Source organism: Aegilops tauschii, chromosome 5, assembly GCF_002575655.3.
Source record: "Aegilops tauschii subsp. strangulata cultivar AL8/78 chromosome 5, Aet v6.0, whole genome shotgun sequence".
NCBI classification, from domain to species: Eukaryota; Viridiplantae; Streptophyta; class Magnoliopsida; order Poales; family Poaceae; genus Aegilops; species Aegilops tauschii.
The window spans coordinates 543,926,422-543,998,510 of record NC_053039.3 but is presented as its reverse complement, the minus strand read 5'-3'; the positions used below and the strand labels follow the sequence as shown (position 1 = coordinate 543,998,510).

Genomic DNA, 72,089 nt, shown 5'->3' with positions numbered 1-72,089 from the left:
TACATAATGGTTCACCATTCGTGCATGCTTCGGGAATCACAAACCTCAACACAAGTATTTCTACCAATCCACAATTACTCACTAGCATGACTCTAATATCACCATCTTTATATCGCAAAACTATTGCAAGGATCATATTCAGTGATCTACAAGTTTTATGTAGGATTTTATGACTAACCATGTGAATGACCAATTCATGTCATCTCTCTGAATAGATATAAGTGAAGCAAAAGAGTTTAATTCTTTCTTAAAAAGATATGCCCATGCTCTAACAAATATAAGTGAAGAAAAAGAGCATTCTACAAATGGCGGTTTTCTATGTGTAGGGAAACAAGCAATCCAAACTTCAAATGATATAAGTGAAGCACATGAAGCATTCTATAAAGCCATACTCAAAAAATATAAGTGAAATGCAAAGAGCATTTTATAAATCAACCAAGGACTATCTCATACCAGCATCGTGCACCAAATAAAAGTGAAAACTAAATGCAAAATATGCTCCAAGATTTGCACATATCACATGAACGAAACAAAACTGAAAGTATACTGATACTTGTTGAAGAAAGATGGGATGCCTTCTGGGGCATCCCCAAGCTTAGACGCTTGAGTCTCCTTGAATATTTACTTGGGGTGCCTTGGGCATCCCCAAGCTTGAGCTCTTGCCTCTCCTCCTCCTCATATCGAGACCTCCTCGATCTTTGATCACTTTATCCACACAAAACTCAACAGAAAGCTCGGTAAGATCCGTTAGTATAATAAAGCAAATCGGTACTCTAACTACTGTTGCAAACCAATTCATATTTTGTTTTTGCATTGTAGATACTGTAATATAATTTTTCCATGGCTTAATCCACTGATAGAAATCGATAGTTTCATCAAAACAAGCAAACAATGCATCCAAAAATAGAATCTGTCTTAAACAGGACAGTCTGTAGTAATCTGAACATTCACCATACTTATGCTACTCCAAAAATTCTTAAGAAATTAGGAAAAATAAAAAATTTGTATAGAAATATAGTGCAAAAAGTTTCAGAACCGTTTGACATTCCAGTAAAAAATGTAAAATCGCGCACTACAGACAAAGTTTCTGTTTTGCACCGCACAAACCAACAAGCAATGTAAACATCCTAAAGGCAAATCTTGGCACATTATTTTTATAATACAATGGAATTGTACAAGGGGATAATTATTTTTTTTGAAAAGTTTCTGTAATCAAGATTCACAAAGTTTCCATGAGCATGAACAAAGTTCAAGGCTAGCTCCCACTTTAACAATGCTCGTCTTTCTCACTTTCGCTTTTCTTTTTGAAAAAGTTTTAGGTTCCCCTCTTTATTTTTTTGTTTTTAAACTTTATAAAAGCACACAACAGAAATAAATGACTCTCTAAAACTTCCGGGTTGTCTCCCTGGCAGCGCTTTCTTTAAATCCATTAAGCTAGGCATATAGTGCTCAAGTAATGGATCCACCCGGATCCCAAGGTATATCAAAGCCAATTTTAATTAACAATGATTTGTGATTTAGTAGTGAGCACAAAGTAACATATATCATGCAACAACGAAGTCTAACTCTCTTCCTATGCATCGGCATGTCATAAAAGAACAATTCATGAACATCAAGTAAAGGCCAATACATAGCATAAGCAGTTTCTTGCAATTTTATCGTGTTGGAAACATGGAGAGGTGGAGATATAGTTCCTCTCTCATAATAATTGCAAGTAGGAGCAGCAAGCACATGCATATTATATCTATCAAAATTATCATGTGTAGTAGTAAAACGCAACCCATCAATATAATCCTTAATAAGTGCAAACTTCTCCGATATAGTGTAGTCGGGAGAATTCAAAAAGATAATAGGACTATCATGCGTGGGTGCAATAGCAACAATTTCATGTTTAACATAAGGAACTATAGCAAGTTCATATCCATAGGCATAATTCATATTGGCATCTTGGCCACAAGCATAGCAAGCATCATCAAAAAGGGATATTTCAAAAGAATCAACGGGATCATAGCAATCATCATAGCATTTATTCTTCGGTAAATTCGAATGGAAATTAAACAATGTATGGGATAAAGAGTTACTCTCATTAGATGGTGGGAACAGGTGATCAATCCACTCTTCTTCCTTTTGTTCTTCGCTCTCCTCCTCATCTTTTTCATCCAATGAGCTCACAATGTCATTAATTTCTTCTTTCATAGACTCCTGCAAAATATTAGTCTCTTCTTGGACAGCGGATACTCTCTCAATAAAATCATCAATATCGGAATTGAATTCATAATTCTCATAGCAATATTTAAGTATAGCAAAATTTTCAGGTCTGTAAATAGCATCATCAAGATTTTCACACTCTTTAAACAAAGATTCAATTTCATAAGCACCCATAAAAGCAACGAATTCTTCTATTTGTTCCACATCATAGTAATCGTATATACCATTAGCATAAGAAGCCAAGGTTTTATCATCATTAAATTTGCATGAAAAGGGAAGGTGTGGAGCCTTTATCCTAGAGCAACAAGTATAATCATATCTCAAGCATAGTTCCCGAGCATACCAATGCAACATATGAATTTGATCCAATAATAGTTTCCCTTTTTGAGTCAAGCGATAATCCCTAAAGTATTCACGTTGATCCAACGTGTCTCCCATTACATAATTGAATGGGGTTTTCTCAGGATTATTAAAGTAGTGCATAATATTTTTCACATAACCAACATCGAGGGTTTTAGGAGGATCCCCATCTCCATGAGTAGCAAGTACACCTAATTTTTTTGGTATTTCGTGTTCCATATCCATAACTAAAGATAGAGAACAACTTAGAACAGAAAATAAAAACTACTTAGTGATAAAGCAAACAAGCACACACGAGAATATTCACCCCACGCTATAACTCCCCGGCAACGGCGCCAGAAAAAGGTCTTGATAACCCACAAGTATAGGGGATCAATTGTAGCCTCTTTCGATAAGTAGGAGTGTCGAACCCAACGAGGAGCTAAAGGTAGAACAAATATTCCCTCAAGTTTTATCGACCACCGATACAACTCTACGCACGCTTGACGTTCGCTTTACCTAGAACAAGTATAAAACTAGAAGTACTTTGTAGGTGTAACGGGATAGGTTTGCAAGAATATAAAGAGCACGTAAATAAAAACTAGGGGCTGTTTTAGGTAAAGAAGCAATAAAGTTAGTATAGAGAGTGTGGAAAAGTGGTGGTAGGAGTTGCGAAATTGTCCCTAAGCAATTGACTACTTTACTAGACCGATAGCAAGTTTTATGTGGGAGAGGCCACTGCTAGCATGTCATCCCTGACTTGGAATTCTATGCACTTATTCTTGGAACTATTAGCAAGCATCCGCAACTAATAACGTTCATTAAGGTAAAACCCAACCATAGCATTAAGATATATTGGTCCCCCTTCAATCCCGTATGCATCAATTTCTATGCTAGGTTGAAGCTTCTGTCACTCTTGCCCTCCAATACATAGCCCTATCAACATACAACTAACCCTATGGTGTGATCCACGCGCGCGCTCATATGATGGGCACCAAAGGACAGCAACATAACCACAAGCAAATTAAACCAATCATAGCAATTCACCAATTACCGATAGGACAACGAAAATCTACTCAGACATCATAGGATGGCAACACATCATTGGATAATAATATGAAGCATAAAGCACCATGTTCAAGTAGAGGGTGCAGCGGGTTGCGGGAGAGTGGACCGCTGTAGATAGATGGGGGAAGGTGATGAAGATGTTGGTGAAGATGACGGAGGTGTTGGTGTAGATTGCGGTGACGATGATGGCCCTGGCGGCGTTCCGGCGCCACCGAAAGAGAGGGGGAGAGAGACCCCCTTCTTCTTTTTTTTCCTTGACCTTCTCCCTAGATTGGAGAAGGGTTTCCCCTCTAGTCCTTGGCTTCCATGGCATGGGAGGGGCGAGAGCCCCTTTGAGATTGGATCTGTCTCTCTGTCTCTCTCTGTTTCTCCGTTCCAGATTCTGGCCTTTCACCGTTTCTTATATTCCCGAAGATCCATGACTCCGATTGGGCTGAAATTTGAACATGATTTTTATCCGGATATTGGCTTTCTTGCGGTGAAAGAAGGGCACCAACCGCCTTACGGGGTGGCCACGAGGGTCAGGGGCGCGCCCACCCCCTGGGGCGCGCCCCCTGCCTTGTGGCCCTCTCGGGCATCGTCTCGCGTTGATTCTTCTTACCAAAAATCACATATATTCCAAAAAATCTCCGTCAGTTTTTATCCCGTTTGGACTCCTTTTGATATGGATTTTCTGCGAAACAAAAAACATGCAACAAACAGGAACTAGCACTGGGCACTGGATCAACATGTTAGTCCCAAAAATAGTATAAAAAGTTGCCAAAAGTGTATAAAAGTTGTAGAATATTGGCATGGAACAACCAAAAATTATAAATACGACAGAGACGTATCAGATTACTGTACCACTCTGGTGCGGATCGTGCTCTGGTTGATCTACGAGGTTCAGTAGCAACTTGATCTGAAGTTTCATGATCATGATCATTATCTTCCTCTCTAGTTGGTGTAGGCATCACTGGAACGGTTTTCTGTGATGTGCTACTTTCCAATTCGAGAGAAGGTACAATTACCTCATCAAGTTCTACTTTCCTCCCACTCACTTCTTTCGAGAGAAACCCCTTCTCTAGAAAGGACCCGTTTTTAGCAACAAAAATCTTGCCCTCGGATCTGTGGTAGAAGGTATACCCAATTGTTTTTTAGGGTATCCTATGAAGATGCACTTCTCCGATTTAGGTTCGAGCTTACCAGGCTGAAGCCTTTTGACATAAGCGTCGCATCCCCAAACTTTAAGAAACGACAGCTTAGGTTTCTTGCCAAACCATAGTTCATACGGTGTCATCTCAACGGATTTAGACGGTGCCCTATTTAACGTGAATGCAGTTGTCTCTAATGCATAACCCCAAAACAATAGTGGTAAATCGGTAAGAGACATCATAGATCGCACCATATCTAATAAAGTACGGTTACGACGTTCGGACACACCATTACGCTGTGGCGTTCCACGTGGCGTGAGTAGTGAAACTATTCCACATTCTTTTAAATGAATGACAAAAATCGTAACTCAAATATTCGCCTCCGCGATCAGATCGTAGAAACTTTATTTTCTAGTTACGATGATTCTCCACTTCACTCTGAAATTATTTGAACTTTTCAAATGTTTCAGACTTTTGTTTCATCAAGTAGATATACCCATATTTGCTTAAATCATCTGTGAAGGTCAGAAAATAACGATACCCGCCACGTGCCTCAACACTCATCGGACCGCATACATCGGTATGTATTATTTCCAATAAGTCATTAGATCGCTCCATTATTCCGGAGAACGGAGTTTTAGTCATCTTGCCCATGAGGCATGGTTCGCAAGTATCAAATGATTCATAATCAAGTGATTCCAAAAGTCCATCTGCATGGAGTTTCTTCATGCGATTTACACCAATATGACCTAAACGATAGTGCCACAAATATGTTGCACTATCATTATCAACTTTGCATCTTTTGGCATCAATATTATGAATATGTGTATCACTACAATCGAGATTCAACAAGAACATACCATTCCTCAAGGGTGCATGACCATAAAAGATATTATTCATATAAATAGAACAACCATTATTCTCTAACTTAAATGAATAACCGTCTCGCAATAAACAAGATCCAGATATAATGTTCATGCTCAACGCGGGCACCAAATAACAATTATTCAGGTCTAAAACTAATCCTAAAGGTAGATGTAGAGGTAGCGTGCTGACGGCGATCACATCGACCTTCGAACCATTTCCGACGTGCATCATCACCTCATCCTTTGCCAATCTTCGTTTATTCCGCAGCTCCTGTTTCGAGTTAAAAATATGAGCAACCGAACCAGTATCAAATACCTAGGTGCTGCTACGGGTATTAGTAAGGTACACTGATACGTCTCCAACGTATCTATAATTTCTTATTGTTACATGCTATTATATAATCTGTTTTGGATGTTTAATGGGCTTTATTATAGACTTTTATATTATTTTTGGGACTAACCTATTAACTGGAGACCCAGCCCAAATTGCTGTTTTTTTGCCTATTTCGGTGTTTCGAAGGAAAAGGATATCAACCGGAGTCCAAACGGAATAAAACCTTCGGGAACGTGATTTTCGGAACAAACGTGATCCAGAGGACTTGGAGTGGACGTCAAGTAATCAACGAGGAGGCCACGAGGCAGGGAGGCGCGCCTGCCCCCCCTGGGCGTGCCCCCCACCCTCGTGGACCCCTCGTAGCTCTCCTGACCGACCTCTTTCGCCTATATATACTCATATACCCTAGAAACATCATATACGGAGCCAAAACCCTATTTCCACCGCCGCAACCTTCTGTACCCGTGAGATCCCATCTTGGGGCCTTTTCCGGCGCTCTGCCGGAGGGGGCATCGATCACGGAGGGCTTCTACATCAACACCATAGCCTCTCCGATGATGTGTGAGTAGTTTACCTCAGACCTTCGGGTCCATAGTTATTAGCTAGATGGCTTCTTCTCTCTCTCTGGATCTCAATACAAAGTTCTCCTCGATCTTCTTGGAGATCTATTTAATGTAACTCTTTTTGCGGTGTGTTTGTCGAGATTCGATGAATTGTGGGTTTATGATCAAGGTTATCTATGAATAATATTTGAATCTCCTCTGAATTCTTTTATGTATGATTGTTTATCTTTGCAAGTCTCTTCGAATTGTCAGTTTGGTTTGGCCTACTAGATTGATCTTTCTTGCAATGGGAGAAGTGCTTAGCTTTGGGTTCAATCTTGCGGTGCTCGATCCTAGTGACAGTAGGCGAAACGACACGTATTGTATTGTTGCCTTCAAGGATAAAAAGATGGGGTTTATATCATATTGCTTGAGTTTATCCCTCTACATCATGTCATCTTGCTTAAAGCGTTACTCTGTTCTTATGAACTTAATACTCTAGATGCATGCTGGATAGCGGTTGATGTGTGGAGTAATAGTAGTAGATGCAGGCAGGAGTCGGTCTACTTGTCACGGACGTGATGCCTATATACATGATCATACCTAGATATTCTCATAACTATGCTCAATTCTATCAATTGCTCGACAGTAATTTGTTCACCCACCGTAACACTTATGCTCTTGAGAGAAGCCACTAGTGAAACCTATGCCCCCGGGTCTATTTTCTATCATATTAATCTCCCGTCAACTAGCTATTTCTGTCGCCGTTTACTTTGCAATCTTTACTTTTACTCTTTATCATAAAAATACAAAAAATATTATCTTATCATCTCTATCAGATCTCACTTTTGCAAGTGGCCGTGAAGGGATTGACAACCCCTTTATTGCGTTGGTTGCAAGGTTCTTATTTGTTTGTGTAGGTACGTGGGACTTGAGCGTGGTCTCCTACTGGATTGATACCTTGGTTCTCAAAAACTGAGGGAAATACTTACGCTACTTTGCTGCATCACCCTTTCCTCTTCAAGGGAAAACCAACGCAGTGCTCAAGAGGTAGCAAGAAGGATTTCTGGCGCCGTTGCCGGGGAGTCTACGCACAAGTCAAGACATACCAAGTACCCATCACAAACTCTTATCCCTCGCATTACATTATTTGCCATTTGCCTCTCATTTTCCTCTTCCCCACTTCACCTTTGCCGTTTTATTCGCCCTCTTCCATGTGCCTTCTTTTTGCTTGCATCTTTGCTTGCTAAAAGTTTATGGATCCTCATCCCCTTGCCAATCTTTTTAAGAGATCCAATTATGATGAATCAATTCCTAGTGATTTGGGTGCACTAGATTATCTTTATAAGGTTTTGCTTGAAATCCGTGAATCTGAAAATTGTGATGAAGTGCTTTATGAAGTGATTCACGATAGATCTTTGAATAAAAAGCATGATTGCACTGATGTTATTATAAATTCTATTAATGTCAATTGTGTTAATGATATGCAAAACCCTAAGCTTGGGGATGCTAGTTTTGCTATGTCTACTAATTGTTGCAATGATCATGATTGGGGTGATTCTTCTTATGATCTTGAAAATTTATTTAAGCCCCATGATGAATATTAGATTGATAATAGTGTTTGCAATAATATTGAAAGTGGGTTTGGAATAGTGTCAACTTTAGATCCCACATATTTGGAGAATGTTCAATCTTATGGTATTCTTGATAAAAGTGGGTTTGGAGAGGTCATGACTTTAGCTAATGATAATCCCACTATTTTGGAAGAGTGTCAACTTTGCATACATGTGGATCGTGTTAAGTATATGTTTTTTGATATCTATATTGTTGAATTTGCTTATGATCCTACATGTAATTATTATGAGAGAGGAAAATATGGTTGTAGAAATTTTCATGTTACTAAATTACCTCTCGTTATGTTGAAATTGCTATTGTTTCTTTCCGCTTCCTTGCATATGCTAGTTTTTGCTTGCCTTGATAATTTGTTTGCCTATAAGATGCCTATGCATATGAAGTATGTTAGACTTAGATGTGTTTGTCACGTGTTTTATGATGCTCTCTTTGTGCTTCAATTCTTGTCTTTCTTGTGAGCATCATTGAAATCTCAATGCCTAGCTAAAAAGGCTTTAAAGAAAAGCGCTTGTTGGGAGACAACCCAATATTTTTCCTTTCTGTTTTATAATAAATATTTGATCTAGCTTCTGTTTAGATGTTGTTCTGTGTTTTAGTTAGTGTTTGTGCCAAGTTAAACCTATAGGATCTTCTTGGATGATAGTTATTTGATCTTGCTGAAAATTCCAGAAACTTTCTGCTCACGAAAACAATTGTTAAAAATCACCAGAACGTGATAAAATACTGATTCCAATTGAAGTAGATCAATAAACAAATTATTTAGTTCTTCCTATTTTGGTAGATTTTTCTGAGCTACAGAAGTTTGTGTTAGATATAGATTACTACAGACTGTTCTGTTTTTGACAGATTCTGTTTTTCGTGTGTTGTTTGCTTATTTTGATGAATCTATAGCTAGTAAAAGAGCTTATAAACCATAGAGAAGTTGGAATACTGTAGGTTTAACACCAATATAAATAAATAATGAGTTCAATTCAGCACCTTGAAGTGGTGTTTTGTTTTCTTTCGCTAACGGAGCTCATGAGATTTTCTGTTGAGTTTTGTGTTGTGAAGTTTTCAAGTTTTGGGTAAAGATTTGATGGATTATGGAACAAGGATTGGCAAGAGCCTAATATTGGGGATGACCAAGGCACCCCAAGGTAAAATTCAAGGACAACCAAAAGCCTAAGCTTGGGGATGCCCCAGAAGGCATCCCCTCTTTCGTCTTCGTCCATCGGTAACTTTACTTGATGCTATATTTTTATTCACCACATGATATGTGTTTTGCTTGGAGCGTCTTGTATGATTTGATTCTTTGCTTTTTAGTTTAACACAATCATCCTCGCTGGATACACTTTTGAGAGAGATACACATGATTCGGAATTTATTAGAATACTCTATGTGCTTCACTTATATCTTTTGAGCTATATAGTTTTTGCTCTAGTGCTTCACTTATATCTTTTAGAGCACAGTGGTGGTTTTGTTTTATATAAATTATTGTTCTCTCATGCTTCACTTATATTATTTTGAGAGTCCTACAAAACAACATGGTAATTTTCTTAAATTGTGAAATTAGTCCTAATATGATAGGCATCCAATATTAGTAAAAACTTTCTTATAAGTGCGTTGAATACTAAGAGAAGTTTGATGCTTGATGATTGTTTTGAGATATGGAGGTAGTGATATTAAAGTTGTGCTAGTTGAGTAATTGTGAATTTGAGAAGTACTTGTGTTGAAGTTTGCAAGTCCCGTAGCATGCACGTATGGTAAACGTTGTGTAACAAATTTGAAACATGAGGTGTTCTTTGATTGTCCTCCTTATGAGTGGCGGTCGGGGACAAGCGATGGTCTTTTCCTACCAATCTATCCCCCTAGGAGCATGCACGTAGTGCTTGGTTTTTGATGACTTGTAGATTTTTGCAATAAGTATGTGAGTTCTTTATGACTAATGTTGAGTCCATGGATTATACGCACTCTCACCCTTCCATCATTGCTAGCCTCTTCGGTACCGTGCATTGCCCTTTCTCACCTTGAGAGTTGGTGCAAACTTCGTCGGTGCATCCAAAACCCGTGATACGATACGCTCTATCACACATAAACCTCCTTATATCTTCCTCAAAACAGCCACCATACCTACCTATTATGGCATTTCCATAGCCATTCCGAGATATATTGCCATGCAACTTTCCACCATTCCGTTTATCATGACACGCTTCATCATTGTCATATTGCCTTGCATGATCATGTAGTTGACATCGTATTTGTGGCAAAGCCACCATGCATATTATTTCATACATGTCACTCTTGATTCGTTGCCCATCCCGGTACACCGCCGGAGGCATTCATATAGAGTCATACTTTGTTCTAGTATCGAGTTGTAATCGTTGAGTTGTAAATAAATAGAAGTGTGATGATCATCATTCATAGAGCATTGTCCCAAAAAAAAGAGAAAGGCCAAATAAAAAAAGGAAAGGCCCAAAAAAAGAGAAAAAAAGGGAAAAGAAAAGAAAATAAAAAGGGGCAATGCTACTATCCTTTTTCCACACTTGTGCTTCAAAGTAGCACCATGATCTTTATGATAGAGAGTCTTTTGTTTTGTCACTTTTATATACTAGTGGGAATTTTTCATTATAGAACTTGGCTTGTATATTCCAACAATGGGCTTCCTCAAATGCCCTAGGTCTTCGTGAGCAAGCAAGTTGGATGCACACCCACTTAGTTTCTTTTGTTGAGCTTTCATACATTTATAGCTCTAGTGCATCCGTTGCATGGCAATCCCTACTCCTTGCATTGACATCAATTGATGGGCATCTCCCTAGCCCGTTGATTAGCTGCGTCAATGTGAGACTTTCTCCTTTTTTGTCTTGTCCACATAACCCCCATCATCATATTCTATTCCACCCATAGTGCTATATCCATGGCTCACGCTCATATATTGCATGAAAGTTGAAAAAGTTTGAGATTACTAAAGTATGAAACAATTGCTTGGCTTGTCATCGGGGTTGTGCATGATGAGAGCATTCTTGTGTGACGAAAATGGAGCATGACCAAACTATATGATTTTGTAGGGATGAACTTTCTTTGGCCATGTTATTTTGAGAAGACATAATTGCTTAGTTAGTATGCTTGAAGTATTATTATTTTTATGTCAATATTAAACTTTTATCTTGAATCTTTCGGATCTGAATATTCATGCCACGATTAAGAGAAGTACATTCAAAATTATGCTAAGTAGCACTCCACATCAAAAATTCTGTTTTTATCATTTACCTACTCGAGGACGAGCAGGAATTAAGCTTGGGGATGCTTGATACGTCTCCAATGTATCTATAATTTTTTATTGTTCCATGCTATTATATATTCTGTTTTGGGTGTTTAATGGGCTTTATTATACACTTTTATATTATTTTTGGGACTAACCTATTAACCGGAGGCCCATCCCAAATTGCTGTTTTTTTTGCCTATTTCAGTGTTTCGAAGGAAAAGGATATCAAACGGAGTCCAAACGGAATAAAACCTTCGGGAACGTGATTTTCGGAAGAAACGCGATCTAGAGGACTTGGAGTGGACGTCAAGCAATCAACGAGGAGGCCACGAGGCAGGGAGGCGCGCCTGCCCCCTGGGCGCGCCCCCCACCCTCGTGGGCCCCTCGTAGCTCTCCTGACCGACCTCTTTCGCCTATATATACTCATATACCCTGGAAACATCATATACGGAGCCAAAACCCTATTTCCACCGCCACAACCTTCTGTAGCCGTGAGATCCCATCTTGGGGCCTTTTCCTGCGCTCCGCCGGAGGGGGCATCGATCACGGAGGGCTTCTACATCAACACCATAGCCTCTCCGATGATGTGTGAGTAGTTTACCTCAAACCTTCGGGTCCATAGTTATTAGCCAAATGGCTTCTTCTCTCTCTTTGGATCTCAATACAAAGTTCTCCTCGGTCTTCTTGGAGATCTATTTGATGTAACTCTTTTTGCGGTGTGTTTGTCGAGATCCGATGAATTGTGGGTTTATGATCAAGGTTATCTATGAATAATATTTGAATCTCCTCTGAATTCTTTTATGTATGATTGTTTATCTTTGCAAGTCTCTTCGAATTATCAGTTTGGTTTGGCCTACTAGATTGATCTTTCTTGCAATGGGAGAAGTGCTTAGCTTTGGGTTCAATCTTGCGGTGCTCGATCCCAGTGACAGTAGGGGAAACGACACGTATTGTATTGTTGCCATCAATGATAAAAAGATGGGGTTTATATCATATTGCTTGAGTTTATCCCTCTACATCATGTCATCTTGCTTAAAGCGTTACTCTGTTCTTATGAACTTAATACTCTAGATGCATGCTAGATAGCGGTCGATGTGTGGAGTAATAGTAGTAGATGTAGGCAGGAGTCGGTCTACTTGTCACGGACGTGATGCCTATATACATGATCATACCTAGATATTCTCATAACTATGCTCAATTCTATCAATTGCTCGACAGTAATTTGTTCACCCGCCGTAATACTTATGCTCTTGAGAGAAGCCACTAGTGAAACCTATGGCCCCCGGGTCTATTCTCTATCATATTAATCTACCGTCAACTAGCTATTTCTGTCGCCGTTTACTTTGCAATCTTTACTTTTACTCTTTATCATAAAAATACCAAAAATATTATCTTATCATCTCTATCAGATCTAACTTTTGCAAGTGGTCGTGAAGGGATTGATAACCCCTTTATCGCATTGCTTGCAAGGTTCTTATTTGTTTGTGTAGGTACGTGGGACTTGAGCGTGGTCTCCTACTGGATTGATACCTTGGTTCTCAAAAACTGAGGGAAATACTTATGCTACTTTGCTGCATCACCCTTTCCTCTTCAAGGGAAAACCAACGCAGTGCTCAAGAGGTAGCATACACATCAATAACATGTATATCAAATATACCTTTGTTCACTTTGCCATCCTTCTTATCCGCCAAATACTTGGGGCGGTTCCGCTTCCAGTGACCAGTCCCTTTGCAGTAGAAGCACTCAGTTTCAGGCTTAGGTCCAGCTTTGGGTTTCTTCGCGGGAGCGGCAACTTGCTTGTCGTTCTTCTTAAAGTTCCCTTTCTTTCATTTGCCCTTTTTCTTGAAACTAGTGGTCTTGTTAACCATCAACACTTGATGCTCCTTCGTGATTTCTACCTCCGCGGCCTTAAGCATTAAGAAGAGCTCGGGAATTGTTTTGTTCATCCCTTGCATATTATAGTTCATCACGAAGCCTTTGTAGCTTGGTGGCAGTGATTGAAGAACTCTGTCAATGACACAATCAACTTGAAGATCAACTCCCAGCTGAGTCAAGTGATTATAATACCCAGACATTTTGAGTATGTGTTCACTGACAGAACTGTTCTCCTCCATGTTGCAGCTATAGAACTTGTTGGAGACTTCATATCTTTCAACCCGGGCATTTGCTTGAAATATTAACTTCAACTCTTGGAACATCTCATATGCTCCATGATGTTCAAAATGTCTTTGAAGTCCCAGTTCTAAGACGTAAAGCATGGCACACTGAACTATCGAGTAGTCATCAGATCAAGCTTGCCAGATGTTCAAAACATCAGCATTTGCTCCTGCAGCAGGCCTTTCACCTAGCGGTGCATCAAGGACATAATTCTTCTGTGCAGCAATGAGGATAATCCTCAAGTTACGGACCCAGTCCGTGTAGTTGCTACCATCATCTTTCAACTTAGCTTTCTCTAGGAACGCATTAAAATTCAGGGGAACGGTAGCACGGGCCATTGATCTACAACATAGTATGCAAATACTATCAGGACTAAGTTCATGATAAATCAAGTTCAATTAATCAAATTACTTAAGAACTCCCACTTAAATAGACATCCCTTAAGTCATCTAAGTGATACGTGATCCAAATCAACTAACCCCATGTCCGGTCATCACGTGAGATGGGGTAGTCATCAATGGTGAACATCTCTATGTTGATCATATCTACTATATGATTCACGTTCGACCTTTCGGTCTCCAGTGTTTCGAGACCATGTATGTACATGCTAGGCTCGTCATGTTTAACCCAAGTATTCTGCATGTGCAAAACTGTCTTACACCCGTTGTATGTGAACGTAGAGTCTATCACACCCGATCATCACGTGGTGCTTTGAAACGACGAACTTTAGCAACGGTGCATATTCGGGGAGAACACTTTTACCTTGAAATTTAGTGAAGGGATCATCTTATAATCCTACCGCCATACTAAGCAAAATAAGATGCACAAAAGATAAACATCACATGCAGTCAACATATGTGTCATGATATGGCCATCATCTTGTGCTTTTGATCTCCATCTCCAAAGCATCATCATGATCTCCATCTTCACCGGCTCGACACCTTGATCTCCATCGTTGCGTCGTGGTCGTCTCGCCAACTATTGCTTCTACAACTATCGCTAACGCATAGTGCTAAAGTAAAGCAATTACATGGTGTTTACATTTCATACAATAAAGAGACAACCATAAGGCTCCTGCCGGTTGCCGATAACTTAAAAAACATGATTATCTCATACAATAACATATATCACATCATGTCTTGACAATATCACATCACAACATGCCCTACAAAAACAAGTTAGACATCCTCTACTTTGTTGTTGCAAGTTTTACGTGGCTGCTACGGGTTTCTAGCAAGAACCGTTCTTACCTACCGCAAAACCACAACGGTGAATTATCAAGTTTGCTGCTTTAACCTTCTTCAAGGACCGGCCGCAATCAAATTCGTTTCAACTAAAGTAGGAGAAATAGACACCCGCCAGCCACCTTTATGCAAAACAAGTTGCATGTCTGTTGGTGAAACCGGTCTCATGTACGTGGACATGTAAGGTTGGCCCGGTCCGGTTCATCCCACAATGCCGCCGAATCAAAATAAGACGTTGGTGGTAAGCAGTATGAACATCACCGCCCACAACTTCTTTGTGTTATACTCGTGCATATCATCTACGCATGGACCTGGCTCGGATGCCACTGTTGGGAAACGTTGCATGGAAAACAAAAAAAATTCTACGCACACGCAAGATCTATCCATGGAGATGCATAGCTACGAGAGGGGAGAGCATCTTCATACCCTTGAAGATCGCAAAGCGGAAGCGTTTATCAACGCGGTTGATGTAGTTGTACACCTTCACGATCCATCCCGATCAAGTACCGAACGTACGACACCTCCGCGTTCAGCACACGTTCAGCTCGATGACGTCCTCGCCTTCTTGATCCAGCAAGACGGGCGAAGTAGTAGATGAGTTCTGGCAGCACGACGGCGTGGTGACGGTGTTGGTGAAGAACAATCTCCGCAGGGCTTCGCCTAAGCACTACGGAAACTATGACAGAGGATAAACTAGAGGGGACGGGGTTGCCGTCACACGGCTTGGTGAGTCTTGATGTGTCTTGGGTGCTAGCCCTGCCCCTCTATTTAGATGTTGAGCCCTAGGGTCGAAACTTGGAGTAAAAGCCTCCTCAAAGTCGGTTTTGCCCGAAAGGCAAGAGTCCTCGGACTCCAGGGCTAGAAGCCAGGGTTCCCGGCGTCTACCCCCTAGACACCAGGGTTCCTGGCGTCTAGCCTCTGGTCTCCACAAAACTTCCTTTTGCACTTTCCAAAAGCCTCGTGGGCTTTCCCCTTTGGCCCAAATAAAGTGTTCTCGTACCCAAACATTTCGGGAAACATCCGGAATCCCTTCCGGTGAATTTCGGAACCCTTCTGGAGATCAAACACTACTATCGCATATATCAGTCTTTACCTCCGGACCATTCCGGAGCTCCTCATTATGTCCATGATCTCATCCGGGATTCCGAACAACATTCGGTCACCAACATACATAACTCATATCATACTATATCGTCAACGAATGTTAAGCGTGCGGACCCTACGGGTTCGAGAACTATGTAGACATGACCGAGACACCTCTCTGGTCAATAACCAATAGCGGAACCTGGATGCCCATATTGGTTCCTACATATTCTATGAAGATCTTTATCGGTCGAACCTTATGACAGCATACGCAATTCCCTTTGTCTGTCGGTATGTTACTTGCCCGAGATTCGATCGTCGGTATCTCCATACCTAGTTCATTCTCATTACCGGCAAGTCTCTTTACTCGTTCTGTAATACATCATGTTGCAACTAACTCATTAGTCACTTTGCTTGCAAGGCTTCTTATGATGTGTATTACCGAGAGGGCCCAGAGATACCTCTCCGATACTCGGAGTGACAAATCCTAATCTTGATCTATGGCAACTCAACAAACACCTTCGGAGATACTTGTAGAGCATCTTTATAATCACCCAGTTACGTTGTGACGTTTGATAGCACACAAGGCACTCCTCCGGTATCCGGGAGTTGATAATCTCATAGTCGAAGGAATATGTATTTGACATGAAGAAAGCAATAGCAATAAAACTCAACGATCATTATGCTAAGCTAACGAATGGGTCTTGTCCATCACATCATTCTCCTAATGATGTGATCCCGTTATCAAATGACAACACATGTCTATGGTTAGGAAACCTTAACCATCTTTGATCAACGAGCTAGTCTAGTAGAGGCATACTAGGGACATGGTATTTGTTTATGTATTCACACATGTATTTAAGTTTCCAATCAATACAATTCTAGCATGAATAATAAACCTTTATCATGAATAAGGAAATATAAAATAACAACTTTATTATTGCCTCTAGGGCATATTTCCTTCACATACCTAGTTCAATCTCGTTACCGGCAAGTCTCTTTACTCGTTCCGTAATACAAGATCTCGTGACTAAACTCATTAGTCACATGAAGCTTCTTGTGACATTGTATTACTGAGAGGGCCCAGAGATATCTCTCCGTCACATGGAGCTGCAAATGCCAGTCTCGATCCATGCAACCCAACAGACACCTTCGGAGATACCTGTAGAGCACCTTTATGATCACCCAGCTATGAAGTGGCGTTTGATAGCACTAGCACGCAAGGTATTCCTCCGGTATCCGGGAGTGGCATGATCTCATGGTCTGAGGAACTGATACTTGACATGAAGAGAAAAAGTTTGATAGCACACAAGGAGCCACCCCCACCCTCCTGTTGCCATCGGAGCGACAAGAGGAGACCAGAAGAACCCGCGCCTAGCTGGCCGCAGACGGGGAACTGCACATACATCCCACAGATAAACTTGTGCATGTGTGGTTCGCACGTGTAGCAACTTCCATTGGAAATTCAGAGAAGAAAAAAAGCTGAATTTTATAGCTACAAGACAATGTTTCATTTTTAGATGTTTCTTTGAGTTTTGTTAGGTTTGTATCTTGCTGAGGAAGGTGAGATGGTAGAGGCTCCCTGAAGATGGAATAAGATTTTCCTCGCCTAGCCCCCATCCTAGTAGTGTGTCTAACATCGTCCATGGGCGTGTGGATGTGTGTCTCTGGGGATATGTCTTTGGTGGATCTGCTTGGATCTGGTCATCGCTCATCTACGTTCGTGTGTTTTCAGGCTAGATCCTTTCGATCTACACCACTTCACCGGCGGCGGTTGCTATTCTGGTGCGTTGGTTCTATGGGGTCTCAGCACGATGACTTTCCGACTGTCTACTACAACAAGTTTTGCCCAACTTCGACGAGGGAAGGGCGATGACACGCGCGCCTTTGGCTCGCTTCTATGCTTGTAGTCGCCGCTAAATGGGCTGTGGACTTGGATGTAATTTTTATTATTTATGGTCTTCGTTTTACTACCATGTTTTTTAGGGTTAATACTGCCGCTTTATTTAAACCACGAAGTTCGGAATGTCATCCGAAATTACATCGAGAACGAAATCCGGGGGAACCCCCAACCAAACCTTACAAAGTTCATCACCAACACCTACCTTAGCTAATTTATGCGCGGCAATATTAGCAGAACGGCGAACCCAAGTTGTCGTGGAATTGTCATGGCAGATGTCCTAGTGTGAGGAATTAGTCGTGAGGCCAACGCATCTATGTAGTACCTTGAGAGGGGTTGATTAGGACGAGAGACGCGACACACAAGACAAGGATTTAGACAGCTTCGGGCCCCGGGAAACATCATCCGGTAACAACCCTACATGCTGTTTGTGGCTAGGTCTCATTATGCTCTTGAGGGAGACGCCGTAAATCCGGCTCTCCTCTAGTTGTGTCTAGCCCTAGAAATTGTTTCTTGCCCTTCCCTCTTGGGGTGCCCTGCCCCTCCTTATATAAGTTGGAGGGGCGGGTTACATGTAGAGTCCATCTCGGACTAAGACTTAAACTATTCTGACCTCTCATCACGGGCCTCTCTCCATGGGCTTCTTAACGTCTTGGGCTTCTTACATCTGGCTTACGATCTGACTTACCATCTGGCTTACCATCTCGCTTACCGTCTGGCTTAACATCTGCCGGCTTAACTGTCCGGCTTATATGACTGTGTCTGCCGGGTTACATGACTGTGTCTGCCGGGTTACATGACTGTGTCTGCCGGGTTACATGACTGTGTCTGCCGGGTTACATGACTGTGTCTGTCGGCTTACAATGTTTAACTGTTCCCGCCGGCTTATAGTCTGCCGGGTCACCAATGAAACATCAAGTCCCAGCCGGGTCATATCTCCGGCCGGGTCATACCGCGGGGTATATCCCCGACATTAGCCCCCAGTTTAATTTGGATTCATCCATGTTAAACTGATCCTGTAAAACAAACACAAGAACAATTTTGACAGATTATGCTCCGGGTTAAAAGCTCTTGTAAGCCGGCACCTGATCATCCGTAATTCCTTGGTATTTCCTTCTTCTAGAAAATTCGAGTCAATAGACCAGCTTCATAATAGAAAACATTGGACATGAAATACTCATCTGATTTTCAGCCAGCTTGAAGATGTAGAACTCCATTATATTCATATTACTTGTAGCCCCCAAGTGCCGGTTCATTATGAAATAATGAGCAGGGACTTTGTAAATATGATCATGTAAACTTGAGCAGCAACGTGTAGCCCCCAAGGGCCGGCTCAGTAAGATAATATTGAGCTGGGAGTTTGTATATAATTCATTGATGATAACATCATATGATGTAATCTCCACCATGGGTCTTGAACCCACGTCCATAAGGTTAAGAGCTTTGTACTCTACCAACTGAGTAGTGGATCTTTCAATATAATGGGCTGAAGCTTGTGTACCTTGAATTTTTGACAGGAGAAATTGGTAGCCCCCAAGGGCCGGCTCATTACAATGGGATGAGTCGGGTCTTCAATAAGGCCAATAAAAATGACTTTGCATTAGCCCCCAAGTGTCATGGTGCATGCTCGCAGCGACATGAGACTTGCATATTTGATGTAATCTCAACTTGAATAATGTAGCCCCCAAGTGCCGGGTCGTAAGCCTGCAGCGACTCGGGACTATTTCCTCCATTGTTAAATAAATCATGCCCATTGATAAAATAATAGCCATTGCGCTGAAGCGACTTTGAAGACCTCCAGCATAATACTGGCTATTGATAACCATAATAAAAATCCAGCCATGTTGGCTATTAAAGAATTGAATAATATAATCCGGTTTGGAAAACCGGTTCCTGTGATATTGAATCGTACTACCGGTTTAGGATACCTGTGCAGTAAGGGTGATAACCCAATCCTTAGAAGCCACTCACTTCCAATTGTATGATGTTTGTCATATGTTGGTGACTTATCGTCCAAAACCAAGCCGGGTTAAATTTAAACCACACTTATACTTAGATCTGAACAAAAAAGTCTCAAGACAAAATCAAAGATTGTTTTCAAAAAAACTTAAGCCAAATAGAAACAAAAATCGAGGCTTCTGATTCGAATATGATCAGTAAACCGTTCCAAAGGGGTTAAGCTAGGATTCGAATACGATCATGTAGCCCCCAGTGGCTTTGGCGTTGCGCCGATCAAGAGGGTACCGACAGCTATGTTCTCTTTGGTTCGAATACGACCTATGTTTGAACAGGAAGCCCCCAAATGACCGTGAGAGTTTTTAACGACTCTGATTCGAATACGATCAAAGTCGGACCCAAAAGGGGTTAAGCTATGATTCGAATACGATCAAGAAGCCCCCTAGTGGGTTTGGCATTGTGCCGATCAAAAGGGTACCGACAGCTATGTTCTCTTTGGTTCGAATACGACCTATGTTTGAACAGGAAGCCCCCTAGTGATCATGAGGTTTAACGGCTAGATTCGAATACGATCATGAGCCGGACAAAGAGGGTTAAGCTAGATTCGAATACGATCGGCCCCCGATTGATCGTTTGGAGCGGGGTACCTATGTTTGAGTTGTGCTTTGCAACAGACTCTCTTTGGTCCCTTTTAATTTTTCCTAAGAACTCGAAATTTGCGAGAGATAAATTCTCCTTGAGCCGGAATTCTTCGTTTTGAGCCGGAAATTTTTCTGACGGCCTTTAAACTGGCAACATTTACTGAGCCATGTCATTATTAGCCCCCGAGTCTCAAGGCGACTTGAGGAGTTGGCTTGAGATTCTCCATAATTGACCGTGATAAAAAACCGGTTTGAATCCTGTATGGGAGAACTTGCAAGCTAGAGTAATTGCTCTTTTAAAGAAAATAATATGTAATATGAAACTATACTTGATGGATTTCACCTAATATATCAGGCCAGCACTGACCCACCACGGAGTTGATGATCACGGTGAAGCTGAAATCAATCACGGCCGAATCAGCCGCGGGAGCAGACAGATGAACCAGCCGCGGCGTTGTAAGCCTGCACGGACGGGCGAGGCAATCGCAGGTGCGGTCCTAGCAAGCTGATGTGGATCAAGCTGCACGGGCGGCGGCGTGCACACACCCGATCAAAAGCAAGTGGGCGTGGACGCCGGTGCATGATGATGCTAACATACACTCCATAGGCACAGTATGGCACCATTTTTATAATGAATCTTTGTCCTGCACACATAAAAAATTATACAGACCAAAGTAGTTGTTTTTTGACAAAAAACAATATGCATTAATAAAATAAATTTAGATGAATATCACCTGATGTTTGTGACCATTGGATGATCTGTACATGGAATTTTTGCATGTAGTAATAGTAATGCTCCATGCTCCTTTTTGGACTGATGCAGTACTTGTAGTAGTATTTTAAATAGGAGTACTAATTCATCTTTCTCTTTGCACGACACTCCCTCTATTCCTTTCGTTGGTTTTTTTTGCGACTGAATTCCTTTCGTTGGTTTGACCCGCTACTGTTGCAGGCCTGTGGCGCGTGCACACGTAGCTCATCGCAGATTAGCAGCATCACTGAGATTTGAAGTATGCCTCCGGATATTATATGTGTACGAAATTGCTTTGCACACGATCTTTGTACATACGATCTGATGTGTCTCTACTAGACTTCATGCTGCATTCCTTTTCTTTTCCCGATGGAGCTGGTTGATTGGACGAAAGCACATGCAACAACAATCGTATGTGTGTTCGGACGTGAAAATGTCGTACGTATAGCAGGGCTCATATGTGTATATGGTATTCTCAGCAGTGGCCTTTTGAAAAGACAGAACATCTTCTGAATGAGCATGTATAAGACGCCATTTGCGAATATCCATTATACTGTAAGCAAGCCAGCAGGCGGATGGCGAGCCGGACTGCTGTGCGCACGCACGCGCGTGGAGCAAACGTGAGCCTGGCGACTCAGCAGTAGTGGCCGGCTTGCAGCAGAGGCTGGGGGCGGCTCAGGGTGAAGACGACCGGCAAGGGCAGGCCGCAGCGGCCCGCGGATGACCGGCTCGAGGTAGAAGGCCGCCGCCGGCTTGCAGCGGCGAGTCAGAGCACGTGGCGGCAGGTCGTGCGGACCGCGACAGAGGTGTGGAGGGTCGCAGCAGTGACCCGGTGGTACGGAAGCAAAACGGCGGCGCTGCAGAAGCGGAGGATGACGGCGGCTCAGTGGAAAAAAGGCGACTCAGCACGGTCCCTGCGGATTCAGAGGCGGCCGGCGGCTCAAAGCGGAAAGGCGAAGGCGCCGCGGCATGAGAAACGCCGGCGAGTTGGGACCGCCGCGGCTCTGCTTGACGCGCGCCATAGCAAGCACTGGCGGCTCAAACAGAGCGGGTTAAGGCAGCTCAGAACGAAAAAACCCGGCAGAGGAGTGGCGACTCAAGGCCGTAAAATCATCCGGGGCGGTTTTGGTTTGGAAGCCCGGCGCACCGAGAGCGGGCAGCTCGTCGCGCGGCGGTATCTGCGGCAAAGGGCCGGTCCAAGGCACGGCGGGGCGATTCACAGGCTCAGAGGCGAGGCCATTCCCTTTGAAGACAGTCGGTAGCGGCTGCTCCAAAGGCGGGTCGTGACGTCGGAGGTAAAGGCGGCTCAACTACACTTCCATTTTTCTCTAAACCTCAACATCAAAATAGATCAGTGTAAAACAAACTTTTCCTCCCGATTGCGTTTCAGTTATGGTCTTCGCTGTTGGTGTGACTGCCAAATGTTCTACAATTCAGCGATGTCATCTTCGAGGATGGCTTGAGCTAACAAACTCCACTTTATGCATGTGATTTCTTGCCCAGGACTTATAAACTCCGATGGTGCTGGAAAAAGGGCAACTTGGAGCTGCAGTAAAGGGCCGGCTCAAGGCGCAACAGCGGCTTGAAACTGCTCCGGCAAGGGCGATTTGCAGTCAAAGGCAGCGGCTTGAAACGGCAGCGACAGCAGGGGCGAGGCGGATCGCAAGGTCCCCGGCGACTCGAGGAGTCCAGTGGTGCTTTTAAACGGCTTCAGGGCCGCGAACGCGAGCTCACGCGAGGGCGGCTCAAGGCGGGACGGCGGCTCTCCGGTGGAGGCGGGTCAAGGCCTATCGGAGGCGCTTCACGAGAGGTCGTAGATGCGGTAGTAGCTCGAGGCGGAGTCGCCGGTTTCGAAGTGCTCGTGGAGGCGGGTCTTCGCTGGGCGGCTCACGACGATGGAGGTGATAAAGGCGGTTCTTGGCGCGGCGACAGAGTCAGGCAGACACGGCGGGCCGCTCGCAGCGCAAATCGGAGACAGGGCGGCTCAAGCCAGGCGCAGCAGCAGAGAGGCACCCGCGATGCGAGCCAGCATCCCTCCCCACCTTCCGGGTCGTGGCCAGCTTGGATGAATCCACGCCGAGTCATGCTTGTATCCACTTCCGGGTCGTGGTTGGCGAGTCACCGACGGTGACGCAGCAGAGGAGGAGGAAACGGGTCAGCAAGGCTCGCGCGAAGGAGGAAGCAGCCGCAGGGGCGAAACCGGGCTAGCAATGGTAGCACAAGCACTCAGCGGTGGCGGCTCACCCATGGCAGGTGACGGCAGCAGATCACCCGGAGGCGAAAAATACAGAGGCGATGATGGCTATTTGACAACACAGGGACGAGCTCCGGCGGTGGCGATTCGGTGTGCATCACTGGCAGGGGCGGCTCGAAGGGGCGGCTCGACGGAGACGGGTTAAACGGCGTGCGTCCTATGATCCCGCGCGGTGGCGGAGCTGGAATCCGGCTCGGGCCGGTGGAGGTAGAGGCGAGCGGAGGTGACCTGGAGCAACTGGAACGGGTGGGTCGTGGCCTCCGCGGCGGAGGGGCTCGGTCGATGCGAGACGGAGTCCAGGTGCGGGCGGCTCTCAGTCGGGAGTAAGTCGGACTGGAGTGGAGACGGCCGACGGATTGGAAGGTGGAGGCGGAGCGAGTCACACCAGCGAGGCACGCCGGCGAAGGGAAAACCACATCGTTGCCGTATCCTCTTCCTGGTCATGGTGGCTCAGAACCGTGGCCGGCTCAATATCTTCCATGGCAGCGAGGCGACTTTGGAGACGGCGACTCGAATCAGAGCGGCGGTTCATGGTGATAACGGGGAATCCGGGGGTGAGGAAGAACAGGCGCCGCCGGCGAATCCGAGTCCGGCTGTAGCTAGAGTCTGATACCGGGTTGTTGACTGTTCGTGTTGCCTTTGGTTTGACTGCAATTTGACGAATCGCACATCCGATGGCGGCTGCTCAATAGCAACCCTAATTTCTTTTGAACCTTAAATCTCTCATGTCTTAATCTGGATTGATAAACTTGAAGCTGATGCAAATCCTTTCAAACCGGATCTTCTTCATCCGAAAAATTGCAAACTTCTCAATCCCTCGAGAGATCCCTCCAAGAACTTAACACCACCGTGCGCAGGCCCCACGGTGGACGCTAACTGTCGTGGAATTGTCACGCCAGATGTCCTGGTGTGAGGACTTAGTCGTGAGGCCAACGCATCTATGTAGTAGCTTGAGAGGGGTTGATCGGGACGAGAGACGCGACACACAAGACAAGGACTTAGACAGCTTCGGGCCCCGGGAAACATCATCCGGTAACAACCCTACATGCTGTTTGTGGCTAGGTCTCATTATGCTCATGAGGGAGACGCCGTAAATCCGGCTCTCCTCTAGTTGTGTCTAGCCCTAGAGATTGTTTCTTGCCTTTCCCTCTTGGGGTGCCCTGCCCCTCCTTATATAAGTTGGAGGGGCGGGTTACATGTAGAGTCCATCTCGGACTAAGACTTAAACTATTCTGACCTCTCATCACGGGCCTCTCTCCATGGGCTTCTTAACGTCTTGGGCTTCTTACAATCTGGCTTACGATCTGACTTACCATCTGGCTTACCATCTAGCTTACCGTCTGGCTTAACATCTGCCGGCTTATATGACTGTGTCTGCCGGGTTACATGACTGTGTCTGCCGGGTTACATGACTGTGTCTGCCGGCTTACAATGTTTAACTGTTCCCGCCGGCTTATAGTCTGCCGGGTCACCAATGAAACATCAAGTCCCGGCCGGGTCATACCGCGGGGTATATCCCCGACACAAGTAACTTTAAAACCAGCAAAAAGTTTGCAACATCGTCTTGATCTCCTCTACCCAAGGCCCTGACGCGCTCATGCACTTGATCGGTTGATTAAGCATTTGCACCACCCTTTGGCTGTCTAGTTCCACATGAACTCTATCTGCATTAATGTCTCGAGCAACCTCCAGAGCCCGTTTACAAGCAAGTATCTCCACTGCTTCTGGATCAATGATGGTCGGAAAATGGTGGCTCATAGCAGCCCAAAAGGCGCCATTTTGATCTCGGATGACCGCTCCACCACCACCCTTTCCTCCATATCGGGAGACAGCTCCGTCTGAGTTAATCTTGAGCCATCCTGCCTCTGGCACCTGCCATTTTTGGATAACTTTCTGCACTGGGGCCCTAGGCGGTTCAGCATGTACAACCTTCCACTCTTGAATGTGCGCAGCAACTGAATCTATGATTTCATGTGGGGCTGCAATCCTCCTCCCATCCCTCGCCTCATTCCGAGCCAGCCATAGGCCATAGATCGCCTGTATCATCGCCTCTTTCTCGTCGTCGGATGCACCAGTAAACCAGTCCAATAACCAGCCAGCTAGGGCACTCTGGGAATCGAGCTGACATGGTGGGATTGCCACCAAGATTCCCTTATCTGAGTGAAGAAGCTGCCAGAAACGTACAGAATGCTGACATACCCAAAACCTGTGATATATAGTTTCCTCTCGCCCGCACGCAGCACAAAAAACTCCCGGCTTAATCCTGCGACGATGAAGTTCTGCTCCGACGGCCAGGCCATTCTTGAGTAACCACTAGTAGAAAAAGGGCCTTTAGTCCCGGTTCTGGAACCGGGACTAAAGGGTCGTTACTAAAGCCTCCCCCTTTAGTCCCGGTTCTTACACGAACCGGGACTAAAGGCCCTCCACGTGGCCGCTGCTTGGAGGTCCACCTTTAGTCCCGGTTGGTAACACGAACCGGTACTAAAGGAAATTTTATGATTTTTTTTGAAATTTTTTTTTCAATTTTTTTTTATTTTCAAATTTCTGAATTATTTTAACCTCTAATCTCTAATCACCCCTCATCACTGCTCAATTTAACCTCTAATCTCTAATCACCCCTCATCATTCCAAATCATCTAACTTCCCGGACGGTCACCCATCCTCTCACTACTCCAGCCTGAGCACGCTTAACTTCCGGGTTCTATTCTCCCTCGTTTCCAAGTCTGCACTTGTTGTTTTCCTGACAATAGTAAGATGTCAATCCTATTAACCCTCAGGAATTTAGCTTGAGCATGAAGTCACACATTTCACTGTTTGAGTTTTAAACTATTGTTCTAAAAAACAATAATTATTTAGTAACACTAATATTTCTTGAATAAGTAGTTTGACCATAGTTTGACCAGATTTGACCAAAATTCAAAAAATTGAAATAATTATTTCGTAACACTAATATTTCTTGAATAATTAGTTTGACCATTGTTTGACCACAGTTTGACCATAATTTGACCAGATTTGACCAAAAAAACTGAAACAATTATTTAGTAACACTAATATTCTTGAATAATTATTTAGTAACACTAATACTTCTTGAATAAGTAGTTTGACCAGATTTAACAAAAATTAAAAAAAACTGAAATTTGAGCATAACTTTTTTTCCTTTTAGAATTTGAGGATTCTAAAAATTTGCAAACAGGCCGTAGGCCGTCAAAATCGGATGCGGATTTTCGTGCTGAACATTTTGATATATTTATACGTTTTTTCTGACATCGTATGCAAAAGTTATAGCCGTTTTACATTTTCCCTACACTTTTTGCAAAACATGTCCAAATTTAAGTTTTTAAATTTTCCTAACTAGTACATGTAGTAACATAACTACATCTGGAAGGATTTTAATTTTTGAAGTTTTTATCATTTTCTTTTGCTTTTTACAAAACTGAAAAGGCGATGGGGGGGGGGGGTAGAGTTTGAAAATGGGACCTTTAGTACCGGTTCGTGCCATGAACCGGTACTAATGCCTCAAACCCCATTAGTACCAGGCATTAGTACCGGTTGGTGGCTCGAACCGGGACTAAAGGTCTAACCTTTAGTACCAGTTGGTGCCACGAACCGGGACTAAAGGGTAGTCCCGGTTCGTGGCACCAACCGGGACTAAAGGTCCCATTTGAATCGGGACTAATGCCTGTACGGTGCCCTAGCCGCTCGAACCGGGACTAATGCTCACATTAGTCCCGGTTCGTAATGCAACCGGGATTAATGCTCTTTTCTGGCCGAACCAAAGCCATGTTTTCTACTAGTGAACTGCCACATGTGGATTTTGGCCTTGGCCGGCGCCTGTGTGTCCCATAGCGCCATGAAACCACGGTGGTTGCTGACCGAGTTAGAGGACTCCGGCTGTCCGGTCCTCGCTCTTGCCATCGACATCCGCAGGTGATACACCGATTTGACTGTGAATATTCCATCTTTGGTGTAGTTCCAGGCGAGGTAATCCTCCGTGCCAGGCCCTCCGACGGCAATCTGCTTGATATCATGAATATCACTCGCTGTAAACATGGCCTCCAGCCTCTCTGTGTCCCAACTCTTCCCATCCATCGTGAGAAGATCAGCTACTCTAGTGATGCCTGGCACATAAACTTGTCCCACCGGCCTTAAGCTGCCACTCCGTGGGATCCAACTCGCATGATGAATAAGCACCTGTGATCCATCCCCTATGCGCCACACCAGCCCTTTCCTTAGAAGGTCTCTCCCATGCAAAATACTACGAAAGGTATATGAAGCCGTAGGTGGGCAGGTTGCTGTCATAATTGTGTCCTCTTTAAAGTACCTTGCTTTGAGCACCCTCGCACAGAGAGAAGATGGCACTTGCAAAATTCTCCAAGCTTGCTTCGCTAGGAGTGCTTGATTAAAAGCTTCGGGGTCCCGGAACCCAAGACCCCCCTCTCGCTTTGCTGCACACATTCTCTTCCAAGAGACCCAATGTACTTTCCGTTCATCGTTCGTCGCGCCCCACCAGAATTTCGAAGAGATTGAAGTCAGATTCCCGCACATCTTCTTCGTGAGACGAAAGCAACTCATAGTGAACGTAGGTACAACTTGAAGTCAGACCCCCTGTCGTTTTACTACCATGTTTGAAGATGAATAGATCAAAGGTTTTCTCGCAAAAAAAACTCTTAAATCAGCTAACTCACTGGAGAAAACTTCTGAAGGTTAGAATATTCAAAAGTTTATACCATTTTGAAAATCATTTGAATCGAAAGTGCCCACCACTTCACACGATACGACTATACGAGTAACACACAAAGTTGCCGGCGCCTGCAGATCTGCCCGACCCGACTCCCGGAACCTGGAGGTGCACGCGAGGGGAGCAGTAGGTGGGGTTGGGGTTACCCACGACGTCCACCGGCCGTCGCGATGGCCGGCGCCGCCTGGCCGCTCTCCGCCGCCGCGGGCCTCCTCCCCGCCTCCCTCTCGCTGACCCTCCTCCTCGGCTCCCTCGTACTGCCCTTCCCCTCCCAAAACCCCCTCTGCCCCCCTCCATCCCCTCCCCGCGCCGCTGACGCCCTCTCTCCTCCTGTGCGCAGGTCGTCGTCCTCGTGCTGGGCGTCGCCGCCGTCTTCCTCGAGCACATCCGCAAGATCGGATGCATGCACTCGTAAGCCTCTTCTGTACTCCCGTCTTATCCCTTTCGCCCTTCCCTCTCCCGCGATCTGGCCGTGCACCTCGTTGACTGGTCCGCCGTTCTGGATCTCGGCCGCAGGATTGAGAGGACCGCCGTCTCGGACGCCTTCTTCGAGGACCCCGGCTCGCTCAAGAAGGTGCTGATTGCTCGTACGAGTTACTTGTGCTTGTGGCATGGTGTGCACGCTAGGTGTTTGCTCATTTGCTTGTGTTGCCTGTGGTAGGTTCCCTGCCCGTCGATTTTTGACCCTGCCGAGAAGTACATTTCGTTGATTGTTCCCGCTTACAATGAGGAGTGTCGGCTTCCGGAGGCTCTTACAGAGACACTCAAGTAAGGCCCTGATACCAGCATTCGTTGCTCTGTCAAGTTTCTTATCTTTGAACAGTACTGTGCAGTTTATACAACCAGTTGTCTGTATGTAACTGTAGCGTCATCTGATAGGCGATTGCTTGATACGCTATGTTAATCACTGTATTTTTCTTTCTTTCTCCATTAGCTACCTGAAACAACGCTCATCCGCCGACAAATCATTTACTTATGAGGTATGTGAGAATCGAACATGTTCATCATCTTCTTTATTTGATATGATAAATTTGGATGGTGCAAGCTACTTCTGCAAGCGGAACTAACTTGGATTTGTTTAGAAGATTATGCATTTTAGTATCACGTTCTTCATTTGTACTTTGTTTGTTTTGTTTTGTTTTGGTCTAAACACGAATGTCGTTTCCGCTCCTAAATTCTGGATACCTATAGCCCCCTCTCCTCTCCAGATATGAAAATTGCCTGCAATGGAGTTTGACCCGATCTTTAGTATAGTGAATAGAATATGACTGTATTGCAGAACTTGAATTGTTATAGTTTTTTTCTGATGAACTATTCATTTGGTTGTAAAACCAAACTAAAGACCTGGATCTAGGATTACAGAGTTAGATTTACATCCGCTGTTAGTGTTTAGAAAGGCCCTGACAAAGCTACATAAATTTTCTCAGAGCTACTTCGTATTAGCTTCTGAATACTCATCACTTGTCCTATATGTATTGTCCCATGTGATATTCATAATTATGCTTTATGCACCGCTGATCTTGGTAGCTATGCCGTTGTGAGATCCACAACTAATTCACATTAAAAATGTAAGTTATGAATGACGCCTCACTGAATCCAGTAGATGGGTTGATGAGACCTAAATAGAATCTGAGCTGCCTTTGGAATGGTGCAGAATTCAGTCAGGCATACCTATCTACTACACACGCTATTTGAAATCTTGTCATCATTGTCATTTGCATTGTCGTTTTGTATTGACCTAGGCTGATATTTATCATTTTGTGGCACAACGTCTTATATAATCCTGTATCTGTTTAGGACAATTTGAAGGTTTAATATATGTTATTTGCTTGGTCTTATTCAGGTGTTGATTGTTGATGATGGAAGTACTGACCGTACCTCGAAAGTTGCCTTTGAGTATGTAAAGAAGCACAACATTGACAATGTTCGAGTTCTTCTACTTGGAAGGAACCATGGGAAAGGTGAAGCCGTCAGAAAAGTGAGTGTTGAACTACCCACCCACACACTAGTTTCAACAAATCAACTCTAATCGATGCTTTCCAATTATTTGTGGAAGCATTGTCTAGGGGATGCTCCATTCCAGGGGTCAACTCCTACTCATGCTTGATGCTGATGGTGCAACTAAGGTCACTGATTTGGCAAAGCTTGAAGCTGAGGTCCGTCATACGCTCAATCCAATACCATGTTGTTGAGCTTCTTTTGATTGTGATGAGCATAATATCTTGATTTTTGATTTCTTTTTTGCTGTTAGGTTCTTGCATTGGCGGGGAAAGCACTCTCTGCTAGTTCATCCCAGATGCTATCTGATGTTGAAATTGCTGTTTTTGGTTCCCGTGCGCATCTGGAGAAGCAGGCTCTTGCCACGGTACATCTCCTGAAACCCAGTTTCCATCACTTGTGATTCTGTTTCCTTGTCTCTTAGGTTCCTCCCTTATGCTGTATATGCTTTTCCTGGCTTACTGCAGAGGAAATGGTATCGAAACTTTCTTATGAAAGGTTTCCACTTGGTAGTACTGTTGACTGCTGGTCCTGGAATCAGAGATACACAGGTATGCTTTGGCCAACATAAGATGCGCTGATGATTCCTATTTGCGTTTTCTTCTTCTCTGGAGGCATGCTATTTATTCGCTTCATTTGCTTGATTATTACAAATCCCAGTGTGGCTTCAAGATGTTCACTCGATCTGCTGCGAGGAAACTCTTTACAAACATCAGATTAAAGAGGTATTTTTTAAGAAAAGGGAAATCCCATGATACTATAATATAATAATCTTGCAAGGAATGAACATGGAGGTTTGAGTGTTCATTCTGTTCTACTTTGTGCATGACCAGGTGGTGTTTTGATGTTGAGATTGTGTACCTATGCAAGCACCTGAGGATCCCCATGGCAGAAGTATCGGTCAGCTGGACGGAGATACCTGGGTCCAAAGTGCGCATGACAAGCATCCTGCACATGGTGTTTGAGCTCCTGCTGATCAGAGTAGGCTATGGGCTGGGCATATGGAAAATTTACTCATAGACCCTGTTCTGGGTAACTCATTAGAGCTTAGCTCTCGATCGCTTCAGCGTATACACCAAACTTAGTTCGTCACTTTGAAACACAGCTACCAAATTAGTTTAAGGAGCATTGTAAAACTTTTTGAGATTTTCGACTGGAGAGAAGAATCCAGTTCGAAGTGTATGTTGGTGTTTGATCATAGCAAGATCTTGACATATGCTCACAGCTCACATGTATTTTTGCTCCTTCTGATAAATTCTCTGATTTTTTTTGCTGTCTTTTTTTTATCACATATTGCGCATGTTTCTCTTAACTGAAGAAAAGCAGCTTGTCTCTTCAGAGAGGCTGACAAAACTGTAACCTTATTTATCAAAACGGTCAGAGAAGATTAGCGTGGTCTCTGTGCAAAATACTGCATTTCGCTTGGCTAAATTTCCAAAGTTGCCAGTTCTGCTTGCATTGTGCACGGCTTCGCTTCAGAACGCACACGTTCGCGCCGTAGAGGAATCAGTTGAGCACGCGAACACGCAGCGAAGATCAAAACCGCAGGACCCACGGCTCGCCCGCCATGCGTTCGAGCAAATGCCGCCCCGTCCCCCGCTCCGCTCGCCTCCGAGCGGCGGCCCTTACACCACCGCGCCGCCGTCGCCGCCGCGCGCGGCCGAGCAGCACTGCCTGCGCCTCCTGGAGCGCGCCACGACGCCGGCGTCGCTCCTCCAGCCCCTCGCATTCCTCCTCAAGCACGGTCTCCACTCCAACCCGCTGGTCCTCACCAGGCTCTTCTCGGCCGCGGGCTCCGCCGCGCCCGCGCTCCTCGAGCCCCTCGTCGCGGCGCTCCTCCGCCCGGGCCTCCCGCTCGACGCCTTCCTCCTCAACACCCTCATCCGCGCGCACGTCGCGTCCCCGCTCCCCTCCGCGCGCCGCCGCGCCGCGGCCTTCTTCCCGCTCATGCTCCGCCGCGGCGTCGCCCCCAACAAGTTCACCTTCCCGTTCCTCCTCAAGTCCTGCGCCGCGATGCCGGGGTCCCCGGCCGCCGGTCTCCAGGCCCACGCCGCCGCCCTCAAGTTCGGCTTCGCCGCCGACCACTACGTCTCCAACACGCTCATACACATGTACTCCTGCTTCGGGGCCGGGTTCCTCGGGGACGCGCGGAACGTGTTCGACAGAACGCCCAAGGACAGCGCTGTCACCTGGAGCGCGATGATCGGCGGGTACGTGCGTGGGGGGCTGTCGAGTGATGCTGTCATGCTGTTCCGGGAGATGCAGGCCAGCGGAGTGCGGCCGGATGAGGTGACAGTCCTCGGGGTCCTTTCGGCCGCCGCTGATTTGGGTGCACTCGAGCTCACGCGGTGGGTTGAGCGGTTTGTGGCGAGGGAGGGAATTGGGAGGTCTGTGACGCTCTGCAATGCGCTGATCGACACGCTCGCCAAGTGCGGGGATGTCGATGGGGCAGTGGCTGTGTTCGAGGGGATGGAGGAGCGGACTGTTGTGTCATGGACGTCGGTGATTGATGCACTTGCAATGGAGGGCCGTGGGAAAGAGGCCGTGGCTGTGTTCGAAGAAATGAAGGCTGTTGGCGTGCCACCTGATGATGTCGCATTCACCGGGGTGCTCACTGCATGTAGCCATGCTGGAATGGTTGATGAAGGCCGTGGCTACTTTGACTCAATGAAGACAGAGCATGGTATTGAGCCTAAGATCGAGCATTATGGTTGTATGGTCGACATGTTTGGCCGTGCCGGCATGGTTGAGCAAGGGTTGGACTTTGTTCGCGCGATGCCCATGAAACCAAACCCAATAATTTGGCGGACTCTGGTTGCTGCTTGTCGTGCTCATGGCCGGCTCGAGCTCGGTGAAAGCATTAGCAGGGACCTTCTTAAAGAGTACCCTGCTCATGAGGCCAACTACGTCATGCTCTCCAACGTATTTGCATTGACGCAGAGATGGAAGGAGAAGTCAGAGATTAGGAGAGAGATGAGCAAGAGAGGTATTACAAAGGTGCCAGGCTGCAGCCTTGTTGAACTTGATGGAGAGGTCCATGAGTTCATAGCAGGAGATGAGTCGCATCCGCAGTACAAGGAGATATACAGGATGGTTGAGGAGATGTCAAGAGAGCTAAGACGCATTGGGCATATTGCAGCCACATCAGAGGTCCTCCTTGACCTTGATGAGGAGGACAAGGAGGGTGCGCTTCAGTGGCACAGTGAGAAGCTGGCAATTGCATTCGTGCTCCTGAGGACTCCTCCTGGAACACAGGTCCGGGTGGTAAAAAACCTACGGGTATGCTCCGATTGTCATGCGGCAATTAAGTGCATATCACAAGTTTATAACCGGGAGATCATAGTACGTGATAGGAGCCGTTTCCATCGCTTTAAGGATGGTTCCTGCTCCTGCAAGGATTTCTGGTGATTGGATTTGTGTTTCACCAGGTTATCCTTTTTCAGAGGTGCAGTGAAGAGTGGATTGAACTTCAACAGCACGTGCAGGTGATCGTGAACTGATGATGTATTTTTGAGGAGCTTCTGCAAGTCCTTGAGGTCTGCCAATTTATATGTAACACAAAGCTTTCAGTGGCCAAAAACTGATGTTTACTGAAGATTACTGGAAGCAGCATTAAAACATATAATATTCAGATACTTCACCTTGTGTACAAAATGCCTCATCAGTACACATTTAAGGACTAAGATTTCTTACAAAAACCCAGACCGCCGAGAGAACATATCTAATGCATACCCCAGTTTGCATCCTGTTCGAATCATTTAATTAATCTAAACTTTTGAAGATACCATTCTATGCATAGACAAAATCCACGACATGTATATATGAATATGATAATACATAATAGTATGACTGCCTTTTGTTCATGCAGGGGCAGATAAATGCATCTCCCAATCTTGTGCTGTCTCAGTGGCCTATCTGAGTTTCATTGGCACTGTTCTAAGCCTTCCCCAACCATCTCATTCTCCGTTGCTTCTTCATTCATGCAGTGAGTTTGTAACTAACCATGCATCTATGAAGTGTCTGCCATCTCGATGGTGTTGCTGATCTCGACCAATGCTTTGAGACTTTTCCTGTTCTTGTACGCCCTTGCCTTCCTGTTGTTGCAGAGAGCTGTTAAGTCAATCTTAGCCTCCTTGCTCAAGTGACTGCATCATCATTTACTACAGGGGCTACAGGGGTAATATTTCTCTGCACTTCCCTTTGTAAAGTCTCCCATTTTGTAGGATTCTGCTTATCAATAGTCATGAAATTTGTTTGCACTGTAAGGATCGAACACATTCAAGTCCCTGCTTTCTTGTTTGCCTCTTCTCTAGTCCTCTGCCAAAACATCCCACCCAGCCAATCTTATGAACCTCCTTGTTTCTGCTGTTAGATCCTCTAACCTTTTCGATACTGGAGTGATGTGCGTCTTATTTGCCTGTATGAGTGGAAACCAGAAATAAACATATGTTAATCTACAGGTCTAGTGCTTTAGTGTACTGTGGACCCATGTTCAGTAGTTACTTGAAACATTTGTACCTTGCATTACAAATATGAAAGGGTTCTGATCTATAATTTTCTCTGAGCACTGTGTTTTTATTTTGATACTTTAGTTTCTTTATAGAGAATTTTAACTCTGATATTCATGGGATTGTAGAATCTTATACATATTGACGTCTAATGATTCTGCAGGAAACCCAAGGTCTTCTCTTTTCCCCCCTACACAGAGTTGGCTCAAATATTTCTGAAGCAGTATTATAAGTCCAGCTTACATTTGGCACCGATGTTAATTGGCAAATGCCGGAATCCAATTTGGCGTGTTCATCTTCCTTGCATATGTAGTATGAAGCGGGAAGTATGTCGAGCATGGCCATCTGCTGCAGCTTTTCATCAGTGGCCATCTGCTGGTTGAAGTTCACCAGGAACTTGGACACTGCCCTATCCGTCACCGCGGCGGCCATTGCTGTGGCAATGGTATGAACCACTTCTTGTGCCATGGCTAGCTCTCAAACAAAGGTACGTGACTGACCAGAGTCTCCCAGGTCTCAGAATACATATAATTAAGGACTGTTCTGAGTGGCAGCCGTCGCAAAATGTGAAATTAGGGATTCAGCCACCCTAATATCGACCGGCACTAGGAAAAGAAAAAGAACATGGAATCAGTTCAACGGACACAGCAACAGCAAGCTGTCAAAGCATTGCACATCCCAAGACAGCCTTTCCCTAGTACGCACAACATTGCAAAGATCATCTGCTTCGTTATCAGAACAAGCCGCTGCCTCATTTCCATCTTTGCCATCGATGATGTGGCGAACTGGCAATATAGGTCTAGACAACATTGTTGCCCCTCTCTGAGCATAGGAAGCCTTACCTATGGCCATTGTGACGGCCATACGAAGCCTTCCAAGTCCCTTTCTGCAATCCTTATGGCCTCACCCATAGAAAGTAGCACCTCTCTGAGCTCCCTTTGTTCCATTATTTGACTATGTATTTCAGTCGACAATGGACCTACCTCTCATCTGGTGCTGCTCTCCTCACTCACGGTTACATGTACCATCCCTCCAATTAAGAACTGTTCTGCGTTTGGCTAGGCCAAAGTTTAACGTATGGACAGTGGTGTAGCATGTTCCATACAAGATGGTGATGTAGACCATCTCGTTCTTTTGGCAGGTCTCTGCTCTATCTTGGCAATACCTCCACCTGCAGCATCAAGATGAACTCTGATATCTGGGGACAGCTCATTTTACTTTTCCAGTGAGATGTTCAGCTGCCATCGCTGAACGATGGCTGGGCTGATCAGGATATTTAGATTCCTTGGACTTGTTTTGAGTGGCTATTCGTCTTGCACTAAAGATTGGAAGGCAGCTTGGATGCGATTGGAAATGAGCATGTTAACAAAAAAGACGAGCTGGAACGGAGTACAAACAAGTAGCTACAACGATGCCAAATAAAAGTGGGAGATAAATTTTAGCTGATCTTAGTTTCTATCGCCATACAGACACGGTCCAAGGTAGGAGTAAATCGGTGTTTAAGAGACCTTGCTTCGTATTGATTCTACCGGCAAAAGACATTCATCAAAGTGGATCGTAGCAGCTATCTTACAACTATCGGGTCAGAACCACCTGAATGCCAAAATGTGGTTGTCTTTACCGAAAAAGGCTTTCGCCCCACTTTATATATAAAGCAAACCACCAGAGCCACAAAATCCAACACATGTTAAACACCGCAGGCGCACGCAAAGGTATTAGACTGACAAACAGAGTGCAAAAGAGTTTTGCTGAGGGTACAGCTCAACAAGCCCTTAATAAAAAACTGAAAAAGGCGGCATCACAGCGGAAAAACAATGTGGTTGTCTTTCCAGCAAGGTAGCTTAAATTGACTTAAAAAGAGCAGAAGACTTAATGCTCCTTCTGCTCGTACCACAAAGATCTAAATTTTGATATATCCCTAGCTTCTTCTGTTTCCTAACCTTTTGTTCTGCTGTACAATGCAACGTCCCTATGTGACAAAAGGAGCTTATCGGTTGAGCTAAAAATAACCTACTAAAAGTCATTAATTGCATCATCAGTTACACAATCAGAGCTCAAACTGGATTACTCCTGGTTTTTCTCCTTGGATGAAAGATGACAGCATATCTGCTAGTTTAAAGAGAAAATGCTTTTTCACAATGGATCTAGACTTCCTGTCTTATTATTGAGATGAGCTGTCTTGACATGATACTAACAAGTTAGCATCATGAACACATGTATACCAGTTTTCTGAAGCATTCCACGTCCGTAGCTAAGCCCTCCATGCTATGCACGAAACTGCTGAATTCATCTTTCTCTCGATCACAATCCACCATTGACTCGTTGTCTTTGGCGCTCAGTGTTTTGCTAGTGCCAATGGCGCCAAGAACGACACAACCTTTTATCTTTGCCTCCCTGAGGATGTCAGCCCAGTATGTGAGCCACTCCATATCCCGAAAGTCGCGCCTATCTGCCAACTCAACAGTCTTGCAGATATCGACGAACGCTTTCTCAAGCCTGTCCAGGAGCATTCCGTGCTGTTCCTTCTGGATATGTACTGTTTCATTGATCGAAAGATGCTTCAATTTGTTCACTACTGCCTCCACCACACACGGAGCTGAAATTTCTCTGTCTTGCTCCTTATCTAATTTGAGGCCAAATAATGTAGACCCTGACTCTCCTGTGATCCTCATCTTTTTCCTTTGTCCATGCTCCGTAATTGGCGCCTCCATACTCTCGGTAGGTGTTAGATCTACCTTTGCCCAGTTCTCTAGCCGAAGCAATCTTATGAACTCTCCGATGTCTACTGAGTGCTGCTCTAACCTGTCCAGTGTGCTGTTCAGCTTTTCCATGTCCTCGTCACTCGAGAACAACATCTGGGTTGTGTTGCGGATGCCCCCCGCCATGCTCGACATAGATTTGCCTTTGAAAGACAGAGCACCTGTAGTTCTAGTAGAAGCAGCACCAGAAGAAGAGGATGGGCCTTGATGCTGGTTGATGTCAACGCTCCTTGTGGCTTCAGCGTCTTCTGCCTTCCGTGTGAAGCTGGCAAGGACTTCATCGCCTTGTGAGGTGGCTTCCTTTAGCTTGTCACGCCATTGAAGGAGCCACAAATTCTCGATGGTGCGTTTCTCGGATGCCTCAATTGCACTGTGGATCTTGATTAGCAGCATCTCCAGTCGCTGCAGCTTCTTGCCGGCAGCTGCCTCCTTACCGAACATCTGTATCAACCCCGAGAACACTCTGTTGGTGAGCTCCCCGGTTACAGCAGAGGCCATAGAGTAAACTGTCTGTTCTGCCATGGCCACGAAAATGGAGGAAAGGAGAGAAAGTCCTAGCAACAAGAATGCTAACTTGTGCTCATAGGTTGTATCACCTTTATAAGGACCTGTACTGTACAAGAAACCAAAAAAAAGTAACAGAATTTTGGGCTGTGGATAGTTTGTCTGGTTAGAGGCCTGCAAGGCCCGAAAAAATAAAATAAGTCTTTCCAGAGAGTAAGGCCTGCAAGATTCTTTTGTGAATGATCCGGCAAATGCTGGCCTTGACGTATTAGCACATAGCAAAAGCATAAAAGATCAGAGTAAAGGAAATAAACTTTGAATAAAAGGACAGAGCCCAGAGAAAGTCTAGTTCAGGGCAACTCCCAGATGATCAGCATCAGGCCCACCCGCCAGCCGCCAGAGCTCAGCCAATCACCTAATGGCCAGGATAACCTGAGTCGACGAGAGCTACTTGTCATTAAAAATCCTCTGATTTTTTCAAGACATTGTTCCCATGAAACGAGAATGAAAAGCGACTTGTTTCCTTTGATGCACGTACTGCCAGAATTACTAATAGCTTGAGGCGGGACAAAGATAGTAGTTAGGCCATCCCCTCCGCATCAGCCTGTCGGCGCACCACAGCCAGTCCTCAAACAGCAAGGCCTCTAAGATTAGCTTGCACTTAATTTGTATCATCCATGTACCGTTGTTACAGGTCAAATGGATTACACTTGACAGAACAAAGTTTACTAACGGAAGTACGAATTCTGAGGTATAAACTTGAGTATCATAGCATGCCAAGAGCTTGAGAAGTTTTATTAATCAGTAAAGAAAACACAAACTCGTTTTGGTTATAAAAGGTGATCGAACCAGCCAGAGACACTGAATTCACAGAAGCACGATATTAGCAGTTCCGTGTGCAATAAATAAATGTCGTACAATCTGAGTTCAGACACCATGTTAATGCGATCTTTAGATCCAAGACCCTAACCTTCTTCAAGGCTGTGTGGCGCACAGATATAGGCAAACCCTTTAATCCAGCTGAAGACTTACGAGAAGTTATCGGCAGATGCCAGGGTGTTCGTTCTTAGAATGCTGTTTACCTATAGTTCCCCACAATCTGCCGGTAGCTTCTCGTGCGTTGATAGCTGCATCGCTCTTTGATAACCAATCATTGCAGAACGAAAGAACCACTTGATATGGCTCAGGAAATGGCATGCATGGAATTAGTCAAGAAAAAAAGGGCATCTCTCAGCTAAAAAAAGAGGTGTTTTTGGAGTTGTAGCTTGCAATCACTCCTTGGTAGTTATTTGTGTGGTGATCTTACAGGAGAAGGTAAGATGATAAATTGTAAACTATAAGGACATGTAAAATGACTACGGAGAAAACATACCAAGATATTTATTCAAGGAAAAATCAAGAGATAAGTTAGAAATGAAAGACAACTTAGTTGCTGTCACCATTGTTTTAATCGTTCTGAGGCCAGAGACAAAAAAAATTAGAAACAAACAAATGATGTGTGGTTGATATCTGTATTAGAATTGAAAGGAATCTTTACAGCTTGCACATTCTCAAGAATAGAAAGGATCGTTAGGTAAGTCCTATTGATGACTCAGTAGAAGCGGGAATATATAGTTAAACATGCAATGTAATTTGCAAATGCATGAAAATTGGGCTTATAAACGTGCAAAAGTTCTAAAATAGTTAGGGAATGTGTATTGTGTATCCATATAAAAATTTCAAGACCAAAATCAATCAACCTTTTAATAGGGAACATATTTTTTTCAATACCTATGCTGTAACAGCTTTAGTCAGAAAATATTACAAAGTTACAATCCAGAAAAAAGGAAAAATCTCAGAAGTGCTGCCCTTTTCATGCTTCGTATCATCTTGGTTGCCAAACGCCTCAACTGCGCTGTGGATCTTTGATTAGCAGCATCTCCAACCGCTGCAGCTTCTCTCCGACAACTTCCTGCTTACTGAACATATGTATCAGCCCCCAGAACACTCTGCTGGTGAACTCCCTGGTTACAGCAGAGGCCATAAATAAACTTAAACTGTATGTTCTGCGATGGCTACAAACTCATGTCATAGGTTTTATCAACCTTACAAGGACCTACTGTACAAGAAACATAAAAAAAAAGTAACAGAAGTTTTGGCTGAATAGTTTAGACTTCAGAGAGAAAGGCTTGCATGATTAGCTGTGCTTATTTTATACCATCTTCATACCTTTCTTGTTACAGGTCCAATGATATGCACTTAGTATGCAGGAGTTACAGAACGAAGTTTACTAACCAAAATATGGTTCTGAGTTATAAAGTCTAGTATCATAGCATGCTAAGTGCTCGAGAAGGTCTATTAATCTGTAATAAAAACACAAACTCATTTTGCTTATCAAAGGTGATAAACCACAAACTCTGAATTGAATACGAAAGTATGCCAGCAAGCTCTGCTTTTGCAACAATAAAGGTCAGCACAATCTGAGTTCAGAAATCATGTTAATATGATATTTAGATCCAAGATCCTCACTTTCACCAAGGCTGTCTGGCACAAACAAATTAGAGAAACCCTTTGATCCAGCTGAAGACTTACGAGAAGTCATCGGCAGATGGCAAGGTGTTCTTTGAATGATATTTTTACCTCCAGACCCCCGCAATCTGCCGGTAACTTCTCGTGCGTCGACAGCTACATTGCTCTTGATAACCAATCACCGCAGAACTAAAGAACCAGGCTCAAGAAATGGCATGGAATTTATTCAAGAGAATATATATGGGCACCTGTCAGCTCAAAGGAAGAGGTGCTGTGTTGGAGGTGTAGCTTGCGATCACTCCTCGGTGGCTATTTGTGTGGTGATCTTATGGGAAAGGGTGAGATAATGAAATAGTAAACAAAAAGGACAGCTAAAAATGAATATGGAGAAAAGAGACCATGAGACTCTGTGAACTACAAACAAAGAGATAAGTTAGAAAGAAAAGACAACTTAGTTGCTGTCACCATTGTTTTAATCGCGCTGAGTGCTGGAGACAAAAGTTGGAAACAAACAAATTACTTATGGTTGGTATCTGCGTTAAAACTGAAAGGCATCTTTACAGTTTACACATTCTCAAGAATAAAAAGGACCATAGGTCTGTCTTTTTGATGATTCAGCACAAGATTTGGATATTTGGAGATCTTGGCAACTGTTGTTTCAGGGAGGGAATATATGGTCAAACATGCCACAGTTGATGCAAATGCGTGAAAGTTGGCTTACAAACATTCAAAAGTTCTAAAAGTAGCTACAAAATGCATATTTGTATCCATATAGCATTTCAAAACAAAAATCAATCAAACTTAACAGGGAGCATAAATTGCTTCAGTATCAAATTTGTAAACTGTAACAGCTGTGATCAGAAAGCAAGACAAAGTTACACAACCCACAACGGAAAGATCTCACAGCATTGGCACTGCCACCCAAAACTATGTAGGGTCAACTCAAGCTAACCCTTCAAACTTTGTTCAAGTATCAAAAGGATGGAGGTATTTTAGCAAAAGCTACAGCTTGTACATCGAATTGCTGCTGTCTTACAGGCGCTGCCCTTTTACGCTCACTATAACCTTCATGGTGTCAGGTATACAGTCATGTGTTCTCTTCCTGCTCGAATGTTGATGTGCTTCCTTTTGTGATGCGGGAGCATTCTTCTCCCCTTTCAGAACCTCAAGCTTAATGGATCTCGTGAACTGATTATCTGCCGATAGCTTCTCCAACATCTCTGGTTTCTTCTCTTTTGCAAGCTCAACCGATCTCAAGAACACCTGATTATCTGCCGATGGCTTCTCCAACATCTCCAGTTTCTTCCTTTTTGCAGGAGCATGCTTCTCTACTGTCAAAACCTGAAGGTCAACCAATCCTGAGAACGCCTCATTATCTGCCGATAGCTTCTCCAACAATTCCACTGTGCTGTTTAATTTCTGCACATCCTTGTTGGTTGACAGCAGCATCTTGGCAGCACTGTGGAAGTACTTTATAATACTTGACACAACAATCTTTGTGTAAGCTAGAGGACCGAGTGTACCTATATTATGGTTGATGCACTTGCTGGCTTCGGTCAAGGCTCGCCATCGGAAGTCGAAAAGTACCTCATCACCCTCTATACCAGCTTCCTTCAGCTTCTCCTGCCACTTGAGTAGATAGGTCCCGGTGATTTCGTGCTTCTTAGATGCTTCAACTGCGCTATTGATCTTTATGCACAACATGTCCAGCTTGCGCAGCTTGTCATCGATAGCTGTCTGCTTGTTGATCATTCCAATTACCTTGGAGATGGCCCTGCTTGTGATCTCGTTGATCACTACAGAGAAACTTGTCCTGCCATTGCTTAATGAGCTTGTGTGTATAGCTAGATCAGACTAAAGGATGAGAAGGGATTATACTGGATAGTGGATATATAGCAGTGGTCAGCTGTTTAATAATCCCCTAGAGTTTTAATTTATGATAAGCCAATTGTAGTGATACAAGGAAACAGAAATGAATGGAGAAAAAGAGGTGACCTGTGGCATTGTTTCTGCCATCCACTTACCACCCTAGAGATGTTCACTGAGACTGAAAATTGATTGGGAGTAAGAGGCCTTGCTTGCATAGTTTGTGTCGGCCAAGGTGGAATGGATGAAATGGGGTTGGGGAATTCGCGCAGACAGCTTAGTTACACTAGATTATGCAGGAAATGTGAAGAACCAACCAAAGTATTCTCTTCTATTCCCTACATAGAGTCAGGCCAAAAATATTCCAGAGTCAGCATTACAAGTCAATTATTACATTTGGCACCAACGTGTTGGCAAGTGCCGGAATTCCAGTCCACATGTTCAGTTTCTAATGCATATGCAGTGTGAAACAGGAAGTATCTTTAGCATGGTCCTTTACCGGTGTGGTTCAGTTTCTTTAAGGATGGTTTCTGGTCATGGAATTTGTGATTCACAGATTGGTTTCAACCAAGGGTGCTGCCATGCCATGCTTCAGCGTGCAATTGCCACGTTAGGAACATGAGGTTGAAGAAGAAAGTGGTCATCTCATTTCTCCACATTTATTTTTAGAAATATTTAGAGAACTCTCTTCAGAAAATATATGCTTCGAAAACCAAGGGTGCCTCCAAGGGCCTCATTGCTTTTCTTTCTCTCTTCTGGAACAGGCTAATACGGGAGACTCATGTTTTAACATGGGGAATTGGGGATTGAATTGGTGGGGCTAACAGAATGAAGTCAATCGGCTGATGGGCTGAAGCATTCCATGTCCCCAGCTGCTAGGCTCTATGGTATGCACAAAGCCATGAAATTCGTCAGTGGCTGTGGCTTGAGTGACGGTGAGGGTCCGTCGGCCTTCCGCCACCCATTGCACAGTTCAACGATATTAATGGCCATGCAGATCCTAGCCTTTAAGCGGGGGAATGTCCTTTTCCTGGAGCTCCTGACCACCTGCTGTTTCAGCCAGGGAAATATGCACCTTGAAGCTTATCTGTTTATGTCACCACATATAGGGCGAACCCTCAAATTGACCATGATGCATGTGGTAACAACCATACAACATCTTTGCTTGAGGTTCGACATGACCTCTTGTTGGAGCAGTATTGTCCGTCACCTTCTCAAGCGTTTCCACTGTGCTGTTGAGCATCTTCATGTTCTCATCGCTGGAAAAAGGGTGACACCACAGTGGTGTGGCGTACTACTAGCGCCATGCTGGGTGTCGCTGTTCCAGTGAGCGGCTTCTCTGACGCCCGGTGCACGAGGCTTGAAGCTGAGAAGCACCTCGTCACCATGGGAGGCAGCCTTCCTTGAGCTTCTCCAGCCATTGGACCAGCCTGGTGCTCTTGATCGTGTGCTTCTCCAACACCTCAATCTGCGAATCCTGATGAGAACAGCTGCCATCTGCAGGTTGAGCTTCTCCAGGAATTTGGACACTGCTCTGTTCACGACCACAGCGGTGATGGTACCAACCACTTCCTGGACCATGGCTAACACTCAAACAAGGTACGTCGCTGACCAGAGACTGTCATGTCCGATATACATAAAGTTAATGTCTCTTTTGAGTCAGCCATTCATGTACGGTATGCACATAGTTGCTTTTATTCACCCTAAGCCAGGTCGTCCAGCACTAAGAAAAGAAAAGAAAAGAACATGGATATAGCAATACCCAGCTGCTCAAACATTGCACACCCCAAGACTGACATTGTCCATAGTACATGCAAAACTGTAGATATTTGCTTCACCATCACATCAAGCCGCTGCCTGTTGTCACATTTGTCGATTGTCGTTCCTTCCATGAGATCGCTGCCCATTGTGAGAGAAAATAGTCATGCAAAGCCTCTCAAGTCCCTTTCATTCTCCATCTTGCCGGCTCTGCCCAATGTGCCCATATAAAGTAGCACTGCTCCAACTCCAAGCATTCCATTGACCTCCCTCTGCTCCGTTACTTGATTCCCCTGTTCAGCATCTGGTGAGGTAAAAAGTGGAAGGATGGGCCATATAAGAACCTCCACTCTCCGTTGAAAGATGGGAAGCACCTCCCTTGCTTCCCAAGAGGCCTCCTTTATCTTGATCCTGTGGCCTTTGGAGCTGCGAGCTTAGTTTCTATTGCCATATGAACCTGCATTGTTTGTACCGGCTTTTGCCTGCATGAAAAATAAACCAGTAGCAGCTGTCCATCGGCTGTCTGACCTGACAAACTGTACACAGCCATACCTTGTTTTACACTACAGGTGATACATACTATGAGCATGAGCATTCTTGTTGCTAATGGTCTGTCTCATCTTCCTCCACTCTTGTTCCATTTAAACACCTCAAAATCTTTCTCTGGCAGCATGTAACACAGCGATTTGAGCAATCAATAATTCTTTGAGCCATGGCAGAATATGCAGTTAACTCTATGGCCAACGCCGTGACAAATGAACTCATCAGCAGAGTGTTCTCAGGCCTGGTTCAGAAGTACGGTAAGGATGCAGCCACCAGCGAGAAGCTGCAGCGGCTGGAGATGCTGCTAATCAAGATCAACAGCACAATCGAGATGTCCGAGAAGCGCACCATGGAGAGTACGTCGTTGCTGCAGTGGCGTGACAAGCTAAAGGAAGCTGCTTCAGAAGGCGACGAGGTTCTTTCCAGCTTCCCACAGCGGCCCAAGGATGCCCAAGCCACTAGCAACGCCAACAACGGTAACCAGCAGCAAGGCGAAGCGGTTTCTTCTTCCGCTGTTGCTCCCGCTCCCACTGCAGATGTAGGTCCGCTGTCTTTCACAAGGACTTCTGTGAATAACATGGTACAGGGCATTTGCAATGCTGGAAAGTGTTAGGAATAAGCAACTTGTATTCCCATGAGGCCATAGGCCGATATATATATATATACATGTACAGGTGTGGAACATATGCAGGAAACCCCTTATACAACGGGATAAATACAAAGGAGTACATGACTTATAGTATAACTCTAACACCCCCCCTCAAACTCACGGTGGAGGAACAACACTGAGTTTGGAGAGATAAAAGCCATGTTGTGCTCTAGTCTGGGCCTTCGTCAGGAAATCCGCCAACTGTAACTCGGAAGGCACATACTGAAGAGCAATAATCTGATCCTGCACACCAGCGCGCACATAGAAAGCATCAACACCAATATGCTTGGTGAGCTCATGCTTCACAGGATCACGCGCAATGCTAATAGCACCTGTACTGTCAGATAAGAGCAGAGTCGGTGTAGTGACAGAAACACCAAAATCCTGAAGTAACCACCGTAACCAAGTCACCTCTGCCGTCAAAAGAGCCATGGCTCGCAACTCAGCCTCAGCACTCGAACGGGAAACTGCAATCTGTTTCTTCGTCTTCCAGGCAATGAGAGAACCGCCAAGAAAAACACAGTAAGCAGAAAGTGAACGGCGATCAGAAGGATCACTAGCCCACGTAGCATCCGAATAGGCCTGAAGCTGTAAAGAACTGGAGCTAGGAAAGAATAGACGGTGAGAGATCGTGCCCCGAAGATATCGGAGAACACGAAGGAGATGACTATAGTGAACCGATGTGGGAGCAGAGACAAACTGACTCAGAATATGAACCGGATAAGAGATGTCCGGACGAGTGACAGCTAGATAGACAAGACTGCCAACGAGATGACGATAACGCGTCGGGTCAGGGAGAGGATCACCATCAGTAGCACGGAGGTGAACATTGAGCTCCATAGGAGTCTCAACAATGCGCTCGTCAGTAAGAGCAGCACGAGCAAGAAGATCCTGGATATACTTTTCCTGGGATATAAAAAGCCATCAGAGGTAGAAGAGACTTCAATCCCAAGAAAGTAGCGAAGAGGTCCAAGATCAGACATAAGAAACTGCTCACTAAGACGGGCCTTTACAAAGGCAATATACTCGGGGTCATCCCCAGTGATGATCATGTCATCAACATAGAGAAGAAGAAGAGTCCGACCACGAGGAGAAAGGTGAATAAACAATGCTGGATCATGAGCACTTGCTGAAAAACCAGCAGCAGTGACCACAGAGGCAAAACGCTCAAACCAGGCGCGAGGGGCTTGCTTAAGGCCATAGAGAGAGCGACGAAGACGACATACCATGCCATCAGGAACAGAATACCCAGGTGGTGGCTGCATGTACACCTCCTCACGCAGCTCACCATTAAGAAAGGCATTCTTAACATCAAGCTGAGATATAGACCAGTGGCGTGCAGAGGCAACGACAAGAAGTGTACGAATAGTGGTCATATGGGCCACAGGAGCAAAAGTCTCGTCATAATCACGACCATGCTCCTGCTGAAAACCAGGAGCCACAAGACGAGCTTTGTGACGCTCGAGAGAACCATCAGAGCGAGTCTTAACCTTGTAGACCCACTTACAAGTGATGGGACGGACTCCGGGAGGAAGAGAAACTAGATCCCAGGTACCAGTGCGTTCAAGAGCAGCAATCTCCTCTGCCATCGCAAACTGCCATTCAGGATGAACAACAGCCTGACGATAAGAAGTTGGCTCAAGAACAGCAGCACCAGCGGTGGGAAATCCAAAGCGATCAACAGGCGGACGAGGACGAGAACGAGAACGCAAGCCATAAGTAGGCTGAGAGGAAGAGGACGACTCATCCAATGAGGCATGCACATGTCCTGAACGATGAGTGTAATGCTGAGGAAAAGATGGAACAATAGAAGGAGGAATCGCCAAGGTAGGTTCGGGGGGTGGTGACGAAGAAGTCACCGGAGATGAAGGTGTAGAATCCTGTGACATGCTAGGCGAGGAGACCGGAGAGGATGGTGGCTGCAAAACGACTAGAGGTGGAGAAGCAGAGGGAGTGGAACAAATAGGCACAGGCGCGACGGGGGTGATAGGTGAGTCAGGAAAAGTGAGGAAAGAGATATCCTCCACTGAAAAAATCGAGGAAGATGGGCGTGGGTAAAAGGGACGAGACTCATCAAAAGTCACGTCTCGAGAGATACGCATCCGACGACCGATAGGATCCCAACAACGATAGCCCTTAAGCTCATCACTGTAGCCTAAGAAGACACACTCAACAGACTGAGCGGTCAGTTTGGTGCGTTCGCGAGGGGCAAGAAGAACATAGCAAACACAACCAAACAAGCGAAGCATCGAATAATCGGGAGAACGGTCAAAAAGATGCTCAAAAGGAACGCCACCCTGCAAAGCAGCGGACGGCTGAAGGTTGATGAGATAGGCAGAAGTGGAGATAGCCTCGGCCCAAAAATGAGGCGGAAGAGAGGTGGCGATCATCATCGCACGAGCCGTCTCAAGAAGGTGACGATGCTTGCGCTCAGACACGCCATTCTGAGCATGAGCACCAGGACAAGAGAACTGGGCAAGAGTACCCTGCTCAGCAAGGACACCACGCAACATCTTAGAGATATACTCGCCAGCGGAGTCAGCACGAAAAACACGAATGGGTGAAGAAAACTGAGTATGAACCATGGCAGCAAAACGCTTATAAATAGACAACACCTCACTACGAGAAGTCATGAAATAAAGCCATGTGTAACGAGAGAAATCATCTATGAAAATAATATAGTATTTATGACCACCTTTCGAAGCGAAAGGAGCCGGACCCCATACATCAGAATGGACTAAATCGAAAGGACGCTTAGACACTGACTCACTATGTGAATATGGTAACTGAATCTGCTTGCCAAGACGACAACCCTGACACTCTAAAGAGACATCTCCTGAGACAGACCCCAGAAGACCTCGACGAACTAAAGACGACAACCGAGAACCACACAGATGACCAAGTCGATGGTGCCACTGCTTGAAGGAACCAGTAACAGAGGCGACAGGAGCGGAGGAACTGGCGATGGTGGTGGCAGCGGAAGGAACATGAAGCCAGTCCAACTCCCAAAGACCCTGAGAATCATGGCGGCGAGGGCCAGCCCCAACCAGAGTGTGCGTGCGGCGGTCCTGGACAGAACAAGAGTCAACATCAAGGATGACACGACAACCAGAATCAGTAAGTTGACCAGCAGAAAATAGATTCATGGTAAGTCGAGGAACATGAGCAACATCAGGAACAGAATAAGAAGGAGTGGAAAGATTGCCTCTACTAGCAACAGAAAGTGGAGTACCATCAGCAGTGAAGACATGAACAGGAGAATCCATCGATCGAAGAGAGGACAAAGCGGAAGAATGAGAAGACATATGAAAAGAAGCTCCAGAGTCCAGAACCCATGGGGATGTACCTGACTGTGTAGAGGGCGGTTGCTCAGTGCGGGAAGCATCAGTCACAGAACCAGCAGTACCCGTTGAGGAAGAACCTAAAGCCGCGAGCAGACGCTTAAGTCTCAGAATATCCTGCTCAGTCAAAGCAATGGCTGAAGCTGTCGAGGGAGATGACGAAGTCCCTGAGGATGATGATCGCGCCTTGCGCAGGTGTTTCCGCTTTGTGTAGCACTGAGACTCAATATGACCATCATTGTTGCAGTAGTCACAATGTGGACGGGGGCGACCTGAGCCTCCAGAAGGAGTGGGCAAGAGCGGCGGAGCACTTGAGCGAGAATGGGTCGGTGCAGCAGGTGGAGTGGAAGAAGCCCGAGTAGCGAGCACAGAGGGAACCTCCAGCAAACCAGCACCACGTAAGCGAGTCTCCTCAGCACGAATCTCCGAAAGCGCCTCCATGAGAGAAATACGGCCACGAGCAAACAACTGAGCACGTTGGGGCTCAAACTCCTTACGGAGCCGAGACAGGAACTCGTAGACGCGATGAAACTCCAAATTGGCTTGGACAGCCTGGCAGCAGGGGCAAGTACGACAACCAGCACTGCGGAGAGAATCAAGCTGGCGTCAGATAGCAGAACTCCGTGCATAAAAGTCATCAACAGTAGAGTCACCCTGCTGAAGAGCATGCTCCTGACGAACCACAGAAAGGTATAAGGCATCACCAGAGGGCTCATAGCGCTGACGAAGACAGGTCCACATCTGAAAGACAGTAGGAAGACCCAGAAACTCAGAAGCAAACTGAGGCAGAACACTAGCAGTGAGAACAGCTGCAGCACGAGCATCATCATCAAGCCACTGGGTGTAAACAGACAAAGCACCATGATACGTCTGAAGAGCCTCCTCATAGGCCAAAACCCTCTCATCATAAGCACGATCAGCAGCCTCATCAGCAAGCTAGCCGCATCCTTGGCGGCCTGATTAGCGTCCGTAGGAAGAACCAGTGGAGTCGGCGGAGTAGGGGCCACTGGAGGAACCGGACGTGGCGGACAGCAGACCTCGCCAGAAAGAACACCCCAGAGACGAATGCCACGCATGTGAATGCGCATGCAGCCAGCGAACTCGGTGTAGTTAGTACCATCGAAGATCACCGGACAGCGAGGGACAGCTACATAGCCCGATGCAGCACACATTTTTTTTAGCAGAGATCCGAAGAGAGAGCTTCCAATCGGGAACGGGATGCTCGATCTGGGCAGGGAAATCGATCGAGGCGGTCGGGCCGAGCAATCAGGGGCAACGGCGGGAGTCTTCGATCGGTAGGGAGCGAGGCCGGTTGGGGAGCGGGAGCAGCTTCGGCGGCGGCGGGCTTCGAGCGGGAGGGAGCGAGGAGCGGGCTTCGAACGGGAGGGAGCAGCTTCGGCGGCTGCGGGCTTCGAGCGGGAGCAGCTTCGGCGGCGGCGGGCTTCGAGCGGGAGGGAGCGAGGAGCGGGCGGAGCGGGCTTCGAGCGGGAGGGAGCAGCTTCGGCGGCTGCGGGCTTCGAGCGGGAACAGCTTCGGCGGCGGCGGGCTTCGAGCGAGAGGAAGACGAGCCGGACTCGATCGATCAGATCGGGAGACTCTGGGAGATCGAGGCCAACGCCTTCGATCGGGATCAATAGCACGAGTTGCAGCGTGCAAAAAATTGACCTAGCTCTGATACCATGTTAGGAATAAGCAACCTGTATTCCCATGAGGCCATAGGCCGATATATATATACATGTACAGGTGTGGAACATATGCAGGAAACCCCTTATACAACGGGATAAATATAAAGGAGTACATGACTTATAGTATAACTCTAACAGAAAGATGCTGTTCTCGAGCGTCGGCGACGACATGGAAAGGTTGAACAAGACATTGGGAAGGTTAGAGAAGCTCGACATCGGTGAGTTCATAAGATTGCTTCAACTTGATGCCTTGCCAAAGGTAGATCCAAATTCTTATAGTGCAGTACCGCCAACTAAAGTGCACGGACGAACCGAGAAAATGGAAGAAACGAGAGACACCAAAAGGATGAAACACTCGGACACACATAGTCTACGTAGACCTAGTAGTTCCTTGTTTTTGTCTTTCTTATCTAGCTTCTCATTTAGGTCAGGAATGAGAGACATGACCAAGCCATCACCTTGTTTCTATTTCCTAAGCGACTCGGCGCTTTACTCGGAAGAACAACAGTTTGCGTCGAGCCTGCAGGGTAGGCTCAACGCAGCATTCGCTGAGGTCTGCAACGCTGTCGAGCTGGCTGACAGCCACAACTTAGAAGATCTGGAGTGGCTAGCATATTGGGCTGGCACCTTCAGGGAGGCGAAGGAACAAGGTTGCGATGTCCTCGGCAGCATCGTCAATGCAAAAGATAACCAGGAGCCGATAGTGGGATCCGAGCAAGAAGATGAACTCAGCAGTTTCGTGCATAGACTAGAGGGGTTAGTTAGGGATGTGGAATACTTCAAGAAACTGGTAGACCTCTGCCCTGCATCCTAGCTTCTTGTTAGTATTTTTCAATATGGTGTGTTGCCTGTTTTTTCCTCCCAAAGCAAGATTCGGTGTGAAACGATTGGTCCATGAGACTTAGAGCATCTCCAGCCGTTCAGCCAGGGCGCTGAAAAAGAGCGGCCTGGGGGCGAACCGGCGCTAGATCGGCCCCGGGGGGCGACCTAGCTCCCAGCCACGCCCCCAGGCCGCGGCAAATTCAAACGTACATTCCCGCTCATCAAAATAGACGCCACAAATCCGGCGATCAAGCGGCCACAGTTCGGCAATCGAATGAAAAGTTCGGCATATAAAAAAGAAAGGACGCGCATGCAGCGCATCAGACGGTGAGGTCGGCCTCCGGCGTCGGCGGAGTCGGCGTGCGCGGGCTTGGTGGGGTCAGAGCTTCTTCTGTGCTGGGTGGCGTCGGCGTCGCTTCTGTGCTGGCATCGTCGCTCGGGCTTGGCGGCGGCGTCGGCGTGGGCGTGGGAGTCGGCGGCGCCGTCGACGGCAGCTGGTTCAGTATGAGGCCACGCTCCGCCAAGTACCAGGCCTTGACCGCCTCGTCGTTGCTCTGGAGCATGTCCGCCCCGCCCAGCAGGAAAGCCAGGTCGGTGTTCCTCTTCTTTGCGGCGACATTGGTCCGGAGTAGGTCGAGCTTGACGGCGCTGCTCGACATCAACGCCGACCACCGCGCCTCTGTCTTCTCTTCACGCAGGGCGGCCTGGGCCTGTATGTCGGCGAGGCAATGCTCGATGGACTCCTGCACTCGCGCGGTGGCCGCGTCGGCGTGTTTCCCCTTCTTGGCCCCTTTGTTGCCGTCGGGCCGCCCTTCCAACGCGCCCGGCGTCGACGCGTCCGGCTTGTAGGTCTCCTTGGCCATGTCGAGGGTGCGCCGGACTTCCGCCCACTTCTCGCACTTGTCAATGCGCTTGTAAACGTGGAGGTACTTGAATTCTTGGTCGCTGTTGGTCTGGCGATACATGGCGAACATGCGCACCAGCTGCGCGGAGGAACAAATAGTTGGCGGGCGCACACGGCGAAGAGAAGCGGGAGACCGGCGTGCCATACCTAATCCTCAACGCTGGCGCCGCTCTCCGGGCGAGCCGCGACCTCCTCGACGATCCCATGGCATTTGTTGCACGCCGCCTGGATGAGCCCCCAACGGTTCGCCCGCTGCATGTAGACGCCTTTAAAGTAGGGGTTGACGAGCTTGCGCTCGTCGAACTCGGCCTTGATGCGCTCCCAGATTGGCGGGAGGAATGGAGAGAATGGGAGGGAAGTGGGGGAAAAGCGGGAAGAAACGACGGGAAGAGGCTGTCGACTCGCCGACAGAGCGGCCCCACGCCTCTTTTCGCTTGTGCCGGCGCCCCCAGGCGCCCCCCCTGCGCGCCGGGTTCGGCCTAGGTCTGCCGGCACCAATTTCGGCCCGAGCCGGCGAAAACCGGGCTACTGGGGGCGCGACTGGGCCGATTTTTGGGCGCCGGCGCGGCAAATACGCCTGGGAAGGGTCTGTTGGGGGGCTGCTGGAGATGCTCTTAGTAGGCCATGTTTTTTTTCTTTGTGATTCTTGCATTCATTTGTTTGTATTCCTTTTAGTCCCAAACAAGTTGGGGTAGGCTAGAGGTGAAACCCATGAGATCTCGAAACCAACTCATAATTCTTGCACATGGATAGCAAGCTTGCAAGCACTCCTGTCAATGGCTAGTTCTTTGCCGATACTCCAGTCCTTCAGATCCCTTTTTACGGACTCCTCCCATATTAAGTTCGGTCTACCCCGACCTCTCTTGACATTATCGGTACACTTTAGCCGTCCGCTATGTACTGGCGCTTTTACAGGCCCACACTGAATATGACAAGCTTCTCTTCAATCGGTGCTACCCCAACTCTATCTCATATATCATAATTCCGGACTCGGCCATTCCTTATGTGGCCACACATCCATCTCATAGAATTTAAAGTTTTGAAGTAGCAGAAATGTGTAACTACGTATGAACAAAATAAATAATCATGTTGCCGGCTTAAAAAAAATTGGCATCATGTTCTGAGCATTCGTTAATTTGGCCAATTTTAATGAAACTCAGAGCCTTCGGCTCCTTACGGTTTTTGTCCAATTTTAATGAAACTCAGAACTTTGGCTCCTTTCTAAAGAAAAAATGATGTGAACATTCATGAGTAAAATTACCGGCATTATGGTTGGGGTGGGCCCTCAATGAAAACTCACATTAAACTTAACAGTCAAATAAATTTTTTTCCCTGAAGGGTGGACCGTCAATGTCATAATCCGGCTTAGTTTAAACAAAGGGTCATCAGAGTTTTCTGAAAAGAAAATTAAACCAAATAGGTGGTAGGTATTTACTAAAAAAATAAAACTCGAGAGCTGTGCTGGCACTAGTCTGCCAGTCCCCTTCTTTGCCGGGCTGGTAGGAAGCAATGTTCCAAGCGCTGTGTCGATGAGTCCTCAGAACGGAGTAATAGCTTGTGGCCCTTGTGCTATTCTGCAGTGGAAATGGGCATGCAAACAAATTATGTGATCCGGAAAGAAAGAGAAACAAATGAGTGCAACCATCTCAAAGGGAAAAAGGGTTCATGCAACAATCGGTTCGCATGTAATCCTTTTGAGGAAAAGGCGGGTGAATACACCATACTAATTCAACTATAATAGTAACAAAAGCTAGTGCGCCGGACAGAGGTGTACCAATTTCTGGAAGTATTCCGCGTCCCTAGCTAACCTCTCAAGTCTATGCACGAACCTGCTGAGTCCCTCTTCTTGTCCACACATCACTATCGACCCCTCGTTATCTTTTGCGAGATGATGGTGGTGTCGAGGACGCCCTGGCCTTGTTCCTTCGCCTCCGTGAGGATGTTTGCCCAATATGTTAGCCACTCCAGCTCTTCTAAGTCGTGTCTGTCAGCCAGCTTGACGGCCTTTGAGATCTCACCTAATGCTGCCTCGAGCCTATCATGCAGGAGCATGAACTGTTGTTCCTTTTGGAAACACGCTAAATTAAGTGGTAGATCGAAACAGGCTAGTTGCTCGTTGTTGTTGTTGTGCTTGACACAGCAAAACATCGCAGGTGGCATTTCTTCAGTCTTTTTCCACTTTAATGCTGGTATGCTTGAGAGAGGACAGAGGTGGCTGAGGGTCCATCCAGGGATTACTATGTATGGGCGACCTTTTCCTTCTCTTCACCGTCTCTATTGTTCCTCCATGCCCCTTAGTTGACATTGATGTACCGCAATGTGTTTGGTCTACCTTTTTCAAGGCCTCAAGGTGAAGCAGTCTTATGAACAAATCGATGTCTGGTGAGAGCTTCTCTACATTTCCCAATACCATGTTCAGCCTTACTATGTCGTCGTCGACGCTCGAGAAGAGTATATTTCTAGCGTTGCGAATGCCCCACACCATACCAGATAGAGGGTTCTTCATGAAAGACAGAGGACCTACATCTGTATCTGTACGTAGTCGCATGAGCGGGAACAGCAGCGGTAGAAGGAGCTGCTTCGCCTTGCTGTTCCTGGTTGCCATCAGCGTTGTCGGTGCACCGTGGGAAGCTAGCAAGTACTCCTACCTCCTGGCCTCGTGAGGCGGCTTCCTTTAGCTTGTCAAGCCACTTCAGCAGCCACGAGCTCTCATTGGCGAGCTTCTCCGACGCCTCCACGGCGCTGTTGATCATGATTAGCAGCATCTCCAGCCGCTGCAGCTTCTCGCTCGTGGCTGCATCCTTACCATACCTCTGTATCAGCGCGGAGAACACTCTGTTGGTGACATCGCCAGTCACGGCCAAGGCCACAGCGTTAACTGCCTGTCCTGCCATGTCTCCAAGGAATTAGTGATCTTCTCATCACTTTTGGAGGCCAAACATGTCGTGTTGCGGCTTGCTAAGGAGTGCCAAGGGAATATATTAATATCGCGGAGATACCAACTACACCCGGCCTCTGTAACAACACAATATCGTAAAGATATTACGGATGCACACAGCCAAAAGACAAGAAGAAGAAGAAAAAGAAAAAAAAATGATCCCACAACAGTGATCAATTCTTCGTAGCTGCAGCACGAACCAGCACCTAGACAACACCCAAAGTCCTAAGAGCAACTCCAACGGGGCGACCCAAACGGACACCGCCTAGCGGACATGGGGCGGACACGCACGGTCCGCGGATGTACCCAACACGCCGCTCATGGATGACCCAAAGCGGACAAGCGAGATGCAGCTTTCCTCCCGGCGCCGCCGTGTTCCCCCGTCACAACAGCCTGCACTGGGAGCGCAGGAGATCGAGGTGGGCCGGCAGAGTCGACGGCCAGCTCGGCGCCCGCGTCCGCTGCGCCACGCGGAAGGGGCAGCGCCCTTTGCCGGGGCGGCGGCATGAGCTCCGGGGGGAGCGACTGCGGCGTGGCGCGGCCGGGGCAGACGCGAGCGCGCGGAGCAGCGAGGCACCGGTGAGGGCGGTGGGCGCGAGGTATCCTCAGGCGCCGCCGCCGTGGCTAGCTTCTGCGGCTGCGACGCCGGGCGCGGCGCAGCAAGGAGCCCGATGGCGAGCGACGCAAGCGCGCGAAGCAGCGAGGCACCGGCGAGGGTGGTGGGCGCGAAGTAGGCGACCTCCCACCCCTGCTTCCACGCGCCGCCGTCCACGTCATCGAACTGGATCCGGTCGAGGTCCTTGGTTGTGATGTCCACGGGCGCCTCGCGGCCGGCCCTGGCGACGGCGCGGCGGACCGGGAGGAGGGGAAGCCTAGGTGGAGGAAGGCGAGGAGGAAAAGGAAGAAGAAGAAGGCGGCGGCGAGCTAGAGGACGCGGCGGGAGGAGGAGGAGGATGCGGAGGCGGGGCGGGGCCCGGTGATTTTTCTGGGTGCTTCGTGGCGCGTATCCTCGCTCACTGATATGTGGGGCCAGGGGCGGACACGAGAAGGCAGCAGCGGACGAGAGCGGACGACGAGAGTGCCAGCATTTGTCCGCCGCGGACCCATTTGTGGCCTATTTTTTGGTTCACTTTGGGTCGGGGTGGATGACAAACGGACAGCAGGCGGACATGCGCGTACGTTTGGGTCGTCCCATTGGGCCAAGTTTTCTGTCCGGATGATCCAAATAGACAAAATAGGTTCTTGCGTTGAAGTTGCTCTAATTCTTCAAAAATGACGCCTCCAAGAAGGAAACAGTGCAGAACCACCGTCATCGCCCCGATCCTAGATTTTAGGTTTTCACCCTGGAGAAGATCCGCGCTCTCAAAACAATGCCTTCAACAAGGTCACCGCCATGCACAGCCAATTAAGGCCAGACTTGGGCTTTCATCCAGAAAGCTAAGACTCTGTAGTCTGCTTGTGTTGCCGCCCCCACTTGCCGATGCCGCTGCCACGAGTCACAAATCATCAAGTAAAATCCTCATCGCCGCGAAGACTCGATCCGCTATTACAAGACCTCAGACCTCAGCCACCATGACGTTCTCTTTCACTGCCTTCACCATAAAAATCGAAATACCGATGTGTCCCTTAAATGGGACCGGCCGGCCAGAATGGAGGAAGGCGAGGCAAGGCATTAGCAACAAGAATGCTCATGATCATCGTATGTATCACCCTCATGAGTATGTCCTCTAGTGTAAAAAATAGTTTGGCTGTCTACCTTTGTGAGGCCTGTTAAACACATTATGTCACGCTACATTGGTGCAACCGAAGGAGGAGCCTTGTGCCATACCGGCGTATCTAGAGATAGAGATAAACTAGATTTTCATGCGCAACCCCCGCGTCGCCCCTCCTCTGGCGACTCGGGGGAACCCCGATCTAGCGCCGCCGCTCCCCACCCCCTCGCCCTCCCAGTCTCGCCGCCACCCGAGGAGGCCGCCGGCGAACGCCGCGCGTGCTCCGAGGAAGGTGGCGGCGGGGCGCCTCCGCTGCATCTCGCGGCCGCTTCGCCAGAGGAGGGGCGGAGCCGTCGTGTTGGATCTGGGGGTCCGTCCTCGGGGGCGTGCGAAGGCGGCTGCCTCTTCGATGCCGTGGGTGGCTCGGGGGCGTCGGCTGCTGGTGCTGCTCCCGGGTGCTCAGTTGGCCGCGGTCGGCTGAGTCGCATATGGATCTGGCTTCCAGGGGCGGCGGCCGGCGGGTCTCGGTGGGGGGGGGGGGGGCTTCCCCTTGCTGAGATCTGGCAGGCGGGATCATCCAGATTCCGGCAAGGATGGCGGCGACCCGTGCACGAGAGATGGAGGTTTTCGATCAGATCTGGGTGAAAACCTGCTTTTGGCTACTGCCAAGGCCGGCGATGGCGACGCTGTCTGCGTCGTTCCCTTCCTGAAGGCATCATCGTGGAGAAGTTCAAGGCCACTCTCTGCTACCTCCGGGGGAAACCCTAGATCAGTAGATCGGATGACGGCGGCTCTCTGGTGTCGTTTTCCCCCATGGGGGCGTCATTCTTGGAGGTGCACACGGGCTCGAGGGACCAGAGGACGGCGACTTTGGTGGAGCGGTGCTTCATCTTACACATTGATGGTGGCGGATCTCGGCGGCGTGGTGCTGTTGAGACTCGGCGTCTGATGCGCGGAGATGGACTCGCGCAGGAGGAGGTTGCTGTCTGGCGTCATGGTGACGTTGACGGCAGAGTGGCCAGACAAGGTAGAAGCCTCAATATGACCTGAAGACGGACCTGTGGAAGATGGCGGCGACGACACACGAGTGCGTCTGACCGGATTGTGCCCCAGACCCGGTATGTGGCTTGGCTGGGGCTTCCGAATATGTTTCGGCTTCCGGCTTTTGATGTTAGGCTTAGGTGAGTGGTTTGGGTAGTGACCCAGCTAGCACCCCTTCATCATTTTGGATAGGAGTAGCGGCATATGTTGCCAAGATGGTGGATTCAGGCACATTGTTGTAATACTTTGTAAGGTCCTCGAGAATAATCAATAAAGTGGCCGTATGCATCTCCTAGATGCAGAGGCCGGGGGTCATCCTCCTTTCTAAAAAAAAAGATAGATAGTTCAAATATTCTCTTGTAACCTACTCTATCTTCTTATCCCTTCTCCTCCAAGTCTCCTGTAATATCTCAACTATCATTGTATGCACTTCAGGGAGATTGCGCCCCTGCCTATAACATGCAACACGTCCCCTCACACCGAGGTCAAGACGTTTTCGCATCTCGCACATGGTAATCAGAGCCATCCTACTTCCCATCTAGTTTCTCTCTTGATTCCAGTCGCACCAAAAGAAACATGTCTTCCTCCTCCGGCGTATCTCACCCTAGCCTTAGTGGGCAGGTGATCGAGAAACTCTCCCGCACGAATTACGTGCTATGGCGCACACAGATCACACCACAACTTCGTGGCGCCGGTGTCTTCCAGTACGTTGATGGCACCTCGCCGGAGCCGGCCAAGCTTCAAGCCGCCAAGGACAAGGACGGCAAGGACACGTTTGTGCCCAACCCTCTCCACCCCATCTGGGTCCGGGAGGACCAGCAGGTGCTTGGCTTCCTGCTGAGCAATCTCTCCAAAGAGGTGCTTGTCACGGTGACCACGGTCACCACGGTGCAAGCGCTCTGGACGACGCTGGCGGGCATGTACTCGTCGCAGTCGCTGAGCCGCGTCAACAACATACGTACCTCGCTCATCAACGCGCAGAAGGGCAACCAGTCCGCCAGCGCCTACTTCGCCACCATGCGCGGCCTCGCGGATGAGCTGGCGGCGGCCGGCAAACCCATCCAGAACGATGAACTGATCTCGTACATCCTTCACGGACTGGATCAGGAGTACCAGCCCCTCGTCTCTGCCCTCGACGCCCGCGTCAGCCCCGCCTCCCTCGACGAGATCTTCTCCATGCTTAGCAACTTCGACCAGCGCATGGTGTAGTTCCAGAACTCCGGCGGCGGTGGCTTCAAGTCCTCCGCCAACCTCGCCACCCGTGGTCGTGGCGGCGGCTCTCGCTACCGCAGTCCTTCCCGTGGCAAGGGCAGGGCTGGTGGTGCCAGGACCAGCAACACTGGCAGCACAAATGGTGGCGGCGCTCGTGGCACCAGGGGTCACCGCGGTGGCGGCTCTGGCCAAACTCGCCCGGACGCCCCACGCTGCCAGATCTGTGGCAAACCCGGTCACACTGCCAGGGATTGCTGGTACCGCTATGATGAAGACGAGGACGACTCTCAAGAAGATGACAAGATCGCTGCGGCGGCTGATGGCTCCTACGGCGTCGACACCAATTGGTACCTCAACAGCGGCGCCACCAATCATCTCACCGGAGTGCTCGAGAAGGTGACCCTCCATGAGAAGTACCACGGCAAGGATCAAATTCACACCGCCGATGGTGCAGGTATGAGCATCAGCAACATTGGTCATTCGATTATACATACCCCTCATCGTAAATTTCATCTTAGAATTTTTTTGCATGTTCCTAGTGCCAACAAAAACCTCCTTTCCGTTCATAGAATTACACTTGACAACCATGTCTTCATTGAGTTTCATCCTTTTTTCTTCTTGATCAAGGATCTGGCCACGAGGAAAACCCTCTATCGAGGTAGATGTGTTCGAGGGCTCTACCCATTCCTTCCGGAGTTTAGAAGACACAATAAACAAGCCTATGGTGTTGTCAAGCTTTCTTCAACACGGTGGCACGATCGTCTAGGACATGCTTCATTTTCTTTAGTTGAACGCTTGCTTAGGAAAAATAAGCTCCCGTTTGTTGGTGAGCGTCATGTTGAAACTATTTGTGATTCGTGCCAAAGAGCAAAAAGTCATCAATTGCCTTATCCTCTTTCTACCAGTGTTTCTACTCAACCACTTCAGTTAATTTTTTCAGATGTTTGGGGTCCTGCCCCTAGCTCAGTTGGTAGACACACATATTACGTTAGTTTCATTGATGACTATAGCAAGTTCTCTTGGATCTATCTTCTAAAGAAACGATCTGAAGTTTTTCAAAACTTTCAAGCACTTGTAGAACGAAAATTTGATCACAAAATTCTTGCGGTACAATCTGATTGGGGGGGAATACGAAAAGTTGAATTCCTTCTTCCAAACTCTTGGCATATCTCATCATGTTTCCTGCCCTCACGTGCACCAACAAAACGGCTCCGCCGAGCGCAAGCACCGTCACATAGTTGAGGTGGGTCTCGCTCTCCTAGCTGGTGCTTCCATGCCCCTCAAGTTCTGGGATGAAGCTTTTCTCACCGCCGTTCACATCATCAATATGCTTCCTAGTCGTGTCATCAACAACGAAACTCCCATGGAAAGACTCCTTCACACCAAACCAGACTACAAGTCCCTTCGTGTCTTTGGGTGTGCGTGTTGGCCCAACCTACGTCCATACAACAATCGAAAATTAATGTTTCGATCAAAATAGTGTGTCTTTCTAGGGTATAGTGCTCAACACAAGGGTGTCAAGTGTCTTGATGTCACCTCTGGTCATGTGTATATTTCACGTGATGTCGTGTTTGATGAGACCAAGTTTCCTTTTGCCCATCTTCACCCCAATGCGGGTGCACTCCTTTGCAAAGAAATCCTACTCCGTTCGTCTCATCTTACTGGTTTTGATCACGGGGGTGATAACTGTAATGATCAAGTGTTGACTGACCCTCTTAATACCACATATGAGTATGATGATGATGATGCAGGAGAAAGCAGAAAAAAATGGCAGTCAAAACGATGAAGAAATGCGCCCTACAGGGCCATATTTTATGTGTCCAGGCGAGGGGAACAAATCCCCCTCGGGACCCGTCCAGCCAGGCACAACATCCCTTTGGGATCAGAGCACTCAGACGCGGCAGGCAGGTCAGGCAGATTTGCCTCCGATTCCGCGCCAACCGAATCAGGTGCGATCAGGCGCGGGCCAGCGCGTGCTGACAGCGACGTCGAGCCGGCCACGCGGCGCGCTGTGGCTGGGGAACACACCTCCTCCGCCCCGCGCCAATCACGAGATGACAGGTGGCGTGGCCGGTCTGCTATAAACGGCGGGATCTGCACCGCCCGACAGCTGCAGGCCTGACCGGCGCGGGATCCCGTGCTGATACGCCCACACCCTCCTGCGCCAATGATGCGGCGTGTCGGGCAGGATCCTCTATGCCGACTGTAACGCCCATGTCTTCGCCAACGCCCTCATCTGCCATAGAAGATCCGGCTCGGGTGGATTCAGCAGCTGCAACTGTTCCGGATTCTGCCATAGGATTTTCTGCGGCAGAAACAGCAGCCACAACGTCTCCGCGTCGCACATGACTGCAAAAAGGGGTAACGAAACCTATTAACTACAAGCATATTACAAAATATGGCATGGTATGTTCTACAGGTGAACCTGGTGAACCTCACACTCTTGAGGAAGCTTTGAGTGATGAAAAGTGGAAAAGGCCATGAATGAAGAATTTGTGGCACTTCAGAAGAACAAAACATGGCATTTGGTTCCTCCACAGCAAGGTAAAAATCTCATTGACTGCAAGTGGGTGTTTAGGATTAAAAGAAAATCAGATGGAACCATTGATCGGTATAAAGCTAGATTGGTTGCAAAAGGATTCAAACAACGGTATGGCATAGACACGAGGACGCGTTTAGTCCTGTTGTAAAAGCTGCCACTATTCGCCTTGTTTTGTCTATTGCTGTTTCCAGGGGCTGGAGTCTCAGGCAACTAGATGTGCAGGACGCGTTTCTCCATGGTGTTCTGGAAGAGGAAGTGTACATGAAGCAACCTCCTAGGTTTGTGAACAAAAATGTTCCTTCCTACATATGCAAACTTGACAAATCATTGTATGGGTTGAAGCAAGCTCCAAGAGCATGGTATTCACGTCTCAGTCACAAGATGCAACAACTTGGTTTTGTTCCTTCTAAGTCTGACACCTCACTATTCATTTACAACAAGCATAACACATACATATTTGTACTCATATATGTTGATGATACCATTGTTACAAGCTCATCAGATGAGGCTGTCACAGGGCTCTTGAAAGATCTCAGTACAGAGTTTGCTCTCAAGGATCTTGGAGACTTGCATTATTTCCTAGGGATTGAGGTGAAGAAGCATGAGGATGGACTTCATCTCTCTCAGGAAAAGTATGCAGCAGATCTGGTAAAAAAGGCAGGGCTACAAGGTTGTAAGCCCTCTCCCACTCCTATGTCAAGTTCAGAAAAATTATCTCTCACAGAAGGACAACTCTTAAGTCAAGATGATAGTACAAAATATAGAAGTCTAGTAGGTGCACTCGAATATCTTACACTTACTAGACCTGATATCTCATTTGCTGTCAACAAAGTCTGCCAGTTTCTTCATGCACCCACTACGGTTCATTGGACTGCTGCTAAACGTATTGTTCGCTATGTCAAGAATACTGCCAACATTGGTTTGAATTTCAGCAAGTCATCCTCTACACTTGTAAGTGCTTTTTCAGACTCTGACTGGGCAGGTTGTCTGGATGATAGAAGGTCCACTGGTGGCTTTGCAATTTTCTTTGGCCCAAACTTAATATCGTGGTGTGCAAGAAAACAAGCCACTGTTTCCAGGTCCAGCACAGAGGCAGAATACAAGGCACTGGCAAATGCCACAGCTGAGGTTATATGGGTACAATCCATGCTAAAGGAACTTGGTGTCAGGAGTACTCAAGCTCCTTGTTTGTGGTGTGATAACTTGGGTGCTACATATTTATCTGCTAATCCAGTTTTTCATGCTAGGACAAAACATATTGAGATAGACTTCCACTTTGTGAGAAAAAGAGTTGCCAAGAAGGAACTTCAGATTCGGTTTGTGCATTCCAAAGATCAAATTGCAGATGGATTCACAAAACCATTACCTACAAGAAGCTTTGAAGACTTCAAACATAATCTCAACTTGATGAAGTTGTGATTAAGGGAGGGTGTTAAACACATTATGTCACGCTACATTAGTGCAACCGAAGGAGGAGCCTTGTGCCATACCGGCGTATCTAGAGATAGAGATAGACTAGATAGGTAGTTCAAATATTCTCTTGTAACCTACTCTATCTTCTTATCCCTTCTCCTCCAAGTCTCCTGTAATATCTCAACTATTATTGTATGCGCTTCAGGGAAATTGCGCCCCTGCCTATAACATGCAACACGTCCCCTCACACCGAGGTCAAGACGTTTCCGCATCTCGCACAAGGCCAAACAACCTATGTTTGAACATCTGCTATGGTTTTGTGTTGCGTAAAAAACTGCTATGGTTTTTCTTTTTCTTTTGTTGTAACAACTGCCATGGTTTTAGTTTTCATGCAGGCATTAGCCGGTACAAACAATGCAGGTCCGTCCATGCATGCAGCGATAGAAACTAAGCTCTCGTTGCAACTAATTAAGGGGACAAGATAAACGAAGTCACCTCGGGAGCCATTAAAGAAAGGTGGAGGTGCTGAGACGATGGTTTCTTGCACTGTATCCAAAAAACAAACAAATGAAAAAGAGAGGCCAAATTAATAAGAGCAAGCCTATCTGATGTTGGACATGAAAATCGTTGTGCATAGAGTGTGCCTATCTGATGGTTCACCTCGAGGCCTTGCCAACAAATGAGAGTACATCGTCGTCAATGAAGGTACATGGGCCAACAAAGATGAGGAAAAGGAGGAAAAGCTCGAGCAAGCACAGTGGTGTGCTAGACTGCTAGTATGTACTAGTACTAGCTTAGAATCAAAGTCGGAAAAGACAGACGGAATGATGTTTTACTGCCCTAAGCGTGATGACATCGAGCTATCACCTTGTGATTTAGCACTTAGTCTAGCGCTTAGCCCGGAGGGGCAGCGGATTATGCTCCCACGGAATAGGCTCGGAGCAGCATTCGGTGAGATCTCCAAGGCCGTCGAGCTTTCTAACAGCCACGACTTTGAAAACCTGGAGTGCCTATCGTATTGGGCAGACATCCTCAGCGAGGCAAGGGGACAAGTCTGGGACGTCCTCTACAGTCTGCACCATGGACGATGTAGAAGATAACCAGGAGCAAGCAGATGAACTCAGCAGTTTCATGCATAGACTGGAGGGGTTAGTTAGGTATGTGGGACACTTCAAGAGATTGGTACATCTCTGTCCCGCATTTTAGCTTCTTGTTATTATTGTTGAGTACTGGTGTATTCCCTGCTTTTTCCTGCGATTGGTCCATGAAAATTGCTATGCCATGTTCTTTGTTTTTTCCTTTAAGATTCTAGCACTCATTTGTTTGTCTTCCTATCTAGTTCACAGAGTTTGTTTGTATACCCAATTAGCACAAGGTCACTGTTAGATGTGTATAGTCTCTTTTTGATATATCCCCATTGTATGAGGGGTTTCCTGCATTTTACCATACATGTATATGTAATGGTCTTTGGCCCTCAGTAAAGATCAGTTGCTCACTTATCTAACATGGTATCAGATGCTAGGTTAGCCTCTCCCTTCAGCATGATGCAACTCCGTGCGTATTCTAGGATCTGCTCGTTGCCGGTCGTTCTTGACCGAATCTGACCTCCTCATCCCCGCTCGTCGCTGGCCGTCCCCGCTCGGATCCGCTGCCCTCGCCGAATCTCTCATCTCCTGTCTCTCGCTGCTGGGCTCGACCAGCCGCCGCTGCTGGCATCTCCTGACCAGCCACGGTCGCCCTTCTGCACCCGCCGCTGCTGGCCCCCTGCGCCCGCTGCCGCTGGCCCACTGTGGCCTCCACCGCTAGCAGCTGCCCCTGCCTGTGCTCGTCCGGCTTCACCGCTTGGCCGCCATGGCCTCCTGTCCCGTCCGGCGCTTGGCCGCCGTGGCCTCCTATCCCGTCCGGTCGCCTCCTCTGCTCCGGCTGTTCTCGGCCCCTCCTCTCCAGATCCGGCCAGCGGCTCCCTTGCCTGGCCGCCCCTGTCCACCAAGAGCTCTAGCGGCAGCAACCGAGGGATTGGTTCTGCTGCTGGATCCCGATCCAAATCGGGTCTTCTCTGAAGGTTGACCAAAAAAAGGCAGCAGAAGATGTCTTCTTCGGGCTATGTTGTTGTTCCCCGGTGCTCGGTGATCTTTGATGGCACCAACTATGCTGAGTTTGTGGGCTTCATGCGCATTCATATGCGTGGCCTTCTTCTGTGGGGTGTTCTTTCTGGCGAGGTCCCTTGTCCGCCATGCCCTGTTGCGCCAGTGGCCCCAATCCCACCGGTGCCGCCGGTACTTGCTGCTGATGCTTCCCAAGCTGACCGGGATGCAGCCAAGGCTCTCGTTGATGCTGCTGTCGATGCTTATGACCAGCAGGTATCAGCTTATTCTGATGCTCTCTCTGTGTACCGCGATGACCTGTCTGCTTACACTCAGTGGTGTAATGATGATGCTCGTGCTGCTGTTGTTCTCACTGCAAGCATCCTCCCTCAGTTTGCTTCAGAGTTCATGGGACTTGGCACAGTTGCAGCGATGTGGTCTTATCTCTGTCAGCGCTATCAGCCCTCTGGTGATGCTCTCTACCTATCTGTGGTGCGTCAGGAACACGCACTCCAGCAAGGTGATTCCTCTGTTGAAGAGTTCTATTCACAATGCTCTGTCATCTGGCGTCAGCTTGACTCTCTTCGAACAGTTGTTTGTGGAACATGTCGTTGCTGTCAGACTACACGGTCCGATTTGGAGTTTCAGCGGGTTCATGAGTTCTTATCTCGTCTTCGCTCTGAGTTCGAGCCTCGACGTTCCCACCTGCTTGCTCGTGGTCGTGTTCCTATTTCGGAGGTGCTTGCTAAACTTCGTGCTGAGGAGACCCGACTTCGCTCTGCTGGGTTACTTGTGGTTCCATCAGTGTTGGCCGCATGAGCTCCTGTGTCATCTGCTCCTGCCTACTCCTTCAAGGGGGTGAGTCGCCCTCCTTATGATGAGAAGGGTACGTCGCGCCGTGACACCTTCTGTGGTTACTGCTCCCGGTCAGGTCACCCAGAGTCTGATTGTCGCCAGAAGAAGCGAGACCAGAGGCGCTCCTCTTCCAGCGAGACTCCAATGTCTTCCTCGACTCCGTCACTCACTGACCAGGACATTGTACGCCTCAAGCGTCTTCTTGCTTCCTCCGGCTCCTCGTCGACTGGTTCAGCTGCTGCTGTGACTACATCCACTTCTCCACCACCGCAGGCATCTACACAGTCAGGTACATCTTCGTGGGTTCTGGACTCTGGAGCCTCCTTTCATATGTCTTCTGATTCTTCTGTGTTGTCTTCTCTCTGACCTCTTGATTCGCCTGTTAATGTTCTTACCGCCGATGGCACACCTCTTTCTGTTGCTAGTTGTGGTATTCTTTCCACTCCATCTTTTTCTGTTCCTAGTGTTTCACATGTTCCTCGCCTTACCATGAATCTTTTTTCCGCTGCCCAACTTACTGATTCTGGTTGTCGTGTCATTCTTGATACCGACTCTTGCTCCATTCAGGATCGTCGCCCCAAGACTTTGGTTGGTGCTGACCCCCGGTGCCGTTAGTCAGAGGGCCTTTGGGAGGTTGACTGGCTTTGTGTTCCTTCCGCTGCCACCACTTCTGCCAGCTCTCATGCTCTTGCTGCCTCTTCGTCTGCATCCTTCCAGCAGTGGCATCATCGCCTTGGTCACATCTGTGGCTCTCTCTTGTCTTCTTTAGTTCGTCAGGGCCTCTTAGGGTCTGTATCTGGAGATGTTTCTTTACATTGTAATGGTTGTAGACTTGGCAAACAGACTCAATTACCTTATCCTACCAGTGAGTCGGTATCTCAGGTCCTTTTGACTTAGTTCATTCCGATGTCTGGGGTCCTGCTCCCTTTGATTTGAAAGGTGGTCATCGCTACTATGTTTTGTTTATTGATGATTTCTCTCGCTACACTTGGCTCTACTTCATGAAATCTCGTAGCGAGGTTCTCTCTATATACAAACGTTTTGCTGCCATGGTTCACACCCAGTTTTCCACGCCTATTCGCACTTTTCGTGCTGACTCCGCTGGAGAGTTTATCTCCCAGTTGTTGCGTGGTTTTCTCGCGGAACAGGGTACTCTGGCCCAGTTCTCTTGACCTGGTGCTCATGCTCAGAATGGCGTTGCGGAACGTAAGCATCGTCATTTGCTTGAGACGGCTCGTGCGCTGATGATTGCCGCCTCCCTTCCCCCACACTTTTGGGTTGAGGCTGTTTCTGCATCCACCTACCTCATCAACATTCAGCCATCGACTGCCCTGCAGGGTGGTATTCCTATGGAGTGTCTCACTGGTCGTTCTCCTGACTACTCAGCCCTTTGTATGTTTGGATGTGTGTGCTATGTCCTTCTTGCCCCGTGAGAACGCACCAAACTGACTGCTCAGTCGGTTGAGTGTGTTTTCCTTGGCTACAGTGATGAGCACAAGGGCTATCGCTGTTGGGATCCTGTTGGTCATCGCTTGCGCATCTCGCGTGATGTGACCTTTGACGAGTCTTGCTCTTACTACCCACGTCCTTCTTCCTCGGGCTTCACTGTGGACGATATTTTTTTCTTCTTCTTCCCGATACACCTTGCTATGTGCCTCCTGTTTCACCTCTTCCTCCTGCCCCTCTCATTTCTTCTCATTCACCACCGACACCATCTTCCCCATCCTCCTCCTCCACCTCTCCACCATCATCTCCAGTCCGTCGCCCTCTCTCACCGTTTCCTCTCCACTATACTCGTCGCCCTCATTCTGAGGATGCTTCTCTTGACACGCCTTCCACCTTTGGTGCACCTCCCTTCACGCCTCCTCCGGTTCATAACCTCCGTGCTCCGCCTCGCCCCCCGCCTGATCGCTACTCTCCTGAGCGGTACGTTCTCTCTGTTATTGTTGAGCCCACTTCCTATCGGACTGCCATGACTCAGCCTGAATGGCAGCTTGCGATGGCCGAAGAACTTGCGGCCCTTGAGCGCTCTGGCACATGGGATCTGGTTTCCCTCCCTTCCGGTGTTCGTCCCATCACCTGCAAGTGGGTCTACAAGGTTAAGACTCGCTCTGATGGTTCTCTTGAGCGCTACAAAGCGCGTCTTGTGGCCCATGGTTTTCAGCAGGAGCAGGGACGCGATTATGATGAGACATTCGCTCATGTGGCCCACATGACCATTGTCCGCACCCTTCTTGCCGTGGCTTCTGTTCATCATTGGTCTATCTCCCAGCTTGATGTTCAGAACGCCTTTCTCAATGGCGAGTTGCGTGAGGAGGTTTATATGCAACCACCACCGGGGTACTATGCTCCTGATGGTATGGTCTGTAGACTTCGCCACTCCCTCTATGATCTTAAACAGGCCCCTCGCGCCTGGTTTGAGCGCTTCGCCTCTGTCATGACTGCCGCTGGATTCTTGCCCAGTGATCATGATCCCGCGTTGTTTGTTCACACGTCTCCTCGTGGTCGAACTCTTATCCTTCTCTATGTTGATGACATGATCATCACTGGTGACGACTCTGACTACATTGCCTTTGTTAAGGCTCACCTTCGCGACCAGTTCCTCATGATCGATCTTGGTCCACTTCGCTATTTTCTTGGGATTGAAATCTCCTCGACCTCTGATGGCTTCTACATCTCCCAAGAAAAATATATTCAGGATCTTCTTGCTCGCACTGCTCTCGGTGATGAGCGCACAGTTGTGACTCCTATGGAGCTCAATGTTCAGCTTCGTGCCTCTGATGGTGACCATCTTCCTAATCCCACTCGCTATCGTCACCTTGTTGGCAGTCTTGTCTATCTTGCTGTTACGTGTCCTGACATCTCCTATCCTGTCCACATCCTAAGTCAGTTTGTTTCAGCCCCCACCTCTGTCCACTATAGTCATCTCCTCCGTGTTCTACGATATCTTCGTGGCATGATCTCTCAACGCCTACTCTGATGCTACCTGGCCTAGTGATCCCTCTGATCGATGCTCGCTGTCTGCTTATTGTGTCTTTCTTGGTGGCTCTCTTATTGCCTGGAAGACAAAGAAACAGACTGCAGTTTCTCGCTCGAGTACAGAGGCTGAGTTGCGAGCCATGGCTATGTTGACGGCTGAGGTGATCTGGTTACGGTGGTTACTTGAGGATTTTGGTGTGTCTGCTACTACCTCGACTCCCTTACTGTCAGACAGTACCGGTGCTATCAGTATTGCGTGTGACCCGGTGAAGCATGAGCTCACCAAGCACATCGGTGTGGATGCCCACTTTGTGCGTGCTGCTGTGCAGGATCAGACTCTCGCTCTTCACTATGTGCCCTCTGAGTTACAGTTGGCTGACTTCTTCACGAAGGCACAGACTCGAGCGTAGCATGGCTTTTTCCTCTCCAAACTCAGTGTTGTTGATCCACCATGAGTTTGAGGGGGGTGTTAGATGTGTATAGTCTCTTTTCGGTATATCCCCATTGTATGAGGGGTTTCCTGCATTTTACCACACATGTATATGTAATGTTCTTTGGCCCTCAGTAAAGATCAGTTGCTCACTTATCTAACAGTCACAATCTATTACTCTGCTTTGAGGAGACGTCGACACAACAATTTGAACATTGCTTGCCACCAACCTAGCAGACATGGGATTTACAATTGAGTGCAATTATTGTTCTTGGGTTTATTCAAGTATGAACTTTTTGCATCATTTATACTCCCCATACTGCTAAAAATGTATTATGGTTGATCTCTTGTTACCGATCATCAAAAGGTAAGTCGCCCTTTGTATCTCCAAATGCTAATGTGTCCAGCTTGTCATATATGATTGTCAAATACGAGTCAGATGTGGAGTTGCTAAGTCGCCCTTTGTATCTCAAAATGCGAATATGCCCGGCTTTCATTTTGAAATGTGTAACTTTGTATCAACAAAATAAACCATCATTGTTGTCGGCTTCGAAAAATTAACATCATGTTCTAAGCATTCGTCCTCATTTAGCAGCAGACTGCAGATTAGCATTTGTGGTGTTTGTCATGGTACTAAGAATGATAGTAGAATAGGGGGTAAGTATGGAGAGGCAAGATCCTAGCTATGGCGAAGTTGTACACACGAGTTTTACGAGTTCAGGCCCTTCTCGGAAGAAGTAACAGCCCTACGTCTCGGAGCCCGGAGGCGGTCGACTGGATTATGTACGTGTGTGTTTACAGGGGTGCGAACCCTTGTCCCAGAGGAGGGGGTGGCTTATATAGAGTGCGCCAAGACCCCAGCTCCCCTCCGTTACACAGGGTTCAATGTACATAAAGAGAGCGCGTTACAGGTAACGTCCGTAATAAAGTGCTATAAATGATCATTAAGTATATGAGTAAACGCCCGACCGTTGCTGCGCGGAGTGGCTTTAGGTCTTCTACACGTCGAGTGGTTTAGTGGTCGAGTGACCTAAATAAGGAGGGGTCTCCGAGTGAATGGTAGGTCGAGTGGATTGCACTCGACACCTTTATTGGGCCCCCTCTATTTACTCTTGAACTTCTTTGCTTCTAGGAAAAGGACCTTAGGTAGGACGTATAGGTCAGGCTTATTACCCTACCCCAGGTCTATGTCCTCATCAGTGTTGGCAATAACACTTCCCTTGTGGGAAATACATGAAGAAACAGTCAAATATATAGTAGAAGAAACAGTTGTTTTTGTACAAGTTTGCGGATAATGTATATATTTCACAACAATATCACCACTGCTTGCAACAATAGAGTTCAGTTCCATTAGTGTTCAGACACCATGCTAGCAAGAACTTCATATTGGATAAACCCTTTGATCCAACTGAAGATCTACTTCTTGAGGATTTCTTTTACAAACAAACCCCTAGTGCACCGACCGTTGCGTTTATCTTGACAAGTGATCACTGCAGATATAGCATAACCACCTAATTATGATATTGCTCAAAGAAGTGACATGAAAATCCACTTACTAAAAGAAAAATATCTATGGGCATGTGCCAGATCAACAGAAAAGGCGTCGTGTTGGAGGTGTAGCTTATCATCACTCTTCAATGGTTATTTGTGCGCCCCCCTGAGCTTGTCGCTGCCTTGTGGCCCTTCTGGCCTCCTCCCGAAGCTTCCAGGGTGTCTTATGGTCCAAGAAAAATCGTCGAAAAGTTTTGTCCATTTGGTATTGATTTTCTATGAAGACAAAAATAAGGGAAAAAACAACAACTGGCACTGGGCACTAGGTTAATAGGTTAGTCCCCAAAAATGATATAAAATAGCATAATAATGTATATATAATATCCAAGATTGATAATATAATGGCATGGAACAATTAAAAATTATAGATACGTTGGAGAAGTATCAAGCATCGCCAAGCTTAATCCCTGCTCGTCCTCGAGTAGGTAAATGATAAAACAGAATTTTTTATGTGGAATGCTACCTAACATGTTTATTATGTAATTTTTGTTTATGTGGCATAAATATTCAGATCCATTTGATTCAAAACAAAATTTTAATATTGATATAAAAACAATAACACTTCAAGCATACTAGAAAGCAATCATGTCTTTTCAAAATATCATGGCTAAAGAAAGTTATCCCTACAAAATCATATAGTCTTGTTATGCTCCATCTTCTTAACACAAAGTATTTATCATGCACAACCCCGATGACAAGCCAAGCAATTGGTTCATACTTTTTAACGCGCTTCAGCTTTCTCAAATCTCATGCAATACATGAGCGTGAGTCATGGATATAGCACTTTAGGTGGAATAGAAGGTGGTAGTAGACAAAAAACAAGGAAGAAATTCTCACATCCACTAGGCAAATTAATGGGCTATGGAAATGTCCATCAATCGATATCAAAGTGAGTGAGTAGGGATTGTCATGCAACGGATGCACTAGAGCTATAAGTGTACGAAAGCTCAAATGAAAACTAAGTGGGTGTGCATCCAACTTGCTTGCTCATGAAGACCTAGAGCATTTGAGGAAGCCCATCATTGGAATATACAAGCCAAGTTCTATAATGAAAAATTCCCACTAGTAATACATGAAAGTGACAAAATAGGAGACTCTCTATCATGAAGAACATGGTGCTACTTTGAAGCACAACTGTGGAAAAGGATAGTAACATTGTCCCTTCTCTCTTTTTCTCTCATTTCTTTCTTTTTGATGGGCACTTTGGCCTCTTTTTTCTTGGGCTCATTTGGCCTCTCTTTTTTATTTTTTACATTCCTCACATGGGACAATGCTCTAATATTTATGAGCATCACACTTTTATTTACTTACAACTCAATGTGACAAGTCAAAATAACGAAACGATGGAAGTTGCATGGCAATATATCTCGAAATGGCTATGGAAATGCCATAATAGGTAGGTA

At 46.8% G+C, this 72,089-nt stretch overlaps 2 protein-coding genes and 1 long non-coding RNA gene across 3 annotated transcripts; all 3 read left to right on the top strand.

The window, feature by feature from the left end:
• The first annotated feature begins 28,140 nt into the window (after window positions 1-28,140).
• On the top strand, window positions 28,141-31,337 carry LOC109765191 (uncharacterized). The gene is made up of 11 exons (XM_020323973.4): window positions 28,141-28,338; window positions 28,425-28,495; window positions 28,601-28,658; window positions 28,746-28,852; window positions 29,019-29,064; window positions 29,928-30,062; window positions 30,151-30,240; window positions 30,336-30,449; window positions 30,550-30,633; window positions 30,743-30,807; window positions 30,916-31,337. The coding sequence occupies exons 1-11, from the start codon at window positions 28,255-28,257 to the stop codon at window positions 31,100-31,102; spliced, it is 1,041 nt and encodes a 346-aa protein (XP_020179562.1). The 5' UTR covers window positions 28,141-28,254; the 3' UTR covers window positions 31,103-31,337.
• Window positions 31,338-31,638: 301 nt separating this feature from the next.
• LOC141020521 (pentatricopeptide repeat-containing protein At4g21065-like) lies at window positions 31,639-33,604 on the top strand. Its single transcript, XM_073498383.1, has one exon. The coding sequence runs from the start codon at window positions 31,664-31,666 to the stop codon at window positions 33,488-33,490; it is 1,827 nt and encodes a 608-aa protein (XP_073354484.1). The 5' UTR covers window positions 31,639-31,663; the 3' UTR covers window positions 33,491-33,604.
• A 354-nt stretch (window positions 33,605-33,958) lies between these two features.
• Window positions 33,959-34,993, top strand: LOC109765202 (uncharacterized). The gene is made up of 3 exons (XR_012183396.1): window positions 33,959-34,067; window positions 34,189-34,259; window positions 34,754-34,993. It is a non-coding gene; the product is annotated as an uncharacterized lncRNA (long non-coding RNA).
• Window positions 34,994-72,089: the final 37,096 nt, after the last annotated feature.

Excerpts from the sequence above, each read along its gene's own strand:
- LOC109765191 (XM_020323973.4), top strand. The coding sequence starts at position 28,255 with ATGGCCGGCGCCGCCTGGCCGCTCTCCGCCGCCGCGGGCCTCCTCCCC. Across the intron at positions 28,496-28,600 it reads AAGATCGGATGCATGCACTC|GATTGAGAGGACCGCCGTCT; the intron begins GTAAGCCTCTTC and ends TCTCGGCCGCAG. Across the intron at positions 28,853-29,018 it reads GCTCTTACAGAGACACTCAA|CTACCTGAAACAACGCTCAT; the intron begins GTAAGGCCCTGA and ends TTTCTCCATTAG.
- LOC141020521 (XM_073498383.1), top strand. The coding sequence starts at position 31,664 with ATGCCGCCCCGTCCCCCGCTCCGCTCGCCTCCGAGCGGCGGCCCTTAC.